Raw genomic sequence first — 72,089 nt, 5'->3', positions numbered from 1 at the left:
TCTGCGACATTCAGATCCGTATATACTTTGCAAATACCTATGTCTCCATCTTGAACATTTTCACGGATGGAGTTGAAGTGACGCTTGATGTGCCTGGTCTTCTTGTGAAACCTGGGCTCCTTGGCAAGGGCAATAGCCCCAGTGTTGTCACAGAAGAGAGTGATCGGCCCCGACGCATTGGGTATGACTCCTAGGTCGGTGATCAACTCCTTCATCCATATTGCTTCATGCGCTGCCTCTGAGGCTGCCATGTACTCTGCTTCACATGTAGATCCCGCCACAACGCTCTGCTTGCAACTGCACCAGCTTACTGCTCCACGATTCAACATATACACATATCCGGTTTGTGACTTAGAGTCATTCAGATCCGTGTCGAAGCTAGCATCGACGTAACCCTTTACGACGAGCTCTTCGTCACCTCCATAGACGAGAAACATGTCCTTTGTCCTTTTCAGGTACTTCAGGATATTCTTGACCGCTGTCCAGTGTTCCTTGCCGGGATTACTTTGGTACCTTCCTACCAAACTTACGGCAAGGTTTACATCAGGTCTGGTACACATCATGGCATACATAATAGATCCTATGGATGATGCATAGGGGATGACACTCATCTCTTCTTTATCTTCTGCCGTGGTCGGGCATTGAGCTAAGCTCAATCTCACACCTTGCAACACAGGCAAGAACCCTTTCTTGGACTGATCCATATTGAACGTCTTCAATATCTTATCAAGGTATGTGCTTTGTGAAAGACCTATGAGGCGTCTCGATCTATCCCTATAGATCTTGATGCCTAATATGTAAGCAGCTTCTCCAAGGTCCTTCCTTGAAAAACACTTATTCAAGTAGGCCTTAATGTTGTCCAAAAGTTCTATATCATTTCCCATCAAAAGTATGTCATCTACATATAATATGAGAAATGCTACAGAGCTCCCACTCACTTTCTTGTAAACGCAGGCTTCTCCATAAGTCTGCATAAACTCAAACGCTTTGATCATCTCATCAAAGCGAATGTTCCAACTCCGAGATGCTTGCACTAGCCCATAAATGGATCGCTGGAGCTTGCATACCTTGTTAGCATTCTTAGGATCGACAAAACCTTCCAGCTGCATCATATGCAGTTCTTCCTTAAGATAGCCGTTAAGGAATGCCGTTTTGACGTCCATCTGCCATATCTCATAATCATAGTATGCGGCAATTGCTAACATGATTCGGACGGACTTCAGCTTTGCTACGGGAGAGAAAGTCTCATCGTAGTCAACCCCTTGAACTTGCCGATAACCCTTAGCGACAAGTCGAGCTTTATAGATGGTAATATTACCATCCGTGTCCGTCTTCTTATTAAAGATCCATTTGTTTTCTATCGCTCGCTGATCATCGGGAAAGTCTGTCAAAGTCCATACTTTGTTTTCATACATGGATTCTATCTCGGATTGCATGGATTCAAGCCATTTGTTGGAATCTAGACCCGCCATCGCTTCTTCATAGTTCGAAGGTTCACCGTTGTCTAACAACATGATTTCCAGGACAAGGTTGCCATACCATTCTGGTGTGGAACGTGTCCTAGTGGACCTACGAAGTTCAGTAGAAACTTGATCGGAAGTACCTTGATCATCATCATTAATTTCCTCTCCAGTCGGTGTAGGCACCACAGGAACATTTTCCTGAGCTGCACTACTTTCCGGTTCAAGAGGTAGTACTTCATCGAGTTCTACTTTCCTCCCACTTACTCCTTTCGAGAGAAACTCTTTTTCCAGAAAGGATCCGTTCTTTGCAACAAAGATCTTGCCTTCGGATCTAAGGTAGAAGGTATACCCAATGGTTTCCTTAGGGTATCCTATGAAGACACATTTTTCCGACTTGGGTTCGAGCTTTTCAGGTTGAAGTTTCTTGACATAAGCATCGCATCCCCAAACTTTTAGAAATGACATCTTAGGTTTCTTCCCAAACCATAATTCATACGGTGTCGTCTCAAGGGATTTAGACGGAGCCCTATTTAAAGTGAATGTAGCTGTCTCTAGACAGTATCCCCAAAATGATAGCGGTAAATCGGTAAGAGACATCATAGATTGCACCATATCCAATAGAGTGCGATTACGACGTTCAGACACACCATTACGCTGAGGTGTTCCAGGCGGCGTGAGTTGTGAAACGATTCCACATTTTCTTAAGTGCGTACCAAATTCGTGACTTAAATATTCTCCTCCACGATCTGGTCATAAGAATTTTATCTTTCGGTCACGTTGATTCTCTACTTCATTCTGAAATTCCTTGAACTTTTCAAAGCTCTTAGACTTGTGTTTCATCAAGTAGGCATACCCATATCTACTTAAGTCATCAGTGAGAGTGAGAACATAACGATATCCTTCGCGAGCCTCAACGCTCATTGGACCACACACATCAGTATGTATGATTTCCAATAAGTTGGTTGCTCGCTCCATTGTTCCGGAGAACGGAGTCTTGGTCATTTTGCCCATGAGGCATGGTTCGCATGTGTCAAATGATTCATAATCGAGAGACTGTAAAAGTCCATCAGCATGGAGCTTCTTCATGCGCTTGACACCAATGTGACCAAGCTGGCAGTGCCACAAGTATGTGGGACTATCGTTATCAACTTTACATCTTTTGGTATTCACACTATGAATATGTGTAACATTACGTTCGAGATTCATTAAGAATAAACCATTGACCATCGGGGCATGACCATAAAACATATCTCTCATATAAATAGAACAACCATTATTCTCGGATTTAAATGAGTAGCCATCTCGTATTAAACGAGATCCAGATACAATGTTCATGCTCAAACTTGGCACTAAATAACAATTATTGAGGTTTAAAACTAATCCCGTGGGTAAATGTAGAGGTAACGTGCCGACGGCGATCACATCGACCTTGGAACCATTCCCGACGCGCATCGTCACCTTGTCCTTCGCCAGTCTCCGCTTATTCTGCAGCTCCTGCTGTGAGTTACAAACATGAGCAACGGCACCGGTATCAAATACCCAGGAGTTACTACGAGTACTGGTAAGGTACACATCAATTACATGTATATCACATATACCTTTAGTGTTGCCGGCCTTCTTGTCCGCTAAGTATTTGGGGCAGTTCCGCTTCCAGTGATCCTTCCCTTTGTAATAAAAGCGCTCAGTCTCAGGCATGGGTCCATTCTTTGACTTCTTCCCGGCAACAGGCTTACCGGGCGCGGCAACATCTTTGCCGTCCTTCTTGAAGTTCTTCTTACCCTTGCCCTTCTTGAACTTAGTGGTTTTATTGACCATCAACACTTGATGTTCTTTCTTGATTTCTACCTCTGCTGACTTCAGCATTGAAAATACTTCAGGAATAGTTTTCACCATCCCATGCATATTGTAGTTCATCACAAAGCTCTTGTAGCTCGGTGGGAGCGACTGAAGGATTCTGTCAATGACCGCCTCGTCCGGGAGGTTAATTTCCAGCTGGGGCAGTCGGTTGTGCAACCCAGACATTTTGAGTATGTGCTCACTGATAGAACTATTTTCCTCCATCTTACAACTATACAACTTGTCGGAGACTTCATATCTCTCGACCCCGGCATGAGCTTGGAAAACCATTTTCAGCTCCTCGAACATCTCATATGCTCCGTGTTTCTCAAAACGCTTTTGGAGCCCCGGTTCTAAGCTGAAAAGCATGCCGCACTGAACGAGGGAGTAATCATCAGCACGTGACTGCCAAGCGTTCATAACGTCTTGGTTCTTTGGGATGGGTGCTTCACCTAGCGGTCCTTCTAGGACATATGCTTTCTTGGCAGCTATGAGGATGATCCTCAGGTTCCGGACCCAGTCCGTATAGTTGCTGCCATCATCTTTCAGCTTGGTTTTCTCTAGGAACGCGTTGAAGTTCATGTTGACATGAGCGTTGGCCATTTGATCTACAAGACATTTTTGCAAAGATTTTAGACTAAGTTCATGATAATTAAGTTCATCTAATCAAATTATTTAATGAACTCCCACTCAGATTTGACATCCCTCTAGTCATCTAAGTGTTACATGATCCGAGTCGACTAGGCCATGTCCGATCATCACGTGAGACGGACTAGTCATCATCGGTGAACATCTCCATGTTGATCGTATCTTCCATACGACTCATGTTCGACCTTTCGGTCTCTGTGTTCCGAGGCCATGTCTGTACATGCTAGGCTCGTCAAGTTAACCTAAGTGTTTTTGCATGTGTAAAACTGTCTTCACGTGGTGCTTCGAAACGACGAACTTTAGCAACGGCGCACAGTTAGGGGGAACACTTTCTTGAAATTATTATGAGGGATCATCTTATTTACTACCGTCGTTCTAAGTAAACAAGATGCATAAACATAATAAACATCACATGCAATTAAATAGTAGTGACATGATATGGCCAATATCATATAGCTCCTTTGATCTCCATCTTTGGGGCTCCATGATCATCTTCGTCACCGGCATGACACCATGATCTCCATCATCATGATCTCCATCATCGTGTCTCCATGAAGTTGCTCGCCAACTATTACTTCTACTACTATGGCTAACGGTTTAGCAATAAAGTAAAGTAATTACATGGCGTTAAATCATTGACACGCAGGTCATACAATAATTAAGACAACTCCTATGGCTCCTGCCGGTTGTCATACTCATCGACATGCAAGTCGTGATTCCTATTACAAGAACATGATCTCATACATCACAATATATCATTCATCATTCATCACAACTTTTGGCCATATCACATCACAAAGCAATTGCTGCAAAAACAAGTTAGACGTCCTCTAATTGTTGTTGCATCTTTTACGTGGCTGCAATAGGGTTCTAGCAAGAACGTTTTCTTACCTACGAATAACCACAACATGATTTGTCAACTTCTATTTACCCTTCATAAGGACCCTTTTCATCGAATCCGCTCCAACTAAAGTGGGAGAGACAGACACCCGCTAGCCACCTTATGCAACTAGTGCATGTCAGTCGGTGGAACCTGTCTCACGTAAGCGTACGTGTAAGGTCGGTCCGGGCCGCTTCATCCCACAATACCGCTCAAGCAAAATAGGACTAGTAGTGGCAAGAAAGTTGACAACATCTACGCCCACAACAGATTTGTGTTCTACTCGTGCAATAGAGAACTACGCATAGACCTAGCTCATGATGCCACTGTTGGGGAACGTTGCATAAAATAAAAAAATTCCTACGTTCACCAAGATCAATCTACGAGTTCATCTAGCAACGAGAGAGAGGAGTGCATCTACATACCCTTGTAGATCGCGATCGGAAGCGTTCAAGAGAACGGGGTTGAGGGAGTCGTACTCGTCGTGATCCAAATCACCGGAGATCCTAGCACCGAACGGACGGCACCTCTGCGTTCAACACACGTATAGTCAGCATGACGTCTCCTCCTTCTTGATCCAGCAAGGGGGAAGGATAGGTTGATGAAGATCCAGCAGCACGATGACGTGGTGGTAGATGCAGCAGTGTTCCGGCAGGGCTTCGCCAAGCGACTACGGGAGGAAGAGGTGTAGCAAGGGGGGAAGGGAGGCGCCAGGTGTCAGGGTGCGGCTGCCCTCCACCCCCCCTCTTTATATAGGGACCCCAGGGGGGCGGCCCTAGGAGATGGGATCTCCTAGGGGGGCGGCGGCCAAGGGGGAAACTTGCCCCCCAAGGCAAGTGGAGGCGCCCCCTCCCCTAGGGTTCCCAACCCTAGGCGTAGAGGGGGGCCCAGGGGGGGCACACCAGCCCACCAGGGGCTGGTTCCCCTCCCACTTCAGCCCATGGGGCCCTCCGGGATGGGTGGCCCCACCCAGTGGACCCTGGGGACCCTTCCGGTGGTCCCGGTACAATACCGGCGACCCCCGAAACTTTCCCGATGGCCGAAACTCGACTTCTATACCTCCGCACCATTCCGAAACTCCTCGTGACGTCCGGGATCTCATCCGGGACTCCGAACAACTTTCGGTTTGCTGCATACTCATATCTCTACAACCCTAGCATCACCGAACCTTAAGTGTGTAGACCCTACGGGTTCGGGAGACAAGCAGACATGACCGAGACTGCTCTTCGGTCAATAACCAATAGCGGGATCTGGATACCCATGTTGGCTCCCACATGATCCTCGATGATCTCATCGGATGAACCACGATGTCGAGGATTCAAGCAACCCCGTATACAATTCCCTTTGTCAATCGGTATGTTACTTGCCCGAGATTCGATCGTCGGTATCCCAATACCTCGTTCAATCTCGTTACCGGCAAGTCACTTTACTCGTACCGTAATGCATGATCCCGTGACCAGACACTTGGTCACTTTGAGCTCATTATGATGATGCATTACCGAGTGGGCCCAGAGATACCTCTCCATCATACGGAGTGACAAATCCCAGTCTCGATCCATGTCAACCCAACAGACACTTTTGGAGATACCTGTAGTGCACCTTTATAGTCACCCAGTTACGTTGTGACATTTGGTACACCCAAAGCACTCCTACGGTATCCGTGAGTTACACGATCTCATGGTCTAAGGAAAAGATACTTGACATTGGAAAAGCTCTAGCAAACAAACTACACGATCTTGTGCTATGCTTAGGATTGGGTCTTGTCCATCACATCATTCTCCTAATGATGTGATCCCGTTATCAATGACATCCAATGTCCATAGTCAGGAAACCATGACTATCTGTTGATCAACGAGCTAGTCAACTATAGGCTCACTAGGGACATATTGTGGTCTATGTATTCACACGTGTATTACGATTTCCGGATAATACAATTATAGCATGAATAAAAGACAATTATCATGAACAAGGAAATATAATAATAATCCTTTTATTATTGCCTCTAGGGTATATTTCCAATAGTGCCCCCTGGCCACGTATATAAAGGAGGGAGAGGAGGAGGCCGGCGGCTAGGAGGGGCACACCAAGGGGGAGTCCTACTTGGACTCCTAGTCCAAGTAGGATTTGCCCCTCCCCCCTTTTTCTTTCTTCCACCGGAGGGAAAGGAAGGAGGGCAGAAGGAGAAGGAAGGAGGGGGTTGCGCCCCCACCCCTTGTACAATTCGGTTTGGGCAGGGGGGAGGTGCGAGCCACCTCATGGCCCTTCTTCCCTCTCTCCACTAAATCCCAAGAAGGCCCATTAACTTCCCTGGGGTTTCCGGTAACCCCACGGTACTCCGCAAAATACCCGAATCACTCCAGAACCATTCCGGTGTCTGAATATAACCTTCCAATGTATCATTCTTTACCCCTTGACCATTTCGAGACTCCTCGGCATGTCCGTGATCTCATCCGGGACTCTGAACAAACTTCGGTCATCAAATCACATCACTCATAATATGAATCATCATTGAACGTTAAGCGTGTGAACCCTACGGGTTCGAGAACTATGTAGACATGACCGAGACATATCTCCGGTCAATAACCAATAGCGGAACCTGGATGCTCATATTGGTTCCTACATATTCTACAAAGATATTTATTGGTCAAACCGCATAACAACATACATCAATCCCTTTGTCATCGGTATGTTACTTGCCCGAGATTCGATCGTCGGTATCATCATACCTAGTTCAATCTCGTTATCGACAAGTCTCTTTACTCGTTCTGTAATGCTTCATCCCGCAACTAACTCATTAGTCACAATGCTTGCAAGGCTTATACTGATGAGCATTACCGAGTGGTCCCAGAGATACCTCTCTGATACATGGAGTGAAAAATCCTAATCTTGATCTATGCCAACCCAACAAACACCTTCGGAGACACCTGTAGAGCATGTTTATAATCACCCATTTACATTGTGATGTTTGATAGCACACAAGGTGTTCCTCCGGTATTCGGGAGTTGCATAATCTCATAGTCAGAGGAACATGTATAAGTCATGAAGAAAGCAGTAGCAATAAAACTGTAACGATCATAATGCTAAGCAAACAATGGGTCTTGTCCATCACATCATTTCTAATGATGTGATCCCGTTTATCACATGAAAACACATGTCCATGGTTAGGAAACATAACCATCTTTGATTAACGAGCTAGTCAAGTAGAGGCATACTAGGGACACTATGTTTTGTCTATGTATTCACACATGTACTAAGTTTCCGGTTAATACAATTCTAGCATGAATAATAAACATTTATCATGATTAAAGGAAATATAAATAACAACTTTATTATTGCCTCTAGGCATATTTCCTTCAGTTATTGGGTCGGGTCGAGGCCCAATTCCAAACATATCGGAAGCCCAATCTTCCACCTCATCATTTCCAAAATTTTTAACTCCCGTACTATCATTATCAATGTTGTGTGTGTTATTGACAGTACTCACACTGCAACAAGCCAAATCATAGTATGCATCATCCACACTATCTCCGACCAAACGTCGGGGGTGATTGGATTATTTGACATTTTTTCCATGACTATATGCCCATTCATGAAACTATTCTCAGGGTTAAACCCCTGGTAAGTATTTCTCGCTCCCTTTTCAATATCAGTTTCCCAATTAACTTGAGAAACTTCTCACAAATCCTTATTCCCTAATTGTCTCAATTCAATTTTTTCTTTTTTTTACTTTTTCTTTCAACAACATTCAGTTTGTTTCTCTCACTATCACCCTTATTTCATTCAAATCATCAGTGTAGGTCAAAGGAGATATTTGTGGAATTGGGGGGAAAGTATCTGAATCAGCTGACGACACCCCAGCCTCATCATTAGATTCCTCCCCTGCCAACAACCAAAAGCGGTTGCCAGTAGGAGAGGAACCTACTCCGCCGCCACAGCACACCAGAGGCTAAGGAGGCAAGGTGAGCAACATGGGAACCGCGGCGAGTGACGCGGCACCACCACTTCGTCCCCCCGATGATGAGCTGTCACGCCCAATATGTGACCCTATCCAAAAGGAACTCGAAGGTCCCACCAAGGATAGACCCGCATATTGAAACGCTTTTGCAAGGTGGATATCATTACATCAACATTACATAATAGACGGGGATACATACAGAGGGCATACAATGCCACACGAATACAATATCACAATACATAAGAGCAACATCCGACTACGGATGAAACATAAACAGAAACTCAAACGACATCCACCCTGCTAGCCCAGGCTGCCGACCTGGAACCTATCCCTGATCGAAGAAGCAGAAGAAGAACTCAACGCAAGCAAGCATCGCTCTCGCGTCATGATCATCGCATAAACCTGTACCTGCAACTGTTGTTTTAGTAATCTGTGAGCCACGAGGACTCAGCAATCCCATTACCATGGGTATCAAGGCTTGCAAAGCTTAATGGAAAGGAAGGGGTAAAGTGGTGAGGCTGCAGCAGCGACTAAGCATATATGGTGGCTAACATACGCATATAAGAGCGAGAAGAGAGCAAATGGAATGGTCGTGAAGCTAGCAATGATCAAGAAGTGATCCTGAACTCCTACTTACGTCAAACATAACCCAAAAACCATGTTCACTTCCCGGACTCCGCCGAAAAGAGACCATCACGGCTACACACACGGTTGATGCGTTTTAATTCAGATCTGGTGTCAAGTTATCTACAACCGGACATTAACAAATTCCCATCTGCCTATAACCGCAGGCACGGCTTTTGAAAGATTATACCCTGTAGGGGTGTCCCAACTTAGCCCATGACAAGCTCTCGCGATCAACGAAGGAATAGACCTTCTCCCAGGAAGACCCGATCAGACTCGGAATCCCGGTTTACAAGACATTTCGACAATGGTAAAACAAGACCAGCAAAGCCTCCCGCTGTGCCCACAAATCCCGATAGGAGCTGCACATATCTCGTTCTCAGGGCACACCGGATTGTCCAAACTTCCGGTAGGCCAGCCCAGAGTTGCCCCTGGTGGCCACCGGCGGCTGACAGGTTGGACCAACACTCACAACGAGCACTGGCCCGGGGGGGATAATATAAAGATGACCCTCGAGAGCGCGACTCCCAAGGGAAAAAGGGCTAGGTGAGGCAAATGGTAAAACCAAGGTTGGGCCTTGCTGGAGGAGTTTTATTCAAAGCGAACTGTCAAGGGAGTCCCATAAATCACCCGACCACGTAAGGAACGCAAAATCCGGGAACATAACACCGGTATGACGGAAACTAGGGCGGCAAGAGTGGAACAAAACACCAGGCAAAAGGCCGAGTCTTCCACCCTTTACCAAGTATATAGATGCATTAATAATATAAGAGATATTGTGATATCCCAACAAAATCCTGTCCACCATGGAGCAATCTTCAACTTCACCTGCAACTAACAACACTATAAGAGGGGCTGAGCAAAAGCGGTAACATAGCCAAACAACGGTTTGCATAGGAAAGGTGTCAAAGGTTAGAGGCTGACATGGCAAATTGGGATGGCTTGATAAACATGTAATAGGTAGCGCAGCATAGCGATAGAATGAAGCAACTAGCATAGCAATGATAGTAATGAGATCCAGGGTAGCAGTCATCTTGCCTGAAATCCCGCAAGGAAGAAGAACGAGTCCATGAAGAAGATGAAGCCACGAAGGCGAACCAAGCGTAGACGAACGAATCCTCACGATCGCAACGGAACAGGAACTATCGAGAAGAAGCACGCAACATAGTAAACACCCCACACATGAACAAGGCATGATGCACAACCAAGCATAATGCAAGACAAGACTACACGAAGTTACTCATGGCAAGAGATGATGCAAACAAGAGCAACACATCAAGGCAAGTTTAAATGAGGCCGGGAACAACATATAACAATTCCGGTAAGTCCTCATATACATATTTCGAAATTGGTCCAGATCTGAATAAACCTTATGTTCAAGTTGTTAAACAGCAAGTTAAGATGCACAAACATGATCTACACGAGATTCTAGTCAAGATACATATAAAGTTCATTTAGTTCGGAGCTACGGCCTAGAAGATATGAGCAAAACAAGTTAAACATGGCATTGATGCGAAATGCACCCAAACATCAAGCAAACACCTCAAAACATGGATGCAACATGATAATATGGAACTACATGCAATACTAAGGAAGTTTCATATAGGGCACACTCAAAACGGAGCAACGGTCATAGCAATAATCTGTCCAAAACAGCAACTAGGCATATTGCAAGCATCAAAACAATATTTTACAACACCTCAACATAATAACAAAAGGCATGGGCATGATGTACAGGTAAAGCATTACAAAACTTGAACACTGAGCTATCTCCAGAAATCACTATAACATACTCAAACACACATGGTAAGATTGCAAGTTATAACAATTTCAGACTTTGCAGAAAATAACATCACGATGCAATGTTCAGAGCTATCAAACAACATGTTACATAAAATTATAATAGCAAACAAAGGCATGGCATGAATCTACTAAATGCATAGATCAAAAGTCCTTTACTGACCATAAGACAAAAAGGTTCAGAAAATATGATGGCACCCATGTGAACATGGCAAGTTATAATACAGATTCAAACATGGCAGAAACAGAATTATGAAGGCATGTAGATGAGCTTGTGCAACTCACTACAGAGCAAAACATGGCATGGAAAGGCACCCAACAGTAAGAAGGCATGTTTGTGAAGCTAAGCATGGCAATAGCAAGTCCATAGGATGGATGAAACACTAGGAAAACACATGGTAACAACTGAACTTAATGTTAATAGGCTGACAGCAACATTATGAAGCAACTTTGAAGCAAGATAAGTACAAGCTACAGCAATCTATAAATTCTACCAGGGGCATGGATGGTTAGAGGATGACATGTAGATCAAAACATGTTTATAGAACATCTCAAAATATGCATGGATCTCTCTGTAGCATCAAGTTTACATGGCATCAAAATAACAGCAGAACGGGGACCAAAATCAGTAATATCACGAATCCTAGTTTGCATGCTTGTTCTAGTCACCACATTGATCACAAAAATACATGGTAAGCACCTCTGTAAAGAAGACATGACATAGTTCAAAACACCTGTAGACATCAACCTCATAGGATGCACACATCAATCATGGCAAAAATGACAAAAGAGCTCGTTCTAATAACAGAGAGCCAAAAACATCATGAAGCACTCTTACAACGATGATTTAGGCATCAAGATGACCTCGAATGAATATGATGCAATGGAATGAAATGATGTACTCATTGAGACGAACAATTTGACATATTACACGCACAAAATGGAGCTACGGATGCAGAGATACAACAGGTCAAACATGGCATAAAAATTACACAGATTCGGGGACTTAGCAGTTTGAACTGAGCGTAGAATAACTATAAGGTGCTTGGGCGGGATTTAGGCAGCTCACCACTGGGCTTCGGCCCAGGACGGTGGTGGATCGGGCCGGCGGCTGGGGAGAGGCCCAGCGGGGCGCGACGTGGAGGCGAGGGCGTCGTCCTCCGCCCGACGAGGACGAGCGGAGGCGGCGTCAGCGGCGAGCGCCAGGAGGAGGCCGGGGCAGTCTCGGTGAGCTGTGGGACGGGCCAGATCTGGCTGGAGGGAGAGGCGGCGGGGCCGGCGCAGCTCCGGTGGAGCTCGGCCGGCAGGGCGCGGGAGGCCAAGGCGGCGGCGGCGAGCTTCGTCCGGCCGAGCCAGGCGGCGGTGCTCGGATGGTGGCACGGGCGCGCGGGCGCCTGACGAGAGGCGGCGGCCGGCAGCGGGCGGCACGGAGGCCGAGGCCGGCGGAGGCGGAGACCAGCGCGGGCAGCGCAACGACGTGCGGCGGCGGCGGCCGGGCTGGGCGGCGGCGCGAACGGGCGGCGGCGGGCGCGGAGCGGGCCCGCGCGGGCCCCGGATGGGCTCCGCGGGCCGGCGGCGGAGGACACGTGGCGCCAGGGGAGTGGCTGCGGCGGCCGGCGGACGTGTCCGGCGCGGGCGGACGCGTCCGACTGCGGGAGGAAGGGGAAAATTAGGGTTTCGTCTGCGAATTTCGGGGGAGGGGCTAGTTTTATAGGTAGAGGGAGCTAGGAGAGTCCAAATGAGGAGCGGTTTTCGCCCACACGATTGTGATCGAACGACTGAGAGCATGGAGGGGACTTAGATGGGTTTTGGGCCACTTTGGAAGGGGTGTTGGGCTGCAAAGAGAGAGGGGCTTCGGGCTACGCGATTAACCGTTGGAGTACCAAACGACCTCCAAATGGCATGAAACTTGACAGGCGGTCTACCGGTGTTATACCAAGGCCGCTTGGCAAGACTCGGGCCATTCCGAGAAAGTTTAACACCCGCTCACAACAAGAGACAAAAGGGGAACGCCGGAGGGCATTGGAGCGCCGAATTGCAAAACGGACAACGGGGAAAAGACTCGGATGCATGAGACAAACACGTATGCAAAATGAAATGCACATGATGACATGATAAAATGCAACACACAAGCAAATGACATGGCAACAACGGCAAATAACTGGCAGACAACTGGCGCATCGAATCCGGGGCGTTACATGAGCGCGCATGTGGATTGAACTTTTTGGCTCCTCAACCTTGACCACCACCGTCATCTCCTCCTCTTCTTCAATCCAAACTGGATCGCGCTGGTTCCTAGCATGGGTAGGGCCATGACCACCCCCATCGTGAACACGTCGGCCTCGGCCAGGAAGCGGTGGCGAGATATGAACGCCCACCACTTCGCCATCTGCTCCGGATCCCTAGACCATTTCTAAAGGAAATATGCCCTAGAGGCAATAATAAAGTTATTATTTATTTCCTTAATTCATGATAAAAATGTTTATTATTCATGTTAGAATTGTATTAACCGAAAACTTAGTACATGTGTGAATACATAGACAAAACGTATAGTCCCTAGTATGCCTCTACTTGACCAGCTCATTAATCAAAGATGGTTATGTTTCCTAACCATAGAAACATGTTGTCATTTGATGAACGGGATCACATCATTAGGAGAATGATGTGATGGAAATGACCCATCCGTTAGCTTAGCATTATGATCGTGTTAGTTTCATTGCTACTGCTTTCTTCATGACTTATACATGTTCCTCAGACTATGAGATTGTGCAACTCCCGAATACCTAAGGAACACTTTGTGTGCTACCAAACGTCACAACGTAAATGGGTGATTATAAAGGTGTTCTACCGGTGTCTCCGAAGGTGTTTGTTGGGTTGGCATAGATCGAGATTAGGATTTGTCACTCCGTGTTTCAGAGAGGTATCTCTGGGCCCTCTCGGTAATACTCATCACTATAAGCCTTGCAAGCATTGTAACTAATGAGTTAGTTGCGGGATGAAGTATTATGGAACGAGTAAAGAGACTTGCTGGTAACGAGATTGAACTAGGTATGATGATACCGACGATTGAATCTCGGGCAAGTAACATACCGATGACAAAGGGAACAACGTATGTTGTTATGCGGTTCGACCGATAAAGATCTTCGTAGAATATATAGGAGCCAATATGGGCATCTAGGTCCCGCTATTGGTTATTGACCAGAGAGGTGTATCGGTCATGTCTACATAGTTCTCAAACCTGTAGGGTCCGCACGCTTAACGTTTGTTGACTATATAGAATTATATGAGTTATGTATGTTGGTGACCGAATGTTGTTCGGAGTCCCGGTTATGATCACGGAGATGATGAGAAACTCCGGAATGGTCAAGAGATAAAGATTGATATATGGATAATAGTGTTTGGTCTCCGGAAGGGTTCTGGAATTCACCGGAAGGGGTTCCGGATGTTTCCCGAAATGTTTGGGTACGAGAACACTTTATTTGGGCCAAAGGGGAAAGCCCACAAGGTTTTTGGAAAGCGCAAAAGGAAGTTTTGCGGGGTCCAGGGGCCAGACGCCAGGGTCCTTGGTGTCTAGGTCCAAACGCCAGGAACCCTGGCGTCTGGCCCTGGAGTCCGAGAAGGACTCTTGCCTTTCGGGTGAAACCGACTTTGTGGAGGCTTTTACTCCAAGTTTCGACCCCAAGGCTCAACATATAAATAGAGGGGCAGGGCTAGCAGCAAAGACACATCAAGAAACACCAAGCCGTGTGCTGGAAACCCCGTCCCCTCTAGTTTATCCTCCATCATAGTTTCTGTAGTGCTTAGGCGAAGGCGTGCGGAGATTTTTCTTCACCAACACCGTCACCACGCCGTCGTGCTGCCGGAACTCATCTACTACTTCGCCTGTCTTTCTGGATCAAGAAGGCGAGGACGTCATCGAGATGAATGTGTGCTGAACACGGAGGTGCCGTACATTCAGTACTTGATCGGGGAAGATCGTGAAGGTGTACGACTACATCAACTGCGTTGATAAACGCTTTCGCTTAGCGATCTTCAAGGTTATGAAGATACACTCCTCCTCTCGTTGCTATGCATCACATAGATAGATCTTGCGTGATCGTAGCAATTTTTTTGAAATTACGGTGTTCCCCAAGAGTGGCATCCAAGCCAGGTCTATGCATAGATGTTATATGCACGAGTAGAACACAAGTGAGTTGTGGGCGATAATAGTCATACTGCTTACCAGCATGTCATACTTTGATTCAGCGATATTGTTGGATGAAGCGGCCCGGACCGACATTACGCGTATGCTTACGTGAGACTGGTCCTACCGACGTGATTCGCACACAGGTGGCTGGCGGATGTCAGTTTCTCCAACTTTAATTGAATCAAGTGTGGCTACGCCCGGTCCTTGTTGAAGGTTAAAACAACACATACTTGATGAAAAATCATTGTGGTTTTGATGCATAGGTAAGAACGGTTCTTGCTAGAAGCTCGTAGCAGCCACGTAAAACTTGCAACAAGAAAGTAGAGGATGTCTAACTTATTTTTGCAGGGCTTGCTGTGATGTGATATGGTCAAGGCATGATGTGATATAAATTGTTGTATGAGATGATCATGTTTTGTAACAAAGTTATCGGCAACTGGCAGGAGCCATATGGTTGTCGCTTTATTGTATGCAATGTAATCGCCATGTGATTATTTTACTTTATCACTAAGCGGTAGCGATAGTCGTAGTAACAATAGTTGGCGAGACGACAATGATGCTATGATGGAGATCAAGGTGTCGCGCCGGTGACGATGGAGATCATGATGATGCTTCGGTGATGGAGATCATGAGCACAAGATGATGATGGCCATATCATGTCACATATTTTGATTGCATGTGATGTTTATCTTTTATGCATCTTATTTCGCTTAGTACGGCGGTAGCATTATAAGATGATCCCTCACTAAATTTCAAGGTATAAGTGTTCTCCCTGAGTATGCACCGTTGCTACAGTTCTTCATGCTAAGACACCACATGATGATCGGGTGTGATAAGCTCTATGTTCACATACAACGGGTGCAAGACAGTTTTGCACACGCAGAATACTCGGGTTAAACTTGACGAGACTAGCATATGCAGATATGGCCTCGAAACACTGGAGACTGAATGGTCGAGCGTGAATCATATAGTAGATGTGACCAACATAGTGATGTTCACCATTGAAAACTACTCCATCTCACGTTATGATCGGACATGGTTTAGTTGATTTGGATCACGTGATCGTTTAGATGACTAGAGGGATGTCTATCTAAGTGGGAGTTCTTAAGTAATATGATTAATTGAATTTTAATTTATCATGAACATAGTCTTGATAGTATTTGGCAAATAATGTTGTGGATCAATAGCTCGCGTTGTTGCTTCCCTATGTTTTAATATGTGTTCCTATAGAAAACTAAGTTGAAAGATGATAGTAGCAATGATGCGGACTGGGTCCGTGATCTGAGGTTTATACTCATTGCTGCACAGAAGAATTATGTCCTTGATGCACCGCTAGGTGACAGACCTATTGCAGGAGCAGATGCAGACGTTATGAACGTTTGGCTAGCTCAATATGATGACTACTTGATAGTTTAGTGCACCATGCTTAACGGCTTAGAATCGGGACTTCAAAGATGTTTTGAACGTCATGTAATATATGAGATGTTCCAGGAGTTGAAGTTAATATTTCAAGCAAATACCCGAGTTGAGAGATATGAAGTCTCTAACAAGTTCTAAATCTAAAAGATAGAGGAGAATAGCTCAAGCAGTGAGCATGTGCTCTGTCTAGCTACTACAATCGCTTGAATCAAGTGGGAGTTAATCTTCCAGATAAAATAGTGATTGAAAGAGTTCTCTAGTCACCATCACCAAGTTACTGGAACTTTGTGATGAACTATAATATGCAAGGGATGACGAAAGAAATTCCCGAGCTCTTCGTGATGCAGAAAATTGACGAAGGTAGAAATCAAGAAAGAGCATCAAGTGTTGATGATTGACAAGACCACTAGTTTAAATAATAGTGCAAAGGGAAAGAAAGGGAACTTTAAATAGAATGACAAGCAAGTTGTAACTCCCGTGAAGAAGCCCAAAGCTAGACCTAATCCTGAAACTGAGTGCTTCTACTGCAAAGGAAATGGTCACTGGAAGCGGAACTACCCCAAATATTTGTTGGAAAAGAGGGATGGCAAAGTGAACAAAGGTATATTTGATATACAAGTTATTGATGTGTACCTTACTAGTGTTTATAGTAGCCCCTGGGTATTTGATACTTGTTCAGTTACTCAGATTAGTAACTCGAAACAGGAGTTATAGAATAAACAGAGACTAGTTGAAGGTGAAGTGACAATGTGTGTTGGAAGTGGTTCCAAGATTGATATGATCATCATCGCACACTCCCTATACTTTCAAGATTAGTGTTGAACCTAAATAAATGTTACTTGGTGTTTGTGTTCAGCATAAATATGATTAGATCATGTTTATTGTGATACGATTATTCATCTAAGACAGAGAATAAATTGTTATTCTATTTACATGAATAAAACCTTCTATGGTCATACACCTAATGTTGATGGTTTATTGAATCTTGATCGTAGTGATACACATATTCATAAAATTGATGCCAAAAGATGCAAAGTTGATAATGATAGTGCAAAATATTTGTGGCACTGCCGTTTGGGTCATATCAGTGTAAAGCGCATGAAGAAACTCCATAAAGATGGATTTTTGGAATCACTTGTTTATGAATCATTTGATGCTTGCGAACCGTGCCTTATGGGCAAGATGACTAAAACTCCGTTCTCCGAAACAATGGAAAGAGCTAGTGACTTATTGGAAATAATACATACCGATGTATGCGGTGCAATGAGTGTTGATGCTCGTGGCGGGTATCTTTATTTTCTGACCTTCATAGATGATTTGAGCAGATATGGGTATATCTACTTAATGAAACACAAGTCTGAAACGTTTGAAAAGTTCAAAGAATTTCAGAGTGAAGTGGAGAATCGTCGTAACAAGAAAATAAAGTTTCTATGATCTAATAGTGGAGGAGAATATTTGAGTTAAGAGTTTGGCCTTCATTTAAAACAATGTGGAATAGTTTCACAGCTCACGCCACCTGGAACACCACAGCATTATGGTGTGTCCGAACATCGTAACCGCACTTTATTGGATATGGTGCGACCTATGATGTCCCTTACCGGGTTACCACTATCGTTTTGGGGTTATGCATTAGAGACAACTGCATTCAATTTAAAAAGGGCACTATCAAAATCCGTTGAGACGACGCCTTGTGACCTATGGTTTGGCAAGAATCCAAAGTTGTCGTTTCTTAAAATTTGGGGTTGCGATGCTTATGTGAAATAGCTTCAACCTGATAAGCTCAAACCCAAATCGGAGAAGTGCGTCTTCATAGGATACCCAAAGGAAATTGTTGGGTACACCTTCTATTACAGATCCAAAGGCAAAATCTTTGTTGCTAAAATAGATCCTTTCTAGAGAAGGAGTTTCTCTCGAAAGAAGTGAGTGGGAGGAAAGTAGAACTTGATGAGGTAACTGTACATGCTCCCTTATTGGAAAGTAGTTCATCACATAAATTAGTTTCAATGATTCCTACACCAATTAGTGAGGAAGCTAATGATGATGATCATGAAACTTTAGATCAAGCTACTACCGAACCACGTAGGTCTTCCATAGTAAGATCCACACCAGAGTGGTACGGTAATCCAGTTCTGGAAGTCATGTTACCAGACCATGATGAACCTACAAACTATGATGAAGCGATGATGAGCCCAAATTCCGAGAAATGGCTTGAGGCCATGAAATCTAAGATGGGATCCATGTATGAGAACAAAGTGTGGACTTTGGTGGACTTGCCCGATCGTCAATAATCCATATTAAATAAATGGATCTTCAAGAGGAAGACGTACGTTGATAGTAGTGGTACTATCTACAAAGCTCGAATTGTCGCAAAAGGTTTTCGACAAGTTCAAGGAGTTGACTACGATGAGACTTTCTCACCTGTAGTGATGCTTACGTCTGTCCGAATCAGGTTAGCAATTGCCGCATTTCATGATCATGAAATTTGGCAGATGGATAACAAAACTGCATTCCTGAATGGATTTCTAGAAGAAGAGTTGTATATGATGCAACCAGAAGGTTTTGTCGATCCAAAGGGTGCTAACAAAGTGTGCAAGCTCCAGCGATCCATTTATGGACTGGTGCAAGCCTCTCGGAGTTGGAATAAATGCTTTGATAGTGTGATCAAAACATATGGTTTATACAGACTTTTGGTGAAGCATGTATTTACAAGAAAGTGAGTGGGAGCACTACAACCTTTCTGATAACTATATGTGAATGACATATTATTGATCGGAAATGATGTAGAATTTTTTTGAAAAGCATAAAGGGGAGTTTGAAAGGAGTTTTTCAAAGAAAGACCTCGGTGAAGTTGCTTATATAGTGGGCATCAAGATCTATAGAGATAGATCAAGACGCTTGATAAGATTTTTCAATGAATACATACCTTGATAAAGTTTTGAAGAAGTTCAAAATGGATCAGTCAAAGAAAGGGTTCTTGCCTGTATTACAAGGTGTAAAGTTGAGTAAGACTCAAAGCACGACCACGGCAGAAAATAGAAATAGAATGACAGTCATTCCCTATGCCACAGTCATAGGATATATAAAGTATGTTGTGATGTGTACCAGACCTATTGTGTACCTTGCCATGAGTTTTTGCAAGGGGTACAATAGTGATCTAAGAGTAGATCACTACACAGCGGTCAAAATTATCCTTAGTGAGGAGTAAGAAATATTTCTCGATTATGGAGGTGATAAAAGAGCTCGTGGTAAAGATTTACGTCGATGCAAGCTTTTACACCGATCCAGATGACTCCAAGTCTCAATCTTGATGCATATTGAAAGTGGGAGCAATTAGCTAGAGTAGCTCCGTGCAGAGCATTGTCGACATAGAATATTTGCAAAATACATACGGCTCTGAATGTTACAGGCCCGTTGACTGAACTTCTCTCACAGGCAAAACATTATCACACCTTAGTACTCTTTGGGTGTTAATCACATAGCGATGTGAACTAGATTATTGATTCTAGTAAACCCTTGGCAATGTGAACTATGGGTGTTAATCACATACAGATGTGAACTATTAGTGTTAAATCACATGGCGATGTGATCTAGATTATTGACTCTAGTGCAAGTGGGAGACTGAAGGAAATATTCCCTAGAGGCAATAATAAAGTTATTATTTATTTCCTTAATTCATGATAAATGTTTATTATTCATGCTAGAATTGTATTAACCAAAAACTTAGTACATGTGTGAATACATAGACAAAACATATAGTCCCTAGTATGCCTCTACTTGACTAGCTCGTTAATCAAAGATGGTTATGTTTCCTAACCATAGACATGTGTTGTCATTTGATGAACGGGATCACATCATTAGGAGAATGATGTGATGGACATGACGCATCCGTTAGCTTAGCATTATGATCGTGTTAGTTTCATTGCTACTGCTTTCTTCATGACTTATACAAGTTCCTCATACTATGAGATTGTGCAAATCCCGAATACCGGAGGAACACTTTGTGTGCTACCAAACGTCACAACATAAATGGGTGATTATAAAGGTGCTCTACAGGTGTCTCCGAAGGTGTTTGTTGGGTTGGCATAGATCGATATTAGGATTTGTCGCTCCGTGTTTCGGAGAGGTATCTCTGGGCTCTCTCGGTAATACTCATCACTATAAGCCTTGCAAGCATTGTAACTATTGAGTTAGTTGCAGAATGAAGTATTACGGAACGAGTAAAGAGACTTACCGGTAACAAGATTGAACTAGGTATGAGGATACCAAGGATCGAATCTCGGGCAAGTAACATATCGATGACAAAGGGAACAATGTATGTTGTTATGCGGTTCGACCGATATAGATCTTCGTAGAATATGTAGGATCCAATATGGGCATCCAGGTTCCACTATTGGTTATTGACCAGAGAGGTGTCTCGGTCACGTCTACATAGTTCTCGAACCCGTAGGGTCCGTACACTTAACGTTCGTTGACGATATAGTATTATATGAGTTATGTATGTTGGTGACCGAATGTTGTTCGGAGTCCCGAATATGATCACGGACATGACGAGGACCTCCGAAATGGTCCGGAGATAAAGATTGATATATGGGATAATAGTGTTTGGTCTCTGGAAGGTTTTGGAATTCACCGGAAGGGGTTCTGGATGTTTCCCGAGATGTTTGGGTACGAGAACACTTTATTTGGGCCAAATGGAAAAGCCCACAAGGTTTTTGGAAAGCGCAAAAGGAATTTTTGTGGAGTCCAGGGGCGAGACGCTAGGGTCCCTGGCGTGTGGGTCCAGACGCCAGGAACCCTGGCGTCTGGCCCTGGAGTCCGAGAAAGACTCTTGCCTTTCGGGTGAAACCAACTTTGTGGAGGCTTTTACTCCAAGTTTCGACCCCAAGGCTCAACATATAAATAGAGGGGCAGGGCTAGCACCAAAGACACATCAAGAAACACCAAGCCATGTGCTGGAAACCCTGTCCCCTCTAGTTTATCCTCCATCATAGTTTCTGTAGTGCTTAGGCGAAGCCCTGCGGAGATTGTTCTTCACCAACACCGTCACCACGCCGTTGTGCTGCCGGAACTCATCTACTACTTAGCCCGTCTTGCTGGATCAAGAAGGCGAGGACGTCATCGAGCTAAACGTGTGCTGAACGCGGTGGTGCCGTATGTTCGGTACTTGATCGGGGCGGATCCTGAAGGTGTATGACTACATCAACCGCGTTGATAAACGCTTCCGCTTCAAGGGTATGAAGATACACTCCTCCTCTCGTTGCTATGCATCACATAGATAGTTATTGCGTGATCGTAGGATTTTTTTTGAAATTACTGTGTTCCCCAACAGTTTCTTCCATGGTCCAGAATAGAGCAGCCAGGGAGGTTAACTTGGCTCCCAACGGTGTGGTCAGCCCATTCGGCGTAAGCTGCTTGTCCTCTGCCACCGTGAGGTTTCTAAAGACCTTCCTCACCGCTCGACGCATCTCCTCCCTGGTCAGGAACCATGAGAGGATCTGTCTCGCCTTCTCCAGCCTCCCCCGTCTCCCCCGGTGAGATCCACCATCTCTCTCTCCATCAGCATCCTCCAATTCTCCATCCCCACCCGATTTTGGAGGGGATCTCTCTGTGTGGTAGATTTGGATGTGGTCGCCGTCTCGTGAGGGATGTGAGTTCCGTTTTATCAGCTCCTTGAGGGAGGGGGGATTAAATGCTCACCTTCCCCTCGAATTCATGGCAGGTGTTGGCCTCGGTCTCTGCATCATGCACCCGTGCACCTCGCGCAAGCGTGTTGCCCACATGCACTACATGACACGGGAACACCACCTCCAAGTGCATCAGCACGCTCTCTCCGTCATGGATTGCACGACTATCGGTCACCCTCCCTTCGCAATTGATGAGCAGAAATCTACCAATCTATCCTTGTTGAAGCAGCCATCCTCGCCGGTGTAAGGCCGGCCAGACCACATCATCGTCGCCTGTCTCCAGCCCTAGCCGGCACGCTCGACCTCTCGATCTGCCATGGTTGACTGCGGCATAATCACACGGGGTGCATGTCGCGAGATGTCACCATCCTCCTTGTTTGTGTGAGGATCGTTCAAGAGGAATTTGGTTAAAGAAACTAACCGGAAAGTGCGGTCCTATTTTGCGAACGATTTACCTTTGTTGTATGTGTTAAATAAGTTAACTTCAGGCTTGTTTAATTGACTTTGTCTTTCTTCCCCTTTCATCTTCTTATTACCATTATAAATGCATGGATTTTTCTTCTTCTTCCGAAATCATACATGGAAGTATTCTAGGAAACATTCTTTGTCTTGTCTATATCACATGGTGTCGGCTAATTATAGTTATGTATCCTCCAAGCATAGTCAGGGAGCTGCATGCACATTCGCATTATCATGTGTTCATTATCATGGGCCATGACTGGAATCAACAAAGGTCAAAACACTTGTATTTGCCTAAGTGGGGTAGAAATCTCATATTTGACCTAAGGCCGAATCAAATCACAAATTGACCTGATCTCGAAAAAATTTCACTCTGCTGACCCTTTAGTGTGGCGCCCGACAGCTAGGCGCCACACCCTACTGTGCAGCGCCCTTCCCTTAGGCGTCGCACCTCCTGCCAGCGTGGCAGCCCGAGGCCAGGCGCGGCCCCACAGGCAGTTGTGCAGTGCCTAAGCCCTAGGCGCCACACTGTAACGTGCAGCGCCTAGCCCTTAGGCGCTGCACAGTGACTTAAGCGCGGCCGCCCCAGCCCGACCAGGCACTTCTTCCCCTCTCCACTCTCTGGACAAAGAGCAGCGGGGGCGTCCCCATCTAATCCCCCCCCCCCACATCCCTCTCAGATCTGAAGATTTGATCCGTGGATTCGATCTCCAATCCATCCTACTAGGTAAACTCTTCTGTTCCCTTTCTTTTGCTCCGTAAATTTGTTGCCATTTTAGAGATTTGTCCAAGATTTGATGGAACCCTTGATTTGCTTGATTTGCTCGATTTAGGATGTGTAGTCATATTGGTAGTACCGTAGTGTTATTGATTAGTTCACAATGTATGATTCTTGTTAGTGAAACCCTAGATTGTTTAGTTTTTTTAGATATATATGAGATGCCTATTTTTATAGATAACTATGAGATGTTGATTTTTGTAGACATATATGAGATGTTTCTTTAGATATAAATTAAATGTTGAGTTTATTTGAAATATTAGATGTTGAGTTTATTTGAAATATTAGATGTTTAGTTTATTTGAACACATATGACATATTCATTGTGTGAGAAGGAGATGTTGAGATCCTTGTAGTTGAAAACATGTTATATGTTTAGTGTACACCGATATTTGAGATGAAGATGAACTCTTATATGTTTATTGTTTGAAATTTTTAAGGATGGTTTGGCTTCTGGATGATGTCTACGACATGCAGCACCAGGCCTACATGATGCGTGAGAAGGAGAAGGTAATAATGAGTAATCTACATATTTTGCAAATTTGACTTTAGTTGAAATTTACATGCCCTAAGATTTGTCATTACTTGTTTTTTTGCAGAAGCTTGAACCTCTGAAGATTCGGTATCACGGGGTCTCTGGTCCTGCCATGCCTTACGATGAGCGGTACACACCATACATAATGCAGGCAGGACTACTCCCGTGGATTCTGTTGGTTAGCCGGTCCACGCCGAATCTGAACGCTCCACTGGTGTCCGCTCTTGTGGATCGGTGGAGGCCGGAGACGCACAGTTTCCATCTTTGGACTGGGGAGATGACTCTGACGCTCGAGGATGTCTCGTTGATCACCGGTCTTGCTATCGATGGGAGGCCTCTCTGTATGAGCAACGATTCTGATGGGTGGCGCGAGAAGATGATTGCTCTTATCGGTATGGCTCCTACCGAGGCTGAGGCTGATGTAGAGGAGGGAGAAGAGAAGAAGAAGAGGGAAAGGAAAGCAGCCGGAGCTGCTTTCACGTGGATTCAAAATAACTTTGCGACGTGCCCTCCGGATGCCACTGATGATGTGATCCAGACACATGCTCGTGTGTATATGTGGTACGTTGTGTCGAGGACTTTGTTTCCTGACTCCACTGGCAAGAATGCTCCATGGATGTGGCTGAAGGCGTTGACCGTCTTTGATAGCAAATGGAGCTGGGGTTCAGCGACTCTTGCGTACTTGTACCGACATGGAGTTGGTCTATTTTGTGATCAACTCATTTATTCATTAGCAATGCAAGCTTGATGTCAAGTTAACATTGTTTTTCTTTCATATGCAGCTGGACGATGCGTGTTGCAGGATCACAGATAGTGCAGGCATTGGTGGTGATCTACTTCTACTTTCTGTATGGAGTTGGGAGTGTCTGCCTGTTGGATGCCCGAAGAGCGTCAGGTTTAATCCTTGGTATGAAGATGAACATGACGAATTACAACGCCCCACTTGGGCTTACAAGTGGGATGTGGTTTCCGAGATGACGAATGATGTCAATCTCATGTACCAAAAGTACATTGCCGAGTTGGACATGATTACGCCTGCGCAAGTAAGGAGGTCATTACTTCAGTCCTTTCTCATACTTGCTTGAAAAATAGTCATCAAATTTGCATTGTTGCCCTATTTCATAGGTGGTATGGCAGCCATATGGCGCGGGTGAGAGGTTGGGGTACACCGAGGAGTTCCGCCTCAACCCGATGTGCTTGTGGGATAAGGATCTCTGGCTTATGCGGTGCCCACTGATATGCAACTGGGCGGTTGAGTTTCATTTGCCGCATCGCGTGTATCGTCAGTTTGGTCTGTTCTAGCCTCACCCGCCGGATTGGGTGGACACGGACAAAGCACTTCATAGGTAAGAGAGCATGTCTGTGTATTGACTAAGCATTGGGACTCCTTTTGATTGTGCTAATGTTTGGTTTTGTACCACACGGGTTGGACAGGAGAAGGCAGCGGAAGATAAAGGACTGGGACAAGCATCATGCTCTGTATGTTACCCGCTTCCAGCTTTGTTTGGAGCAAGCTCGTAGCACTGCACGCGCCCCGCTTCGTGAGCACAACCCACTTGCTTTTGATAACTACGTACGATGGTTTATTGGAACTACTCGAGTTGAGATATGCCCGCCAGCATATAATGAGGATATTCTTGAAGAACCCGTAAACTTTGAGGATCTAGCAAAGGGGAAGTGCAACAGAGATGTCAGGCAAGGGCAAGGAGTCCCTGCTGTTCCGGTGATTAACTATGTGGTAAAGTGTTCCCTTCTTTACTTTCCTATTGACCGTATTACACATGTTTGAATGGCTAACACATTCATTCTTTATCATCCGCAGCGCACCGAGATCAAGAAAGCAGCTGATGAGAGCCAGTCTATTCTGGAGAAGACACCGGTTGGAAACGGCAATGATGATGGTTCACTACGAGCATTCCTCAAGGTACATATCGCATTCACTATGAGAGCCAGTCTATGTTGCGGAGTTTGATATCTTACACACTTGTTCATGTTACAGCGTCAGGCCAAGAAGTTAAGACGGTTATTGAATCTTCTCGGTTGCCGTGATCCTGAATATGATGAACCGTCTGCCTCTAGGTCTGGTACACCATCAGACCCCTCATCTCACCATCAGGGGGACGATGTGAGTTCCTCATATGCTTATCTGGATGATGAGGGTGCGGTCACCCAAGAGGTATGACTAATCCTTTAGATGTGATTCTCACTTGATTACAACACCGGCCTTCACCATATTGTTTGATTGTGTGATAGGGCCATGAGCTTGATGATGACACGACTTTGGCGGACGCTCAAGCTCGGTCCGCATATGTGTTGAAGCCTAGGCAGCCCAGACGCCAGTACACGCCCAACGACTATGACAACAGAGGCAACCCAAAGGTGGTCGTAGGGACCTCGCGGATGGCTAGCTTGGATGATGGGGCAGAGGCGGAGGCGGAGGAGGAAGTGCAGGAAGAGGAGGCTCGTCCTTCCAGGAAGAACAAGATTGCCTGCAGGCGTGGCACCAGGAACACGCGCGGAAGGCATTAGTGCTTGTTCATGTTACTTGTAGCCGTTTCATTAGGTTGATGAACTTGTGAGGTTATGTTATATGTTGGTGAACTCTTACTAGTGTGGTATTTGTGTTTGCAAACTTGAAGTACTGTTGAATTGTCTTAAATGATGTGATGTTCAAGTTATTAGTTCTCTTTGTTTAGTATGTGCAGTTTACAGTACTTTTAGTGATGTTCAAGTTATGTGAGTGCTGCTACATGCGGCCGAAATGGCATCTGTTTCTGCAGTTTAGCTTTTAGCAGCATTGCAGCGCCCAACTGTTAGGCGCTGCACTGTACTATGTGGCGCCCAATGCTTAGGCGTTGCACTGTATAGTGCAGCGCCCTTCCCATAAGCGCTGCTCAACTGGCCATGGCTATCCAGAGAGCCACAGAAGGCTTGCAGCACTGACCATCCATAATACTTACAATGACTGCAGCATCATAGCAATTTGAACAAACACAAATTTTATGCCGACGAGTTCATAACTTAAGACAATTCAAACATTACTACGACATGGTTCATGACACATTCATTACAAATGACAAATGGCAGCTTGCCCTAGAAGATAGTTCACCAACATCTCACATGTCGTCACAAGTTCACGACACATTCATTAGAAGATAGTTGACGACGAGTGCACCAAAGCGAAGTCCCTACTGAGTAGAGCGAGGCCATTTCCCCTTCTTGTCACGTGCCGAGTCCTCCTCTTGCGCCACGCGAGCCTTTGCAAGCTTTCTTGCCCTCTCCTCCTCACGAGGAAGTTTCGCTTGGCGTGCCCTCTCCTCCTCTTGTTTCTTCCACTCCATCCTCTCCTTCTGACGACGCTCATCCTCCAAGCCTCTTCGAAACGATTCTTCGAACCGCCGTTGCCGCCTAAGACAATCTTGGTATTGGTCCTTTTTGACATCTTCTGGCACTTCAAGATCTATCCACGTGAAGTACTTGCATAGAGGAGGCGGTGACTGCATAAAAATTTGTTGTTAGTGTTGACACACATTTGAGAGTAACATTTTACTTCTCGAGCTTACCGGTGGTTGGTCATAGGCGTTAGTTGGAAGTGCACGATCATAAGCATAGTTCGGCATACAAAATATCTCCGCCCTTCCGTCCATGCTTTCTTTCGGTCGGTGTACACCTTCACCTTGCAAACATCTTCACACCAACATGGCGGGATGTTGACATCTTTCTCCTTCACCTTGTCCAAAGATGCGTCCTCCCACTTGTTCGGCATGTCTTCTTGGTTAGCACATGGTGGCCTCGTCATGGAACCGGATGAAGCCATGCCTACAAAACCGAGAATTATTGGTTAACCCTAACCCCCACTTAACAATAACCACAACCCTAACCATAGCATAACTCTAACACCAACATCAAACACACATAACCCTAACCCTAGCATACTATGAAAGCCTAACCATACTAAATTAGCAAAGAAACATAACATGATTCAACACAAATTTCCAAATCCAACCAAAAACTAGGGTTTCCCCAAACTAGGGTGACAATTCCTATGGATGAAAACGAGGGGATCGGAGGAGATTTCCTTAAGGGAGGGGTTGGCTTCGAAATCCACAGTCAAATACTCCAGATCTGAGAAGGATTTGAGAGGGGGAGAGAAGAGAGCAGAGGGGAGGCACTGAGCTTCGGGTTTGTGTGGAGGGTGGGGGTGTGTGGGGGTGGGGATGGGTGGGAGGGAGTTGGTGCAGCCTAATAAATGTCCAGGTGTGCAGCGCCTAAGGGCAAGGCGCCACACTACACAGTGCATCGCCTTGCCCTTAGGCGCTGCACACATGTACATGCCAGTCCAGAGAGCACCAGAAGCGTTCTAGTAGCTTTTCCGCCCCAAAATTTGCTAAGTTAGTGTGCAGCGCCTAAGGGCCAGGCGCTGCATTCTACTATGCAGCGCCCAACAGGTGGGCACTGCACAGTATAGTGTAGCGCCTTGCTCTTAGGCGCTGCACGCTGACTTAGTAAATTTTTAGGTGCAAAACCTACTGGAATGCTTCTGTTGCTCTCTGGACTGGCATGTTCCAGGTGTGCAGCGCCTAAGGGCAAGGCGCTGCACTGTGTAGTGTGGCGCCTTGCCCTTAGGCGCTGCACACCTGGACATGCTAGTCCATAGAGCAACAGAAGCATTCCAGTAGGTTTTGCACCCAAAAAAATTGCTAAGTCAGTGTGCAGCGCCTAAGGGAAAGGCGCTGCACTGTGTAGTGTGGTGCCTTGCCCTTGGGCGCTGCACTACCTGCTGTTTTCAAATACTTACTGCTTTTTTTGTTTTGTGATTCACATAGATGGCACATAATCATATCCAAATTACATGTAGTAGTCCAAAACACAGAATCAAATAGATGGCACATAATCAATCACATAGTCATACACTAGCACATATACTTGTCCAAATCACATAGTCATACACACATATCAATAGAGTAGTCCAATCACATAGTCATACACAAACATTGAGCCAAAGCACATAGTGACACACATTTTGGTTCATAAGAAGGTCACGGTCCTTGTCGCTTCTTCTTCTTCCTCTCTTCTTCTTCTTCTCCCTCCTCCAACCACCAAGGGATCTCACCTTCCCCCTCCGTGTCCTCCACCCCCTTCATTGTTTCCATACCTACGAAAATGGCAATATAATAATTAGTCACACAATACAAAATGACAACACAAGCATTGAGCCAAAAGAACAAGATCATAGTAAGTCACATACGGCAATGGTCCATTAAGCCAAGAGAACATTCCTCCACTATGGCCGCCGCCAGCACCACGTCCTAGACCACCACCATGGCCTCTACCGCCACCACCACGGCCTCTAGCAGTACCACGGCCAAGACCATCACCACGGCCTCTACCAGCACCACAGCCTAGGCCTTCACCACGGCCAAGACCATCACCACGGCCTAGGCCTTCACCACGGCCAAGACCATCACCACGACCTCTACCACCACCACGGCCTCTACCACCACCATGGCCAAGACCATCACCACGGCCTCTTCTAAGACCTAGTTGACTCCCTCTTTGTTGCCTAGTTCCTCGTTAGCTTGTTTGATTTGGTTGGTTTGGCACTCCACCACTTGTTTGACTTGGTCGGCTACTACTTGGTTGACTTGGTTGGCTATCATTTGCTAGGCTTGTGCTTGCACCATTTTTCTTTGATCTCTTTCTTGGTTTGGGACAAGTTCTTGTGTTGTGTCCCCCATGACTGCAGTCCCCACAACGGGATTGTTCATGAGGCTCTTGGAATTGGCCGGTGCCGTATTCTCCACCGCCACCACGGCCCCATCCGTCCATGTCACCTCTAAGATGCTTTGTCTTACGTCTTCCCCGTCTAACGACCTTCAATTCCGGGTCCGGCCATAGTTGAACTCCATGATACTCCGGCCATTGTGATTGATCCAAGTATGGCTGAAACTGTGGTGCCCATGTATTCTTTACCATCATGATTGAGAACTCGGACTCCCTCACGGTAAGAGGGTGACTGACGTCGACATTCCTAACACGGGATGCGTTTAACAAGTGCGAGCATGGGAGATGAAGCAATGATGGCCTCATGCAGCTGCAACCACACCGTGTTAGGGAGACCTTGAAAGCCCGGCCTCCGTGTTGGTGGCCATCATTTGTGGTTCCTCCAGGCTCTTTCACCTCATACTTCCACTCGTTGTCTTCATATAGTACAGCTTCTTGGGAGTCTGCCTTTCGTGATTGAAATTCCAACCATTCTTCAACCTTTGGTGGGCAATTGTACTTGTGCTTATCCTTGTTCTCACCAGCAATCTACTTATCCGTCTCCATTGAGTACTTTAAAAAGTATCCATTCATCTTGTCAAATGTGTATTGAACTATTGCCGTCACGGTAATGCACGTACACCCTTGAGCACCTTATTGAAGCATTCTGCCATACTGCTTGTCATTTGACCGTACCTCCGGCCATCTTCATCGAAAGCACGTGCCCACATATTCCTTTCGATAATGTTCCTATTGAGAATCTCATGACCGCCGGGGTCAAGTTTCTTGTGTCTGAGCAATGCATTGAACAATGTGGCAAACCGCTTGTTGGTGAAAGCGAGACAACAATCCTGAAGATCATCGGCCAACTCATTGATACCACATGCCCTATAGAAGTTTGCACAAAAGTGCCTCATGCACCATCGATGGTGCAACTTTGTATGTCCGGGAATGTCAACCACCAGCGCATTTATAATTCCTGGATGGCGATCCGATATGACACAGATTTCCCTTTCAGCCAGTAGTACCCTTGTTCTCAGTTGACGCAAGAACCACTCCCAGTTATCATTGTTCTCCACCTCAACCAAAGAGAAAGCCAAAGGCAACACCCGGTTATTTGCATCACTTGCTATTGCAACCAACAAAGTTCCCTTGTATTGTCCCGTCAAGAACGTGCCATCAATGGCGATGACGGGTCGACAATGCTCAAAAGCCCTCACGCATTGCTCAAAGGCCCAAAATGCACGGCCAAATACTCAGACGGTCCTCCCGTTGTGAATCAATGTTTGGTGCCCATGAGGCTCAACCACATGAACGATGCTTGGGTTTGTGGCGGCCATAGCTAACAACAACCTAGGGAGTCGGTTATATGCTTCCTCCCAATTGCCATACAACATCTTGAATGCGGCTTGCTTCGCCTTCCATGCCTTGTCGTACTTGACCTTGTAATGAAAGATGGCTTTCACAAGGTCAATGACACTCTTGATGCTCATTATTGGAAGTGTGGATATTTGGTTGGATAACCTATAAGCAATGAACTCGGACGTGAGTTGTCTGTGTTGTTGGTACACAAGCTTGCCATCCGCATTCTTGTGCCGGCACATGTGAGTTGGTAGACAACTCACTATGCACCAAGTGGGACCTCCTTTCCATGGCCTTGCATGCACAATCCATGGACATGTTGGCACTTCACATTTGACCGTGTAACACACTTTGATGTTTGAGTTGGCCACTTTATGTGGACGATAATGCGTAACCGAGTAGTTGTCGAGCCACATCTTCAATTCCAAGAAGGATTGAAACACACAACCAGGATATATCTTGTTCTTGCCATCTTCCAAATCACGGTGAGAACTTGGCCTAGCTCCAAGAGATATGCATTTGCCACCATACACAATGGCTTCATCCGCGAGACTAAGATCCTTGAACAATGGTGTCTTGTGATCCCGCCCGAATACCTTCTTGAATGCTTGGGCCTCCTTGGGCGTGAACCCCTCCTCATCAACTTCTTCATCGGGACCATCGTCATCGGAGTCCGATGCATATGGACGGGAAAAAGGGATGGATTGGTCCATTGTCTCTTGCACATGATATTGGTCAAGATCACCCACATTGTTGTCATGGAGATCAACTTCGTTGTCATCCTCCTCGTACTCATCATTCTCCTCTTCAAAAGCTTCATTTTGGTTGATTGGAGTCGGGCTCAATGTTGGCCAATCTCGTTGCTGAAATGAGGTTCACTCATTTGATCTTGGTTCATTGGTGGTGGGGGGGGGGTGCTAGCAACCAACGGGGAGGGGTTCCGGTTCAAGTCCAAATTCAAAGTAGACTCAACCTTCTTAGAGGCAAATAACTCAAGAGCCTTGTCTAGAGATTTGGCAACCGTCCCCTTGTATGCAACCCAACGTTGCTCGGAGTTCACATGCATTGTCTTCCAACGGATGTGCATTCCAAAACCAACATTATGCGTTCCCTCGAACTCAACAACGTCACTTGGGTCCATCCAATTCAAATCATTCCTCACTTGTTCCAAGAACTCCACATAGCTAGGACTACTCTCAAACACCACGTCAAGCTCATCCGGGTCCGGCTCAACATTGCCTTTCAAAAAGGCCTCTTTATCCACATGATGAACATAAACACATGTTCTTCCCATCCCTACAATAATAAAAAAACACATATATCAAATAAGTACTTAACAAAAATATTTGCACAAAATACATATGCCCTAACATAGATATGAATTAATAACCCTAACCTCCACTTAACAATAACCACAACCCTAACCATAGCATAACCCTAACACCAATATCAAACACACATAACCCTAACCCTAGCATACTATGAAAGCCTCACTGAGGGAGTCCGGGACTAGGGGGTGTCCGGATAGCCGAACTATTATCATCGGCCGGACTCCAAGACTATGAAGATACAAGATTGAAGACTTCGTCCCGTGTCCGGATGGGACTTTCCTTGGTGTGGAAGGCAAGCTTGGCGATACGGATATGTAGATCTCCTACCATTGTAACCGACTCTATCTAACCCTAGCCCTCTCCGGTGTCTATATAAACCGGATGGCTTTAGTCCGTAGGACGAACAACAATCATACCATAGGCTAGCTTCTAGGGTTTAGCCTCCTTGATCTCGTGGTAGATCTACTCTTGTAACACACATCATCAATATTAATCAAGCAGGACGTAGGGTTTTACCTCCATCAAGAGGGCCCGAACCTGGGTAAAACATCGTGTCCCTTGTCTCCTGTTACCATCCGCCTAGACGCACAGTTCGGGACCTCCTACCTGAGATCCGCCGGTTTTGACACCGACATTGGTGCTTTCATTGAGAGTTCCTCTGTGTCGTCACTGATAGGCTCGATGGCTTCTTCGATCAACATCAACGACGCAGTCCAAGGTGAGACCTTCCTCCCCGGACAGATCTTCGGCCTCGGCGGCTTCGCACTGCGGGCCAATTCGCTTGGCCATCTGGAGCAGATCGAAAGCTATGCCCCTGGCCATCAGGTCAGATTTGGAAGTTTGAACTTCACGGCTGACATCCGCGGGGACTTGATCCTCGATGGATTCAAGCCACAGCCAAGCGTGCCGCACTATCGTGACGAGCATGATTTAGCTCTGCAGCCAGACAGTATCCTGGAGGCTGCACTTGAGTCCGCTCCGATCTTCAATTCGGAACCGGCTGCATAGATTGAGGACGGATGGCTAGACACCGCCTCAGGGGCTGCAACCTCTACGGCGATAGAGCCGAACACTGATCTTGTCCCTCATGAAGCCCGTGGCTCTGAGGAGCCGGACTCCTCGCCGGACTCCGAGCCTCCCGCGCCCCCTCCAATCGAATCTGGTTGGGCACCGATCGTGGAGTTCACCGCCGTGGACATCTTTCAACATTCACCTTTCGGCGACATCTTGAGTTCGCTAAAGTATCTCTCTTTATCAGGAGAGCCTTGTCCGGACTGCGGTCAGGACGGTTGGGATGCGGACGACGAAGAAATTCAACGCCCACCCACCACCCACTTAGTAGCCACTGTCAATGATCTAACCGACATGCTAGACTTCAACTCCGAAGACATCGACGGTATGGACGACGATGCTAGAGACGACCAAGAACCAGCGCCTATTGGGCACTGGAAAGCCACCCCAACTCACGACGTATACATGGTGGATACACCAAAAGGAAGCGATAATGAGGAACAACGGGACATGGTGAAGGACAACTCCCCCAACAAACAACCAAAACGGTGACGAAAGCGCCGCCCGAAGTCCCGCCTCGATAAAAACGGTACCCATACGGACCCGGCCCTAGAGCAGGGCGAAGCAGTGGACGGCGAACATGCCACCAAGCAACCATCCGAATATGACGAACTGGACAAGCAACCCATCCCCGATGAAAACAAGAGCATAGACGACCAGATGACAGGCTAAGAGCATCAAGGGGCGCCGCACACAAGCCGGCACACGATCAGCATAAAGATCCTCGGAAAAAGGATGACCAGGTCAGGTCTATCTATGGGCCAAAAAAGAAGACTCCAGGAAGCAACACAACCCGCCGAGCGTTTGAAGACAACGGCACACCCAAATACAGGGGCGCCGCACACCCACTATGTTTCACCAATGAGGTACTGGATCATGAATTTCCAGCGGGATTCAAACCCGTAAACATAGAGGCATATGACGGAACAACAGACCCCGGAGTCTGGATTGAGGATTATATCCTACACATACATATGGCCAGAGGAAACGATCTCCATGCCATAAAATACCTACCCCTCAAGCTCAAAGGGCCACCATGGCATTGGCTCAAAAGCCTCCCAGAAAATACCATTGGAAGTTGGGAAGAGCTCGAGGATGCGTTTCGAGCAAATTTTCAGGGGACTTATGTCCGCCCTCCAGATGCAGACGATTTAAGTCACATAACTCAACAGCCCGGAGTGTCAGCACGCAAATTCTGGAACAGGTTCCTCACCAAAAATAACCAAATAGTCGACTGTCCAGACGCCGAAGCCTTAGCAGCCTTTAAGCACAACGTCCGAGACGAATGGCTCGCCAGACACCTCGGCCAGGAAAAACCAAGAACAATGGCCGCACTAACAAGCCTCAAGACCCGCTTTTGCGCGGGGGAAGACAGCTGGCTGGCTAGATGCAGCACCAGCGACCCGAGTACATCTGAAGTAAGGGATGGAAATGGGAAATCACGACGCAGAAAAGATCAGCGCGGGAATAAGGAAAATGGCCCAAATAGCACGGCGGTCAACACTGGATTCAAAAGCTCTCGGCCGAATAATAAAACACTGCCCCTCAAGGACAACAGCGACGAGCTATCCAACCTGAACAAAATTCTGGATAGGCTATGTCAAATACATAGTACCTCCGGGAAGCCTGCAAACCATACCCACAGAGTGTTGGGTCTTCAAGCAGTCCGACCGACTTAACACCGAACGCAAGGGGCTCGACACACCAAGTGAAGACGACGACGAACCCCACAAGCAGCACGCCAGAAAACAGAAGACTTTCCCACTAGAAGTCAAAACAGTGAACTCACTTCATGTGATAACACGAAAACACAGTGCGGCACCTGCCATACCAGGACAACATCCGCAGAATGGGGATAGACCCTACCAAAATTTTCCGTAGCAGCACTTCCTTCAAAGGAGTGACGCCAGGCCTTTAAGCCAATTGTACAGGCTCTATACCACTAGAAGTTGTGTTCGGTTCATCCGACAACCTCCGTCGCGAAAATCTCACTCTCCATATCGCCCCATCTAACAGTGGCCCTCAAACACTACTGGGACGCGAAGCTTTCGCCCGCTTTAACGCAATACCACATCACGCGTCTCTTACGCTTCAAATGCCCGGTCCACGCGGCATAATCTCATTAAAGAGTAACTCTGAGTGTTCCTCGACCACGGAGAACATGAGGCCGCCTTGACAGCCACACACTAATCCGATGTTGTAGGTCAAAGCCCCTAAAAACAGGTCATTCAGACCTCGGACACGGTTAGGCGAGTCCAGCGTAAATAAACAAGGGGCTTCCCAGCCGTAGACCCCTTTACAAGGGGCCGCACGTATAAACGATGAGAGCCAATAAAGCTCAACTTTATTCATCTTCCAAATTATACTTTATTTTAAATACAACTTTCGCACGATATTTCTTCCAAACTAAGTCCTTCTCTTTTACAGATGAAGCACGTGCTACACCCGTCCAGGATACAGCACAACGGAGACACAGGCGCAGACGTGCAGCAGGGACCCGTTGCAAGGATTCTTTTAAGATTAAGACCCTGCTTAAACCTTTCTTACTGACTCTTGTTGATACACATCCCCCGGTTTTCTACCATAACCGAGGAGGAGGCTGGCGTTTTGGCATCGGCCGCGTCAGAAGTTCCCGCCTGTACCTGGACACTAGGGGCTTAGGGCATTGTTTTGCCTGGTATCATAAAGACCGAACACCTCAGGGAGTGTTCGGCGTCTCGAGTTAGGCCTTATATGCATCAACTCCGAATCATGTCTTTGGTCAAATGTTGGGTTTGCCCGGCTCCTGTGTTTTGCTGCCTTACGTTCCGCTCCATCGACTAACGTGGCACCAGGAGAACTACTGCGATTGTGCCCCGGTTCGGCCGGGCGAGCACCTCAGTAGAGAAAGCCGAAAACCGACTGTCATGATATAGCGAGAGACTGGTCAACCACTCGATCGACTATTGGAATGTTTAGAATTCCTCCGCTTTGACGAAGCACCGCTTCCCGGTCAGGCACATACGCGCCCCGAGTTCGGAGAGCGCGGTGCCTCTAGGGACTATATAGTAGCCCCACCATCGAGCTCCTATGGCTAAGTGAAAGTGATAAAGCATTATAGTCTGGTTGCCTAGTTTGCTATGCTATCACCTCCTTCAAAGGACCAAGACGTTGGATTAAGTGTGAAAAAGCGCTTTTCTTTTTTGCAAACACCTCCGCACCATGTGCATGGGGGCTGAAGCTAAAGACTCCAACTTTCAGGTTATTCATACATATACGGCCGCACAGGAGATAGTTCAATACTTGAACGCACAAGTATAAAAGGCTGTTGCATTATAAACATGATCTCAGAAATCATACATGTCATTTAAACATAACATCTTTCGAGCACTGCGACTCTATTAAACGAGCGCCCTGCAGGACTTCCTCAAAATAGTGCTCGGCGGGTAATCGGCTTTTGTCCGAACCCCGAGATGCAACAGCAGTGGCATCCATCTCCGCCTAGTATGTTTTCACACGGGCGAGAGCCATCCGTGCACCTTCTATGCATGCCGACCGCTTCATCGCCTTGATATGCGGCACCGCCCCAAGGAATTGCTGCAACAAGCCAAAATAACTCTTCGGCTTGGGCCTTTCCGGCCATAGATGAGCGACCACATCCGTCATGGCAAGTCCGGACAATCTATTCAGCTTAGCCCACTCAGCCAGCCGATCAGCCAACGGGAGTGGACGCTCCGGACTATGGAATTGAGACCAGAAAAGCTCTTCCATTTCGTTATCCTTCTGGCTTCGGAAGTGCACGACTGCGTCCGCCACACTCGCCGCCAAATCCAGATAAGGATCCTCCGCACCACACAATTGGCCCAACTGAGCATACTTTGGATCCGTAAACTTCATACGTAGTAGAAAGGGCTTTCCAGCCGCAATGTCTCCGGCCTGACGCGGTTCCTCCTTCATAGCCCGCATCGCACCACGGGCATCCTTGGCTTCGGCGGCGGCCTTCTTTAGGTCCTCTTGCTCTGCTCGGCGTTCTCTTTCAAGAACCTCATAGCGGTCGGCAGCATCTTTTAATTTCGCGGCCATTCCGGCCATCTCCTCCCTGCTTCGGCAGTGAGCAGCCTTTTCGGCTTTTAGTTCTTCCGCTGCCTTCGAGGCAGCCGCATCACTTTTCCTGGCTTGCTCCTTGGCTCGAGCAAGCTCTGCTCGAAGGTCTTCCACAGCAGAGGCGCCATCTACATCAAGCATACAAATTGTAAGGAACGAGCATCAGCTCCCTTACTAGGCAACCGCAGAGCAACCACCTACCTTGCGACTCGTTAAGTCGTTTATTGACCAGCGCGATGTCCGCATCCGCAACATAGAGTTGCCTCTTCAGTTCGGCAACTCCATCAGTCCGGCTGGCCACCGAACGTTCCGCCACCTGCATAGGAAAGGCGACATTCTATAACTGAGATTATGATCCTTGGCACGATGTCGCTTTTGACAGCATACCAAGTCTCAGGGGCTACTATCTATACAGGGCGCACTCCATGTGCAAAACTGTCAAAAGGTATGTCATTTTTTGCGTACCTCAAACCCCGTCAGCAAACTTCCGACGGCCTCATACAACCCGCTTTCGGCGGATGAGATCCTCTCAATCACCATACTCATTAATGTGCGGTGATCTTCTGAGATAGACGCCCTCTTGAGCAAATCCTGCAGCTCCACCAGCCGTACTCCAATGGGTGCCGAACTCTCCGGCCCCGCCGGACTCGGGGAGACCCTCCGTGATGACACCTCAGGGTCATCCGCCCCGCCCGACGGGGCGGCAGATGGAGGCGTCTCGCTCTCCATCATCTCCGGACGAAGGTCCCCCAAAGATGAGCTCTGCTGAGATGGGCTGAGATCCGAACTACAAGGTGAAAACTTCGGTTACCTTTGGAAATAATGCAGGGGCGTCCCCTATTACAAAATTCCCCCTTTTTTACTTACGGCTCGCTGGAGGGCTGACTCCTCTGAGGAGACTGTGCGGCCGGGGCTCTTCCCGGCGCAGGACCTTCTGGCGCAGATTTCCTTCCCCGCTTTGAGGCCTTGGCCTCCGGGTCTTCGGAAGCAGTCCTCTTCTCCCCCTGGAAGGAGGGATTCTCGATTCCCCCCTTATTGAAGGCCTCCTTGGCAGAGGTGGTAGTTTCCCTGTGCCCCCCTTCGCTCTCCTCCGAAGGCGCAAACTCCAACATTTTGACAAACACGGGATCCGACGTGGTCTCAAGGAGGGGGGCCGGACACCGTATCAGTTTTGCTTGTGCTATCCACTCCTGTCCAAGGGATAGCTGGTTAAAAGGCAAACCCATGATAAATAAATGGACAATATGTCAGGACACAGGGCTACTTACTTGAGTATCCGGGCGATTACAGCTTAGGCCAGCGTCCTCGGTCAAGTCCGGACGCATCTCTTGCGATCCGAAGAACAGTTTGTACATCTCCGCGGGTGTCAAACCCATGAAGTGTTGGAGAGCTCGTGGCCCCTCCGGATTAAATTCCCACAGGCGGAGGAGGCGACGTTTGCAGGGCAGAAGGCGCCGGATCAACATAACCTGTGCCACTATGACCAGATTAATCTCCCTTTCTTGGAGGCCTCGAATCCGGTCCTGCAACAGGGGTACGTCTTTGGACTTCCCCCAGTTAAGCCCCTTGTTGACCCATGATGTCAGCCGTTGTGGAGGGCCCGAGCGGAAGATGGGCGGCGGCCTCTGCCTACTGCCCCTGGGAGCGGTGATATAGAACCACTCCTGTTGCCACAAGCCGGGCTTCTCCTGAAAAGAGCCCTCAGGCCATGGAGCATCGGCCCTCTTGCTTATAACCGCCCTGCCGCACTCTGCCTGACGCCCCTCAATCATCTTCAGCTCCACGTTGAAGGTTTTGAGCCACAAGCCGAAGTGAGGGGTAGTGCGGAGGAAGGCTTCGCAGACGACAATGAATGATGAGATGTGGAGGATGGACTCCGGAGCCAAGTCATGGAATTCCAGCCCATAGTAAAACATGAGCCCCCTCACGAAGGGATCCATCGGGAAGCCTAAACCCTGACGGAGGTGAGACACGAACACGACGCTCTCGCCGGGCTCGGGAGTAGGAATAACTTGCCCTCGGGCAGGCAACCTATGCGAAATCTCGTAGGTCAAGTACCTGGCGTCTCTCAGCTTTAGCACGTCTTCTTCCGTGACGGAAGAGGGCATCCACCGGCCTCGTAGGTCGGAGCCGAACATTGTCGAAGGTCGAAGGTACCCGAATCTGGAGCCCTGGGTGTTGGAACTCGGGGCGAGGGGCGGATTCGATTGACGATTGAAGAAAAGGAACGGGCCTTGGTCTCATTATAAAGAGGAAGAATACCAAGAGCCATCCCCGTGACCGTTTGTAACCCGCCTTCGATGGAGGGGGCGTGGCAACGGGCGCGGTTGGGTTACCCACATCCGTATTTATGAGAATCCCGGAATAAGGGGAACATGATCTCTGCTTCGACAAGACGTGCCAAGGAAACCGCTTAGCTAAACACGCGGAGGTGGTATAATAAAAACGATTCAAGTAAAGGCTTGGTAGTGGTGTAACGTCACGCCACCAAACACGTCAGCAGATTGAACTTGTGTATATATTATTCTCTCTACGATGGTGCGTGTTAGACTATGTATACCTTCTGTACCTATGTACGTATATGGTACATATTGTAACACAACCATTATATATAATGAGATAAGCCACCCCTAGAGGGTTGTGCTGGTTCCTCAAAACTTATTGTCTTACATGGTATCACGCTAGGTTACGATCGCTTCCGCTTCTAAAACCTAATACCCGCACCGCCGCCGCAGCCGCCGCCGCCTTCACCGCCGCCACCGCGCCACCGATCGCGCCGCCGCCATGTCGAGTGCCGCCACCACCGGTTCCACTGCTGCGGGCTTCCTCCCGGCCTCTCTTGCGGCTCTGCTCAACCTCCCGCTCGATGCCGTCTCTGTTCCGGCTCCGATCGGGACAAGGAGCATCGGCTCCGTCTTCTCCACGCCGCCGGCGCCCTCGCTTGGGCGTGACCTCGTGGTCCACACCGCGGCGCCGCCGTTCGCTGCGGACTCCGCAGGCGTTGTCCCGCTGCTCCTGCCGCAAGCGGATCACACTGCCCCGCTGGCGGGGTTGGCGGCGTCCACCCCGGCCGCGGGCCTTGCGGCGTCCGCCCTGGCTGCGGTCCCGCCTCCTCCCGCATCGGCTTCGGTGCCTCCAGCTGCCTCCATGGTGTTTGCACCCCAGGCAGCCTCCTCGATGGGATTGTCTTCGCCGCCGCCGTTTCACTTCGGTCATCTCATCACCATCAAGCTCTCCGCCGACAACTACATCTTCTGGCGTGCGCAGGTTCTCCCGCTCTTGGGGAGTCACTACCTGCTAGGCTACGTCGACGGATCGCTTCCCTGCCCACCCGCGCTGGTAGACAGCGTGCACGGTCCGGTCTACAATCCGGCCCATCGCGTCTGGACGGGGCAGGACCAGGCGAACCTCTCCTCCATCCAGGGGTCGCTCTCGCCGGCAGTTGCCGGCCTTGTTGTCTTCGCGAAGACGTCTCATGAGGCCTGGACCATCCTTGAGCGCACCTTTGCAGCGCAGTCCCAGGCTCGTGTCTCTGCACTCCGCCGTCAGCTTGGAGAGTGTCAGAAGCTTGACTCCACTGCCACTGAGTTCTACAACAAGGTCAAGGGCCTCGCCGACACATTGGCCTCCATTGGACAGCCCCTCACCGACTCCGAGTTCAACTCGTTTATTGTCAATGGTCTTGATGAGGAGTATGATGCCTTAGTCGAGATCATCAACGAGTGGGGCAACTCGACACCCATGCTGGCACACGAGGTTTTCTCTCGGCTCCTTCTCACTGAGCAACGGGTCGAGACTCGCCGCACCAGGGGCACTGGCTCCCTCTCGGCCAACGCCGCCACCAAGGGTGGCCGCTCTTCTTCATCACCCCGGTCTCCCTTGGGGCTGCCACCGTCGCCCGCCTCGGCCCCCCCACCTACTGCAACCTTACCGGGGGCTGGCGGTCCACGTGTGTGTCAGCTTTGTGGCCGCGATGGGCACTGGGCCTCCAAGTGTCATAAGCGCTTCCAGCGAAGCTTCCTTGGTCTTGGCAATGACGGCAAACATACACGCAACAATGCCCGTCAGGTCGCCATGGCTGATCGTCCCGCGCCGCAGAAGCAACAGGGACACACTCAGTCCTACTCCATCGACCCACACTGGTACATGGACTCTGGGGCGACAGAGCATCTAACCAGCGAGATGGGGAAGCTTCACACTCGTGAACCCTATCATGGCTCCGACAAGATCCACACCGCCGATGGAGCAGGTATGCACATCTCTCATATTGGTCAAGCATCTCTTCTCACTAGACATGCCAATAGGAGTCTTCAGCTTCGCAATGTTCTTCGAGTTCCATCTGTGACCCGTAATCTTCTTTCAGTTCCTAAACTCACACGTGATAATAATGTGCTTTGTGAATTTCACCCTTTTGATCTTTTTGTTAAGGATCGGGGCACGAGGGACATTCTTCTTAGTGGGCGGTTGTGCCAGGGCCTCTACCGTCTGGAGCATCCTGGTGTCGCTCGTGTTTTCAGTGGAGTTCGGGTCTCTCCGTCACAGTGGCATGCTCGTCTTGGTCACCCGGCCACACCTATTGTCCGTCATATTTTGCGTCGTCATGAGCTTCCTAGTTTGTCTAGTCATAAAGATGTAGCAGTGTGTGATGCTTGTCAGCAGGGGAAGAGTCATCAACTTCCTTTTTCGGAGTCCAGTCGTGAGGTGAAACATCATTTAGAACTTGTGTTTTCAGATGTATGGGGTCCTGCTCAGACTTCTGTCAGTGGTCATAATTACTATATCAGTTTCGTTGATGCTTATAGTCGCTTTACCTGGCTTTACCTTATTAAACGCAAATCTGATGTGTTTGATATTTTTGTTCAGTTTCAAAAACATGTTGAACGTCTTCTCAAGCACAAAATTGTTCATGTCCAGTCAGACTGGGGGGGGGGGCGAGTATCGCAACCTCAACTCTTTCTTTCAGTCGCTTGGGATAGCTCATCGTTTAGCATGTCCACATACACATCAGCAGAATGGTTCAGTCGAACGTAAGCATCGTCATATTGTTGAAGTTGGTCTTACTCTTTTGGCCCATGCATCTGTTCCGTTTCAGTTTTGGAGTGATGCTTTCACCACTGCATGCTTTCTCATCAACCGTACTCCTACTCGTGTTTTAAACATGAAGACTCCCATTGAGGTTCTCCTTAATGAACAACCTGATTATACCTTTCTCAAGGTATTTGGGTGTGCTTGCTGGCCACATCTTCGTCCATATAACAAGCGCAAGCTTGAGTTTCGTTCTAAGAAGTGTGTTTTTCTTGGCTATAGCTCTCTTCATAAAGGTTACAAATGTCTTCATGTTCCCACTAATCGTGTCTATATATCTCGGGACGTCGTGTTTGATGAGCATGTTTTTCCCTTTGCCAACCTTCCTGTGTCCACTGTCGAACCACCATCCCTGCATTCATCCTCTGTTGCTTCTGACCAATTTGATGATGTTGCATACTCTCCTTTGCTGTTACCTAACCATGGTGCAGGAACCGGACGTGGAGCTCGTTTGGAGCTGTTGGAGGATTCACCATCATCATCGTCGTCTTCTGGTGGGCACGTCGATCGCCCTATGTTGCATGGCATCGATTCGCGTGCCCATGCATGGTCACCCGACGAGCCCGTCGCGCTGAGCATCTCCACTGCTCGGTCCGTTTCGCCAGCGGCCGCCGAGTCGCCCGCGGCTCGGCCCGTCACGCCGTCTTCGCCTGCGGCTCGGCCCGTCACGCCGTCTTCGCCCGCGGCTCGGGTCCTCACGTCGCCTTCATCAGCGAATCGGCCCGCGACACCGGCCGCGCCACGACCCACTATGCCGAGCTCGCCATCGGCCCGGTCTGTGATACCGGAGTCGCCAGCTGCTTCGTCTGCTCTGCCGGTTTCGCCGGTGGGTCGGCCTTCTTCGCCAACCGAGTCCGAGGCTACCGTGACTGGCTCCTCGTCACCGGCTGACTCGTCAACGTCGTCGTCCTCCAGCCCGTTGCAGGCTGCTCCGTCGACCTCGGTGGTTCCTATGTCCCGACCACACACACGCAGTCGCAGTGGCATTTTCAAACCTAAGGAACGTAAGGATGGTACGGTTGCTTGGTTGGCTGCTTGTTTGGCTGCTGCTGTTGCGGATCCATCTTCTGAGCCTCGCTCATATCAGGCTGCCCTGCGCATTCCACATTGGCGAGAGGCTATGGAGTAGGAGTTTCATGCTCTTCTTCGTAACAAGACATGGACTCTCGTTCCTCCACCACCACGGGTAAATGTTATTGACTCAAAATGGGTATTCAAAGTGAAGAAGCATTCAGATGGATCTATTGAGCGTTACAAAGCGCGACTTGTTGCTCGCGGTTTTTGGCAGCGTCATGGTCTTGACTATGAGGACACCTTCAGTCCTGTCGTCAAGCCTACCACTATTCGGCTTCTTCTCTCCATTGCTGTTTCTCGTGGTTGGTCACTTCGTCAACTTGATGTGCAGAATGCTTTTCTACATGGATTTTTGGAGGAAGAGGTTTATATGAAACAGCCGCCTGGTTTCTCTGATCCTGATCGTCCTGACTATATATGTCGTCTTTCCAAAGCACTATATGGTTTGAAGCAAGCTCCTCGTGCCTGGCATGCCCGCCTTGCCTCTACCCTTCGTGCTCATGGGTTTGTGCCGTCTACTGCTGACACTTCGTTATTTCTTCTACAGAAGCCAGAAGTCACTATGTATCTTTTGGTATATGTCGATGATATTATCCTTGTCAGCTCTTCTCAGTATGCTGCTGATGCTCTTGTCTGCTCTCTTGGTGCTGATTTTGCGGTCAAAGATCTTGGGAAGCTTCACTACTTTCTTGGAGTTGAGGTCCCTTCTCGTGCTACTGGTCTTGTCCTTACGCAGAAGAAGTACTCCTTGGAGTTGTTACAGAGAGCTGGCATGCTGAAGTGCAAACCGACCACCACACCCATGTCATCTACCGACAAGATAACAACTGTTGATGGTGAGCTTTTGTCTCCTGCGGATGCCACAGAGTACAGGAGCATTGTTGGTGGACTTCAGTACTTGACGATCACGAGACCAGATATCTCTTATGCTGTTAACAGGGTTTGTCAGTATCTTCAGGCTCCCAGAGATACTCATTGGGCTGCTGTTAAACGCATTCTTCGTTATGTTCAGTTCACCCTGACATTTGGTATGCATATTCGGCCGACTTCCTTTCGGGTCCTTTCGGCCTTCTCTGATGCAGATTGGGCTGGTAGCCCAGATGACAGGCGATCCACGGGGGGTTATGCAGTATTCTTTGGCTCTAATTTGATCGCCTGGAGTGCTCGGAAACAGGCTACTGTGTCATGTAGCAGTACTGAAGCTGAGTACAAGGCTGTGGCTAATGCTACTGCAGAGATTATTTGGGTGCAGTCTTTGCTTCAGGAGTTGGGTTTGTCTCAACCACAGCCTCCTATTCTTTGGTGTGATAACATCGGTGCTACATACCTTTCTGCAAATCCAGTATTTCATGCCCGAATGAAACACATTGAAGTTGACTATCACTTTGTACGGGAACGTGTATCACAGAAGCAACTCCAGATCAAGTTTATCTCATCTAAGGATCAACTTGCAGACATCTTCACTAAGCCTTTACCGCTGCCACAGTTTGAGGCTTGTAGGCGCAATCTTACCCTTCTCAGTTCTTTAGAAAGTGGCTAAGATTGAGGGAGGGTGTTAGACTATGTATAGCTTCTATACCTATGTACGTATATGGTACATATTGTAACACAACCATTATATATAATGAGATAAGCCACCCCTAGAGGGTTGTGCTGGTTCCTCAAAACTTATTGTCTTACAGTGCGTGGAATTTATTTTGCAGAGCCGGACACTATCCTGGTGTTCACAATCTTCCATAAATTATTCGGAGGAGGAACCCGCCTTGCAATGCCGAAGACAATATGCACGCCGGACTCGTCGTCATTGAAGCCTAGTTCAGGGCTACTGAGGGAGTCCGGGACTAGGGGGTGTCCGGATAGCCGAACTATCATCATCGGTCGGACTCCAAGACTATGAAGATACAAGATTGAAGACTTCGTCCCGTGTCCGGATGGGACTTTCCTTGGCGTGGAAGGCAAGCTTGGCGATACGGATATGTAGATCTCCTACCATTGTAACCGACTCTGTGTAACCCTAGCCCTCTTCGGTGTCTATATAAACCGGATGGCTTTAGTCCGTAGGACGAACAACAATCATACCATAGGCTAGCTTCTAGGATTTAGCCTCCTTGATCTCGTGGTAGATCTACTCTTGTAACACACATCATCAATATTAATCAAGCAGGACATAGGGTTTTACCTCCATCAAGAGGGCCCGAACCTGGGTAAAACATCGTGTCCCTTGTCTCCTGTTACCATCCGCCTAGACGCACAGTTCGGGACCTCCTACCCGAGATCCGCTGGTTTTGACACCGACACTCACCATACCAAATTAGCAAAGAAATATAACATGATTCAACACAAATTTCCAAATCCAAGCAAAAACTAGGTTTCCCCAAACTAGCAAGATTTGAGCAAATATGACAATTCCTATGGATGAAAACGAGGGGATCGGAGGAGATTACCTTAAGGGAGGGGTTGGCTTCGAAATCCACGGTCAAATACTCCGGGTTTGCAAGATTTGATAAGGATTTGAGAGGGGGGAGGGGAAGAGAGGAGGGGCGCAAGGCTAAGGGTTTGGGTGGGGTGGGGGCGTGTGGGGTGGGGGTGGGAGGGGAGAGAGGATGGGGCCAACCTAAGTGGCACACAGACAGTGCAGCGCCTAAGACACGGGCGCTGCACATTACAAGTGTAGCGCCTAGGGCTTAGGCGCTGCACAGCTGCCTGTGGGGCCGCGCCTGGCCTCGGACTGCCACGCTGGCATGAGGTGCGACGCCTAAGGGAAGGACGCTGCACAGTAGGGTGCGGCGCCTAGCTGTCGGGCGCCACACTAAAGGGTTAGCAGAGTGAAAATTTTTTCGAGAGCAAGTCAGTTCGTGATTTGATTTCGGCCTCAGGTCAAATATGTGATTTCATGCCCTGAGTGGTATGCTGGTACAAACGACTACAAAGGTCAAATCACTTGTACGTGCAAACAAACATTTTCCAACTAGAGTGCGCATTCTGCCAGTTATCTCATCTCTTCTGGTCAGCATGGTGCGAATCTAAGGTAGTGCTGTGACAGATCTGGTGCCCCTTCTTACAGTAAATCAGATCCGCAGAAGCTGCGTTTAAAGCGCAAGCTTCGTATTTTTCGTCCACCACTCCAAACTGGAAAGGCCACTGCGCCAGCTTCACATTATAGTGCTAGACATTGTGGGTTTCATGCCACATGAGTAGTTCCTGCCTGGCCTATTTGTGTTGATTTTCATCCGGTTTTCCGTAATTAACTGTGTAATTCTTGTATTCTTAATATAATCGATGAGGCAAAATTTTTGCGCCTGTTTTTAAAAAAAATTAGTGCTAGGCCTTCCTCTGGACTGTGGAGTCCTGTTACTCTGCAAAGTTAAGTGGCATGGCACGTACAAAGTGGCAACAAAGTTACTAAGCCACGATCTCGATAGGACCCCTTGGCAGTTCAGATCAAGAGGAAATACTGACAAGTGATTTCGCTTCCATAAGCTGTCGACTATTGATTCAGAGGACCAGAAGGATGAGGAAGTGCGTCGACGACTTTCACCGGCTTTCTCGACGGAATCCAGCTAGCTGCCACGGCGAAGTCGTGAAAGCGTGGAGCCACACGGCGCACGGTGTTGCTCCGCCCGAGAAAGTGGAGGCATGGGCGACGCAGTATTAGAAAGGGGCACGGTGGAAAGCCACGCGATCGCCGGATCGGATCACAGTGGCACGCACCGGCCACGCGCGATCATCGAGCTACTCTCGCCCACCGCGCGTGTTCACTCGCGCGGTGCGCCCCATGAACGCACACAGACACAGCCTCCGCCCCACCACCGGCACGCACCACGTACGGGCGACCGGTTGCCTCCCGGCGTTACAGCGACGCAGACATGAACTGCGGGCCGCGCGCGTACGTGCACGGCCATGGAGTGCGCCGCTTGGAAAGACGGGGCCGGTCGACCGGCGGAATAATGGGCACGGAGGCCGGACGCAGACACGCATCATGCACTGCCGGGCTATGCTTGATGCCCGATCGATCGGTGCGCTTTTGTGCCCCCCACCACAGTACTGCCACACTATTTCGTCGTGCAATTCTCGCGACGTGCAGTCGGCGCGCACTGCGGGAAAGTTTGACGCTGACACCAACGGAATTCCATCTTCTTCTTCTTCCTTTTTTTTTGTGAATAAACGGATTTCCATCTGTGCAGGCCAGGACCGTTACACGTACTGCAGTCATCTTCGGTGGTGACACTGATTGCTGATTCCGTGATACCGCCGTGACATGTGGACGCAAAGAATCGGATTTTTCTTTGCTTTCACTAATGGCGTACTGCAGAATTAGGTTTACGACAATTGTTGATCTGTGCTGCACAGAGAAATCAAGATCTTCCATTAGCGGGAAGTTCGTACGCGGCCACCTGGTTCTATATTTGAATCGAGCGCCTCGACGGATTGTCGCCACACGCACCACTCCCTCCACTCCCACTCCCACTCCCCCACGTACGCTGCGAGGTCCGAACGCGCAATGCAGCAACCACCCCGTCTCCTCCTCCTCCTCCTCCTCCTCTGCCTCGCCCCCTCGTCCGCGCTCGCCTCCGGCGGGGATGAAGGCGCGGCGACCTACATTGTGTACCTGAACCCCGCGCTCAAGCCGTCGCCGTACGCCACGCACCTCCACTGGCACCACGCGCACCTCGACGCGCTCTCCGTGGACCCCGAGCGCCACCTCCTCTACTCCTACACCACGGCCGCGCCGTCTGCCTTCGCCGCGCGCCTCCTCCCGTCACATGTGACCGAGCTCCGCGGCCATCCCGCCGTCGCGTCGGTCCACGAGGACGTCCTGCACCCGCTCCACACCACGCGCTCACCTTCGTTCCTCCACCTCCCGCCGTACAGCGCCCCGGCTCCTAACGCGGACGGCGGAAGCTCCGACGTCATCGTCGGGGTGCTCGACACCGGCGTGTGGCCCGAGAGCCCCAGCTTCGTCGATGCCGGCCTGAGCCCCGTGCCGTCGCGGTGGCGCGGGAGCTGCGAGACCAATGCCACCGACTTCCCCTCCTCGATGTGCAACCGCAAGCTCATCGGCGCGCGCGGCTTCTTCCGGGGCTTCGGGGCGGGCGGCAGGAACGGCTCCTCCCACGGAACCACCGAGCTCTCGTCGCCGAGGGACCACGACGGGCACGGCACCCACACGGCGTCCACGGCGGCGGGGGCCGTGGTGGCCGACGCGAGCCTCCTCGGGTACGCCCACGGCACGGCGCGGGGCATGGCGCCCGGGGCGCGCGTCGCGGCGTACAAGGTGTGCTGGAGGCAGGGATGCTTCAGCTCGGACATACTGGCGGGCATGGAGCAGGCCATCGAGGACGGAGTCGACGTGCTCTCGCTGTCGCTGGGAGGCGGCTCGTACCCGCTCTCCCGCGACCCCATAGCCATCGGCGCGCTGGCGGCCACCCGCCGCGGCATCGTCGTCGCGTGCTCCGCGGGGAACAGCGGGCCGGCGCCGTCGTCGCTAGTGAACACTGCCCCGTGGATCATCACCGTCGGAGCCGGCACGCTCGACCGGAACTTCCCGGCGTACGCGAAGCTCGGCAACGGCGAGACCCATGCCGGCATGTCGCTCTACTCAGGCGATGGGCTGTGTGACGACAAGTTCCCTCTGGTGTACAACAAAGGCATCCGCCCGGGCAGCAACGCGAGCAAGCTTTGCATGTCGGGCACGCTGGACGCGGCGGCGGTGAAGGGCAAGGTGGTCCTGTGCGACCGGGGCGGGAACTCGCGGGTGGAGAAGGGGCAGGTGGTGAAGCTGGCGGGCGGCGTCGGGATGGTGCTCGCGAACACCGCACAGAGCGGCGAGGAGGTCGTGGCGGACAGCCACCTGCTCCCTGCGGTCGCCGTGGGCGCCAAGAGTGGCGACGCCATAAGGACGTACGTGGAGTCGGACGCCGGCGCGGAGGTGGCGTTGAGCTTTGCCGGCACCGCCGTCGACGTGCACCCGGCGCCGGTGGTGGCCGCGTTTAGCTCCCGTGGGCCGAACAGGCAGGTGGCGCAGCTGCTGAAGCCGGACGTGATTGGACCGGGCGTGAACATCTTGGCCGGGTGGACGGGGTCCGTCGGGCCGACTGGGTTGACCATCGACGAGCGGCGGCCGGCGTTCAACATCTTGTCAGGTGAGCGCACGCTTTGCTTCTTCTTCAGTAGAAAAACTCTTGAGGATTGTACTGACCGGCACGTCTTTCTTGAAAATATGGACCTAAAACCCTAGACTTTACGGGTAGCCGTAGCAGCCATGCGAGCGTGCTATCGCTATGGTCGTCTTTAGGTGCTAGCCATCATGTTGTTAGCTTTAGGTGCAGTTCGCACGCATCGCAATGCCATGATAGTAATGGCAGGCTTTAGGCACGCGTTTTGGTGACTTCTCTTTCTCTCCAGTATGACTGAACTTACAAACTCGAGCTGCAAATAATTCAGTTTATGATGATGCAGGGACATCCATGTCGTGCCCTCACATCAGCGGCCTCGCGGCGTTCGTTAAGGCGGCGCACCCGGACTGGAGCCCCAGCGCCATCAAGTCCGCGCTCATGACCACCGCCTACACCGTCGACAACACCGGCTCGCCCCTCCTCGACGCGGCCGGCGCCAACGCCACGGCCTCGGCCACGCCATGGTCCTTCGGCTCCGGCCACGTCGACCCCGTCAAGGCCCTCTCCCCGGGCCTCGTCTACGACACGTCCATCGACGACTACGTTGCCTTCCTCTGCACCGTCGGCGGCGCCTCGCCCCGGCAGGTCCAGGCCATCACGGGGGCGCCGAACGCGACGTGCCAGCGGAAGCTGTCCAGCCCCGGCGACCTCAACTACCCGTCCTTCTCCGTCGTGTTCGGCCTCCGCAAGTCGCGCACCACCGTCAAGTACCACCGCGAGCTGACCAACGTCGGCGCCGCCGGGTCGGTGTACGCGGCCAAGGTCACCGGCCCGCCCAGCATCGTCGTGTCCGTGAAGCCGGCCAGGCTCGTGTTCAAGAAGGCCGGGGACAAGCTCAGGTACACCGTCGCGTTCAAGTCGACGGCGGAGGGCGGCCCGATGGACGCCGCGTTCGGGTGGCTGACGTGGAGCAGCGGGGAGCAGGACGTGCGGAGCCCGATATCGTATACGTGGGGGATGTAACACCCATGCATGGGCGAGTAAAATTCGTACGTAGCCGTGCCGGTGGCGTGATCGGCGTCGGCGGGGGAGATCGATGGAAGTGTTGCATAGGCTGGAAGAATTCTGGCTCCTGATTTCTGTGCTGTCAAAAAAGAGACAAGGCAATTAATTGTTTCAGGGGATGGGAACAGCACATTAATAAAAGGGATTGATTTGCTAGTAGTAATTTCCTCACTGCCTATAGAGCAGTTGTCTCAAAACAGTTTTAGTTCATCTTCCATAAATATATCAAGAAGCAGACACTTCAAAGAAACACAAAACTAACCTCTGGTTTCATACAAAATATACCATTTCCTCTCAGAGATGGCCTGCCGGCAGACGGGACGTGGAATTGAACTATGGTTATGTTCAGAAGTACCCTAGTTATATAGTGTCTTAATTATAACCATGCTTGACTATGCTTAATATAGGTTGAACTATGGTTGAACTATGCATGAGTGCGTTTATTATCTATGCCTGAGTATGCTTATATCTAGATGTGGGATGAGTATGTAATCAGTTTGGTTGATGAAATTTTATGCTTCTCTTAGACCAACATATGATTGCCCACATCACACACAGCTTACTAGCGTGAATCGTCTGTGTTATTTTCGATCTTCCCACATAATTTTATACTAGCAACTGTTTACCCACAACACGCATAGCTTATGTGTGAAGGGTTGGCAAAAAATTTGGTGTGGAGGTTTGGCAAAAAAAATTTGAACACGTATGGTGCATATTAGGGTGGATGTTTAGCGTGGGTATTTATTTCAGGGTCAACCGACAAAGAATATGTGACCCACTCTGAAACTTGGTGATTTTCCCAGATTGGAACCGTATGTGATGACTTTCATTGTGTCGTGGCATGTGTATTCAAATTGTCAAGAACGCATCCCCACGGATTGGACGTCTGCAACGTAGGATGTACACAGATCGAACGCTAGTCCATATCACCCTCGCACCGAAGTGATGTTAATCATAGACGGTTGGGTCTACCAAACCGTTGCCTCCGAAACGCATTCTAGGATTGAAAACCCTCACCACTCAATTCAAAACGGAAAAAAGAAAACCCTCAACCCCACGCGCCACCCCCTGGTCCCCATTCGCACCTCCACTCCTCCGTGACTCTGCATGTCACCGCTTATGGCCGCGGCAACCACTTAGCTCGACGCTTGTGCCGTTGCCAGTTACCGGCAAACCTCGCCGCATTTTGCCATTGCCGCTTGCCATCGACTTTTTCGATGCTGCTCGTCGTTGACCCAACTCCGCCAGATTTGGGAATCTACAGTATTGGATATTTTCTCATGGAGAACCAGGTAACTAATTTACTAAATTATTCGCTCATTTCTTATCCAAGTCCGTCTGCCCCTTTTAATCACCCTGCCGAAATCGATGTGAATTCATTTTTCTTCTAGCTGATTTGAGGGTTTTCATTCATAGAGAGTATAGTGCAAGGGGACATTAGGCCTATGCGGCCTCGGCCAGACAACCAAGGAGTTCCATCTCACTGTACCAGATGACTTCATGAAGCGCACGGTATGTTCAATCTCACCCTACCTCGGTTGACATGGCCTACTTTTCTGAACATATACTATATATTGCTACATTTGGATAAAAGGTGCCACATGCAGCATATACGTCGAAGGTTTTTCTTCTTCTTTCTATATTAGGAAAATTAATGTTGCATTGTTCTTTCGATTACTCTCATATTTGCATGACATCATGATTACATTATCTGTTTAATTATAATGTTTTGTCCTTTGATTTCAAATGTTGTAATATTCTTTCAATTACTCTCATATTTGCATGTTACCATATTCTCTAACAACCTTATCATTTCCTTCAGTACATCCCTTGCTTTGCAACAACAACTGTAATACACAGTCTTAGCCTCTACATCACTGAAGACTCCAGGGATGTCATATTGAACACAAATCATGGATTTACAATCTTCGCTTCTGTAAAACTTGATGAACATGGTCATTCCTATTTTGGTGCGGGCCTTTCGACAAAAAATTCTAAATTTTATGTAGTGAAACTTGTCACTAAAATTGCACTGTACCTAAAAAAGCCTGGTCATATAATATATGGTAACTTCCTGGACGATATTACCCGTCTAAACTTTGTTCTAAGTAAGTGTTTTTTTAATATCTGCATGTTGACTTACCTAGCAATATCAAAGTAATTGTATAGTATTTATGAAGGAAATATGCCCTAGAGGCAATAATAAAGTTGTTATTTTATATTTCCTTACTTCATGATAAATGTTTATTATTCATGCTAGAATCGTATTAACCGGAAACTTGATACATGTGTGAATACATAGACAAAACACCGTGTCCCTAGTATGCCTCTACTAGACTAGCTCGTTGATCAAAGATAGTTAAGTTTCCTAGCCATGGACATGTCATTTGATAAACGAGATCACATCATTAGTCAAATGATGTGATGGACAAGACCCATCCGTTATCTTAGCATAATGATCGTTCAATTTTATTGCTACTACTTTTTTCGTGTCAAATATATATTCCTCCGACTATGAGTTTATGCAACTCCTGGACACCAGAGGAATGCCTTGTGTGCTATCAAATGTCACAATGTAACTGAGTGATTATAAAGATGCTCTACAGGTATCTCCGAAGGTGTTTGTTGGGTTGGCATAGATCGAGATTAGGATTTGTCACTCCGAGTATCGGAGAGGTATCTCTGGGCCCTTTCGATAATGCACATCATATGAAGCCTTGCAAGCAATGTGACTAATGAGTTAGTTACGGTATGATGCACTACGAAATGAGTAAAGAGACTTTCCGGTAACGAGATCGAACTAGGTTTGAAGAAACCGATGATCGAATCTCGGGCAAGTAACATACCGATGACAAAGGGAATAACTATGTTGACATTGCAGTTCGGCCGATAAAGATCTTCGTAGAATATGTGGGAACCAATATGAGCATCCAGGTTCCGCTATTGGTTATTGACCTGAGAGGTGTCTCGGTCATGTCTACATAGTTCTCGAACTCGTAGGATCCGCACGCTTAACGTCCGATGATGATATGTATTATATGAGTTATGTGTTTTGGTGACTGAAGGTTGTTCGGAGTCCCGGATGAGATCACGGACATGACGACGAGTCTCGAAATGGTCGAGAGGTAAAGATTGGTATATTGGAATGTTATATTCGGACACCGGAATGGTATCGGAAAGGTTCAGATATTTTTTGGAGTACCGGGAGGTTATCGGAACCCCCCAGGGAATTGTTGGGCCAACATGGGCCATAGGAGAGGGGGGAGGCAACCCACATGGGGTGGCCGCACCCCCTCCCTTGGGGAATCCGAATTGGAATAGGGGAGGGGGCGTGCCCCCTTTCCTTCTCCTCTCCCCTCTCCCTTTCCCCTTTCCCCCTCTGGAAGAAGGAAAAAAGGGGGGGGGATACTACTAGTAGTGGAGTCCTAGTAGGACTCCCCCCATGGCACGCACCCGTCGTGGCTGGCCTCCTCCCCTCTCCCTCCTTTATATACGGGGGCGCGGGGGGGGGGGGGGGGGCACCTCAAGGCATATCAATTGTTTAGCCGTGTGCGGTGCCCCCCTCCATCATTTACTCCTGCGGTCATATTGTCGTAGTTCTTAGGCGAAGCCCTGCGCGAATCACTTCACCAACACCGTCATCACGCTGTCAGCTGACGGAACTCATCGACTCCTTCGAGCCTCTACTGTATGAAGAGTACGAGGGACGTCATCGAGCTAAACATGTGCAGAACTCGGAGGTGCCGTACGTTCGACACTTGATCGGTTGATTCGAGAAGACGTTCCACTACATCAACCGCGTTAAGTTAATGCTTCTGCTTTCGGTCTATGAGGGTATGTGGACACACTCTCCCCCTCTCGTTGCTATGCATCTCCTAGATAGATCTTGCGTGAGCGTAGGAATTTTTTTGAAATTGCATGCTACGTTTCCCAACAGCGGCATCTGAGTGAGGTCTATGCGTAGATGATATGCACGAGTAGAACACAAAGAGTTGTGGGCGGCGATCATCATACTGCTTACCACCAATGTCTTATTTTGATTCGGCGTTATTGTTGGATGGAGTGGCCCAGGCCAACCTTACATGACCGCGTTCATGAGACCGGTTCCACCGACAGACATGCAACTAGTTTTGCATAAAGGTGGCTGGCGAGTGTCTGTTTCTCCAACTTTAGTTGAATCGAATTTGACTGCGACTGGTCCTTGTGAAGGTTTAAACAGCAAACTTGATAAATCACCGTTGTGGTTTTTGTGCCGTAGGTATGTACGGTTCATGCTAGAATCCTGTAGCAGCCATGTAAAACTTGCAACAAAAAAAGTAGAGGACGTCTAACTTGTTTTTGCAGGGCATGTTGTGATGTGATATGGCCAAGGCATGATGTGATATAAATTGTTGTATGAGATGATCATGTTTTGTAACAAGTTATCGGCAACTAGCAAGAGCCATATGGTTGTCTCTTTATTATATGAAATACAAACACTATGTAATTGCTTTACTTTATCGCCAAGCGGTAGTGATAGTCATAGAAGCAATGGTTAGCGAGACGACCACGAGGCTACGATGGAGATGAAGGTGTCAAGCCGGTGACAATGGAGATCATGATGTTGCTTCAATGATGGAGACAAAAGCACAAGATGATGATGGCCATATCATGTCACATATTTTGATTGCATGTGATGTTTATCTTCATGCATCTTATTTTGCTTAGTACGGTGGTAGCATTATAAGATGACCCCTTACTAAAATTTCAAGGTATAAGTGTTCTCCCTGAGTATGCACCGTTGTGAAAGTTCTTCGTGCTGAGACACCACGTGATGATCGGGTGTGATAAGCTCTACGTTCAAATACAATGGGTGCAAGCCAGTTTTGCACACGTGAAATACCCGGGTTAAACTTGACGAGCCTAGCATATACAGATATGTCCTCAGAACACTGGAGACCGGAAGGTCGAACGTGAATCATATAGTAGATATGATCAACATAGTGATGTTTACCATTGATGAGTACTCGATCTCACGTGATGATCGGACATGGTTTAGTTGATTTGGATCACGTATCATTTGGACAACTTGAGGGATGTCTATCTAAGTGGGTTCTTAAGTAATATGATTAATTGAACTTAATTTATCATGAACTTAGTCCTGATAGTATTTGCAAATTATGTTGTAGATCAATAGCCCGCGTTGTAGCTTCCCTATGTTTTTTGATATATTCCTAGAGAAAACTAAGTTGAAATATGATAGTAGCAATGATGCGTACTGGGTCCGTGATCTGAGGTTTATCCTCATTGCTGCACAGAAGAATTATGTCCTTGATGCACCGCTAGGTGACAAACCTATTGCAGGAGCAGATATAGACGTTATGAACGTTTGGCTAGCTCAATATGATGACTACTTGATAGTTTAGTGCACCATGCTTTACGGCTTAGGACCGAGACTTCAAAAATGTTTTGAACGCCACAGATCATATGAGATGTTCCAAGAGCTGAAATTGGTATTTCAGACTCATGCCCATGTCGAGAAGTATGAGACCTCTGACAAGTACTTCACCTAAAAGATGGAGGAGAATAGCTCACATAGTGAGCATGTGCTCAGAATGTCTGGGTACTACAATTGCTTGAATCAAGTGAGAGTTAATCTTCTAGATAAGATAGTGATTGACAGAGTTCTCTAGTCAACATCACCAAGTTACTGGAAATTCATGATGAACTATAATATGCAAGGGATGACGAAAGTGATTCCCGAGCTCTTCGTGATGCTGAAATCGATGAAGGTAGAAATCGAGAAAAATATCAAGTGTTGATGATTAAACAAGACCACTAGTTTCTAGAAAAGGGCAAAAGTTAAAAGAAGGGTAACTTCAAGAAGAATGACAAGCAAGTTTTCACTCCTGGGAAGAAACCAAAAATGGACCCCAAGCCTGAAACTGAGTGCTTCTACTGCAAAGGAAATGGTCGTTAGAAGCGGAACTACCCCAAATATTTGGCGGATAAGAAGGAGGGCAAAGTGAATAAAGGTATATTTGATATACATGTTATTGATGTGTACCTTACTAGTGCTCATAGTATCCCCTAGGTATTTGATACATGTTCGGTTGCTAAGATTAGTAACCCGAAATAGGAGTTGCAGAAAAAATAGAGACTAGTTGAGGGTGAAGTGATGATGTGTGTTGGAAGTGGTTCCAAGATTGATATGATCATCGTAGCACACTCCCTATACTTTCAGGATTAGTGTTGAACCTAAATAAATGTTATTTGGTGTTTGCGTTGAGCATGAATATGATTAGATCATGTTTAGTGCAAATATGGTTATTCATTTAAGGCAGAGAATAATTGTTATTACGTTTACATGAATAAAACCTTCTATGGTCATACACCCAATGTTAATGGTTATTGAATCTCGATCGTAGTAATACACATATTCATAATATTGATGCCAAAATATGCAAAGTTGATAATGATAGTGCAACTTATTTGTGGCACTGCCATTTGGGTCATATTGATATAAAGTGCATGAAGAAGCTCCATGTAGATGGACTTTTGGAATCACTTGATTATGAATCATTTGATACTTGCGAACCGTGCCTTATGGGCAAGATGAGTAAAACTTCGTTCTCCGGAACAATGGAACGAGCTAATGACTTATTGGAAATAATACATACCGATGTATGCGATCCGATGAGTATTGAAGCTCATGGCGAGTATCGTTATTTTCTGACCTTCATAGATGATTTGAGCAGATATGGGAATATCTACTTAATGAAACACAAGTCTGGAACATTTGAAAAAGTTCAAAGAATTTCAGAGTGAAGTGGAGAATCATTGTAACAAGAAAATAAAGTTTCTACAATCTGATCATGGAGGCGAATATTTGAGTTACGAGTTTGGCCTTCATTTAAAACAATGTGGAATAGTTTCACAACTCATGCCACCTGGAACACCACAGCGTAATGGTGTGTCCGAACATCATAACCGTACTTTATTAGATATGGGAAACTGAAGGAAATATGCCCTAGAGGCAGTAATAAAGTTGTTATTCTATATTTCCTTACTTCATGATAAATGTTTATTATTCATGCTAGAATTGTATTAACCAGAAACTTGATACATGTGTGAATATATAGACAAAACACTGTTTCCCTAGTATGCCTCTACTAGACTAGCTTATTGATCAAAGATGGTTAAGTTTCCTAGCCATGGACATGAGTTGTCATTTGATAAATGGGATCACATCATTAGTGGAATGATGTGATGGACAAGACCCATCCATTAGCTTAGCATAATGATCGTTCAGTTTTATTGCTATTGCTCTCTTCGTGTCAAATATATATTCCTCCGACTGTGAGATTATGCAACTCCCGGTCACCGGAGGAATGCCTTATGTGCTATCAAACGTCACTTTGTAACTGAGTGATTATAAAGATGCTCTATAGGTATCTCCGAAGGTGTTTTTTGGGTTGGCATTGATCAAGATTATGATTTGTCACTTCGAATATTAGAGAGGTATCTCTGGGCCCTCTCGGTAATGCACATCATATGAAGCCTTGCAAGCAATGTGACTAATGAGTTAGTTACAAGATGAAGCACTATGGAATGAGTAAAGAGACTTGCCGATAATGAGATTGAACTAGGTATGAAGGTACCGACGATCAAATCTCGGGCAAGTAACATATCAATGACAACGGGAATAACTATGTTGACATTGCGGTTCGACCGATAAAGATCTTCGTAGAATATGTGGGAACCAACATGGGCATCCAGGTTCCGCTATTGGTTATTGACCGAAGAGGTGTCTCGGTCATGTGTACATAGTTCTCGAACCCATAGGGTCCACACGCTTAACGTTCGATGGCGATATGTATTATATGAGTTATGTGTTTTGGTGACCAAAGGTTGTTCGGAGTACTAGCTGAGATCACGTACACGATGAGGAGTCTTGAAATGGTTGAGAGGTAAAGATTGATATATTGAAAGGTTATGTTCTGACACCAGAAATGTTTTAGAAAGGTTTGGATATTTTTTGGAGTACCGGGAGGTTACTAGATCCCCCTTGGGGAATTGTTGGGCCATAATGGGCCATAGGAGGGAGGGGAGGCAGCCCACAAGGGGTGGCCATGCCCCCTCCCATGGGGAGTCCGAATTGGACTAGGGGAGGGGACGCACCCCCCTTTCCTTCTCCTCTTCCCTCTCCCTTTCCCCTTTTCCCCCTCCGGAAGAAGGAAAAAAAGGGGGGGGTGAATCCTACTAGGAGTGGAGTCCTAGTAGGACCCCCCCCCCATGGCATGCTCCCCTTGTGGACGGACTCCTCCCCTCTCCCTCCTTTATATACAGGGGCGGGGGGGGGGCACCTCAAGGCATATCAATTGTTTAGCCATGTGCAGTGCCCCCCTCCACCATTTACTCCTCCGGTCATATTGTCGTAATGCTTAGGAGAAGCCCTGTGCGGATCACTTCACCAACACCATCATCACGCCGTCGTGCTGACGGAACTCATCGACTCCTTCGAGCCTCTACTGGATCAAGAGTTCAAGGGATGTCATCGAGCTGAACGTGTGCAGAACTCGGAGGTACAATACGTTCGGCACTTGATCGATTGATTCGAGAAGACGTTCTACTACATCAACCACGTTAAGTTAATGCTTCCGCTTTCGGTCTATGAGGGTACATGGACACACTCTCCCCCTCTCGTTGCTATGCATCTCCTAGATAGATCTTGCATGAGTGTAGGATTTTTTTTGAAATTGCATGGTACATTTCCCAACAATTTAAGCAACCAATTGGGATTCCATTTTCTGACTCTGTTAAGTCTGTTCCTACCTAGTAACTTCTAGTTAGCAATACACTTTTCTTCTGCCCTGTTCTAACTGAATATTCCATATCCTCCCACTCGTCCACTCCTATCATATAGCGCCACCACCGAGGAGACTTCGGAGGTAGAAAACAGGCCTGCCAACAAGAGGAGGCGGGTCGAGCAAGAACATCAAGCGAGTCCGATGGGCCTAGAATTCATTAGCAGCCTCCCCAATGATATGTTGATAGTCATCATCTCCCTCCTACCAATAAAATATGGTGCGCAGACAAGCGTCCTTTCCCGGCGGTGGCGCCCCCTATGGCACTCCACACATCTCGACCTCTTCGACGTCCACAAGTTCTGTGATGGCTATTGCAAAAGCTTGGGCGCATTGAGGGAGTCCTGGACTAGGGGGTACTTGGGTGGCCGACCTATCTCTCATTGGTCGGACTGTTGGGCCACATTGTATCCGGACCAAAGACTTTTGTGCCTTGGTGTGTGCTCCAAGTCAAGATGGAAGATCCAACGTTACCCTGATGTAACTGCTACCTCTTGAGCTTGCGTTGGTTTTTCCCTTGAAGACGAAAGGGTGATGCAGCAAAGTAGAGTAAGTATTTCCCTCAGTTTGAGAACCAAGGTATCAATCGAGTAGGAGACAACGCACAAGTCACCGAATAACTGCACAAACAATCAAACAAACTTGCACCCAACGCGATAAAGGGGTTGTCAATCCCTTCATGGTTACTTGCAAAACTGAGATCCGATAGAGATAGATAAACGGTAAACTAAATATTTTTGGTATTTTTGGTTTATAGATCGGAAAGTAAAAGATTGCAAAATAGTAGATCCGAAACTAATATGATGGAAAATAGAACTTATATGATGGAAAAGAGACCTCAGGGCCATAGGTTTCACTAGTGGCTTCTCTCAAGATAGCAAATAATATGGTGGGTGAACAAATTACTACCGAGAAATTGATAGAAGAGCGCATAATTATGACGATATCTAAGGCAATGATCATGAACATAGGCATCACGTCCGTGTCAAGTAGACCGACTCCTGCCTGCATCTACTACTATTACTCCACACATCGACTGCTATCCACCATGGATCTAGAGTATTAAGTTCATAAAGAACGGAGTAATGCATTAAGTAAGATGACATGATGTAGAGGAATTAACTCAAGAAATATGATGAAAACCCCATCTTTTTATCCTCGATGGCAACAATACAATACGTGCCTTGCTGTCCCTACTGTCACTGGGAAAGGACACCACAAGATTGAACCCAAAGCTAAGCACTTCTCCCATTGCAAGAAAAACCAATGTAGTAGGCCAAACTAAACCGATAATTCGAAGAGACTTGCAAAGATATCAAATCATGCATATAAGAATTCAGAGAAGATTCAAATAATATTCATAGATTATCTAATCATGAATCCACAATTCATCGGATCTCGGCAAACACAACACAAATGAGTATTACATCAAATAGGTCTCCAAGAACATCGAGGAGAACATGGTATTGAGAATCAAAGAGAGAGAAGAAGCCATTTAGATACTAGCTATGGACCCGCAGGTTTGTGGTAAACTACTCACGCTTCATCGGAAGGGCAATGGTGTTGATGTAGAAGCCCTCCATGATCGAATCCCCCTCAAGCAGGACACTGGAAAAGGCCCCTAGATGGGATCTCACGGGTACAAAAGGTTGCGGTAGTGGAAAAGTGTTTTTGTGGCTCCCCGTGATGGTTTTGGGGTATAAGAGTATATATGCACGAAAGAATTAGGTTAGGAGACCCACGAGGGGCCCACAAGACAGGGGGGCGCCCTACCCCCTGGGCGCGCCCTCCACCCTTGTGGCCGCCTCGTGGCTCCTCCGAATTCATCTCCAAGTCTCATGGTTTGCTTCTGGTCCAAGAAAGATCATCGCGCAAGTTTTATTCTGGTTGGACTCCATTTGGTATTCCTTTTCTGCGAAACTCTAAAACAGGCAAAAAACAGAAACTGGCACTAGGCTCTAGGTTAATAGGTTAGTCCCAAAAATAATATAAAATAGCATATTAATGCATATAAAACATCCAAAACAGATAATATAATAGCATGGAACAATAAAAAATTATAGATATGTTGGATACGTATCAAGCATCCCCAAGCTTAATTCCTGCTCATCCTCTAGTAGGTAAATGATAAAAATAGAATTTTTGATGTGGAATGCTACCTAACATATTTATCAATGTAATCTTCTTTATTGTGGCATGAATGTTCAGATCCGTAAGATTCAAAACAAAAGTTTAATATTGACACAGAAACAATAATACTTCAAGCATACTAATAAAGCAATAATGTCTTCTCAAAATAACATGGCCAAAGAAACCTATCCCTTCAAAATCATATAGTCTGGCTATGCTCCATCTTCATCACACAAAATATTGAGATCATGCACAACCCCAATGACAAGCCAAGCAATTGTTTCATATTTTGATGTTCTCAAACTTTTTCAACTTTCACATAATACATGAGCATGAGCCATGGATATAGCACCATGGTGGAAGAGAATATGGTGGTTGTGGAGAAGACAAAAAGAGGGAGATAGTCTCACATCAACTAGGCGTATCAACGGGCTATGGAGATGCCCACCAATAGATATCAATGTGAGTGAGTAGGGATTGCCATGCAACGGATGCACTAGAGCTATAAGTGTATGAAAGCTCAAAAAGAAACTAAGTGGGTGTGTATCCAACTTTCTTTCTCACGAAGACCTAGGGCAATTGAGGAAGCCCATCATTGGAATATACAAGCCAAGTTATATAATGAAAATTTTCCACTAGTATATGAAACTGATATCATGGGAGACTCTCTATCATGAAGATCATGGTGCTACTTTGAAGCACAAGTGTGGTAAAAGGATAGTAGCATTGCCCCTTCTCTCTTTTTCTCTCATTTTTTGGGCCTTTCTCATTTTTTGTTTGGCCTCTTTTTTTCTTCCGAAGTCTCATCATGACTTGTGGGGGAATCATAGCCTCCATCATCCTTTCCTCACATGGGACAATGCTCTAATAACGAATATCATCACACTTTTATTTACTTACAACTCAAGAATTACAACTCGATATTTAGAACAAGATATGACTCTATATGAATGCTTCCGGCGGTGTACCGGGATGTGCAACGACTCAAGAGTGACATGTATGAAAGAATTATGAACGGTGGCTTTGCCATAAATACATTGTCAACTACATGATCATGCAAAGCAATATGACAATGATGAAACGTGTCATAATAAATGGAACGGTGGAAAGTTGCATGGCAATATATCTTGGAATGGCTATGGAAATGCCATAATAGGTAGGTATGGTGGCTGTTTGGAGGAAGGTATATGGTGGGTGTATGGTACCGGCGAGAGTTGCCCGACACAAGAGAGGCTAGTAATGGTGGAAGGGTGAGAGTGCGTATAATCCATGGACTCAACATTAGTCATAAAGAACTCACATAGTTATTGCAAAAATCTATTAATTATCGAAATGAAGTACTACGCGCATGCTTCTAGGGGGATAGATTGGTAGGAAAAGACCATCGCTCATCCCCGACCGCCACTCATAAGGAAGACAATAAAAAAAAATCATGCTCCGACTTCATCACATAACGGTTCACCATACGTGCATGCTATGGGAATCACAAACTTTAACACAAGTATGTATCAAATTCAAAACTACTCACTAGCATGACTCCAATATCACCATCTTCATCTCTCAAAACAATCATAAAGAATCAAACTTCTCATAGTATTCAATGCACTTTATATGAAAGTTTTTATTATATCCGTCTTGGATGCCTATCATATTAGGATTAAATTTATAACCAAAGCAAATTACCATGTTGTTATAAAGACTCTCAAAATAATATAAGTGAAGCATGAGAGTTCATCAATTTCTATAAAATAAGGCCACTGCCGTGCTCTAAAAAGATATAAGTGAAGCACTAGAGCAAAATTGCCTAGCTCAAAAGATATAAGTGAAGCACATAAAGTATTCTAATAAATCACGATTCATGCTTGTCTCTCTCAAAATGTGTTGATGACCCACAAGTGTAGGGGATCTATCATAGTCCTTTCGATAAGTAAGAGTGTCGAACCCAACGAGGAGCAGAAGGAAATGATAAGCGATTTTCAGTAAGGTTTTCTCTGCAAGCACTGAAATTGTAGGTAATAAATAGTTTTGTGACAAGATAAATTGTAACGAGTAACAAGCAATAAAAGTAAATAATGTGCAGCAAGGTGGCCCAATCCTTTTTGTAGCAAAGGACAAGCCTCGACAATTTCTTATAATGAGAAAAGCGCTCCCGAGGACACATGGGAATTATCGTCAAGCTAGTTTTCATCACGCTCATATGATTCGCGTTCGGTACTTTGATAATTTGATATGTGGGTGGACCAGTGCTTGGGTACTGCCCTTACTTGGACAAGCATCCCACTTATGATTAACCCCTATTGCAAGCATCCAAAACTACAAAAGAAGTACTAAGGTAAACCTAACCACAGCATTAAACATATGGATCCAAATCAGCCCCTTACGAAGCAACACATAAACTAGGGTTTAAGCTTATGTCACTCTAGCAACCCATCATCTACTTATTACTTCCCAATGCCTTCCTCTAGGCCCAAATAATGGTGAAGTGTCATGTAGTCGACGTTCACATAACACCACTTGAGGAAAGACAACATACATCTCATCAAAATGTCGAACGAATACCAAATTCACATGACTACTAATAGCAAGACTTCACCCATGTCCTCAGGAACAAACGTAACTACTCACAAAGCATATTCATGTTCATAATCAGAGGAGTAATAATATGCATTAAGGATCTGAACATATGATCTTCCACCAAGTAAACCAATAAGCATCAACTACAAGGAGTAATCAACACTACTAGCAACCCATAGGTACCAATTTTTGGTTTTGGATACAAGATTGGATACAAGAGATGAACTAGGGTTTGAGAGGAGATGGTGCTGGTGAAGATGTTGATGGAGATTGACCCTCTCCCGATGGGAGGATCGTTGGTGATGACGATGGTGATGATTTCCCCCTCCTGGAGGGAAGTGTCCCCGGCAGAAGAGCTCTGCCGGAGCTCTAGATTGGTTCCGCCTCGTGGCAGCGGAGTTTCATCCCGTAAGCTTGCCCACAATTTTTTCCAAGGTAAAAGCCTTCATATAGCAAAAGATGGACACCGGAGGGCCACCAGGGGGCCCAGGAGACAGGGGGCGCGCCCAGTAGGGGTGGGCACGCCCCCCACCCTCCTAGCCAGGGTGTGGGATCCCTAAGGTGTTTCTTCCGCTCAATAATTCTTATTAATTCCAAAAATAAGTTTCGTGGAGTTTTAGGTCTTTTGGAGCAGTGCAAAATAGGTTTCCGATATTTGCTCCTTTTCCAGCCAGAATTTCAGCTGCCGGAATTCCCCCTCTTCATGGTAAACCTTATAAAATAAGAGAGAATAGCCATAAGTATTGATATATAATGTGTAATAACAGCCCATAATGCAATAAATATTGATATAAAATCATGATGCAAAATGGACGTATCAACTCCCCCAAGCTTAGACCTCGCTTGTCCTCAAGCGGAAGCCGAAATCAAAAAATATGTCCACATTTTTAGAGATAGAGGTGTCGATAAAAGTAAAATACGGACATGAGGGCATCGTGATTATTCTTATAACAGCAACATAAATAGATTTTTGTCATATGACTTCTTATGCTCAAGTAACAATCAATTCACAATGTCAAGTATGGTTCAGAAACTTCATTGAAAGCTAACAAACTATAATCTCAGTCATTGAAGCAATTGCAATTTATCATAACATCAGAAAGAGTCAAGAATAGAGCTTTTCGGCAAGTCCACATACTCAACTATCATGTAGTCTTCTACAATTGCTAACACTCACACAATACTTGTGGTTATGGAGTTTCAGCTGGACACTGAGAAAGATAGGGGCTTATTGTGTTGCCTCCCAACGTATTCACCTTTAGGTGATGTCAACAATAATAGTCCATGCTAACGAACATCCAAATGGATATATATATCATGATCTTTCAAACACAAGGAGCTTGCCAAAGGATAAAATGAAAAAGGGAAAGGTGAAGATTACCTTGACTCAAGCATAAAGTAAAAAACATAAAGTAAAAGATAGGCCCTTCGCAAAGGGAAGCAGAGGTTGTCATGCGCTTTTAGGGTTGGATACACAAAATCTTAGTACGAAAGAACGCCACTTTATATTGCCACTTTTATATGGACCTTTATTATGCAGTCCGTCGCTTTTATTGCTTCCATAACAAGATCGTATAAAGCTTATTTTCTCTGCACTAATAAGTCATGCATATTTAGAGAGCAATTTTTATTGCCTGCACCAATGACAACTTACTTGAAGGATCTTACTCAATCCATAGGTAGATATGGTGGACTCTCATGGCAAAACTAGGTTTAAGGATATTTGGAAGCACAAGTAGTATCTCTACTTGGTGCTGGGAATTTGGCTAGCATGAGGGGGAAAGGCAAGCTCAACATGTTTGGAAGGTCAATGACAATGTACTTTAACTGAGATGTGAGAAAACATAAACCATTACGTTGTCTTCCTTATCCAACGTCGACTCTTTTAGCATGTCATACTTAATGAGTGCTCACAATCATAAAAGATGTCCAAGATAGTATATTTATATGTGAAACCTCTCTTTCCTTATTACTTCCTATTAATTGCAATGATGACCAAAACTATGTTTATCAACTCTCAACAACCTTTATGTTTATCAACTCTCAATAATTTCTATGTGTGAAGTTATTACTATCCATAAGATCAATATGAACTCTTTTATTCTTTTTATTCTTTCTATTTTTCTTAAGATCATAGCAAGATAGCAAAACCCTTGAATCAACACTAATCTTTATTATAGATAGCTCACGGACTTGATTACATAAAGAGATCACAAAGCAAAACTCAAAACTACTTGATATCAAACCTTCAATCTACTAGATCAAGATACTACTAAAAGGATCGAACTAAACAAAATAGTAAAGATAGGAGTGTGATGGTGATACGATACCGGGGCACCTCCCCCAAGCTTGGCAGTTGCCAAGGGGAGTGCCCATACCCATGTGATTATGTCTCCTTCTTCAAAGTTGGTGTTGTGATCTTTTTGGCGATAATTCCCCTCAGGATACGATTCTCCTCCTCGAGCTTATTGACTTGTTGCTTGAGGTTCATATTTTCCTTGCGGAGCTTGCCTGCTATTGCTAAAGCTCCTTTTACCCAAGGGTGTTGCATAGCTTCTGGAGAACAAGTAACACTCTTTTTCATATTTTCGTAAGAAAGAAATTTAGCATTGGAAGGGATGACCGAATTTGGAACAGCCGAGCTCTGTAGTTCCTCCATTACGAATCCTGCTTGAAAGCAGGAGGTGACTTCTTGATCTTCCTCCATGGCATATATCCTTTTCAAGTCGGCCTCCATCTCATCCTCCGTTAATGGTCCAAAGTGATAAGCATCACTTTTTGCTCCTAGACCTAGTGTCGGGTGAGACACCCGACTCTCCCCGACTGACTCTTGAGAAGACATCTTGCTCTAAATCTGCAACAGGGACAGCTTGAAACAAAAACAGAGGATTTTTGCGTGATATGGTAGTCAAAACCTTCGGGAGTTTATATAATGAATTTTTACCGACCAAAATACGTAACGTCCAAGAAAACGGAGTCCAGGAGGCACACGAGGTGGCCACAAGACAGGGGGGTGCGCCCAGTAAGGGTGGGCACGCCCTCGACCCTCGTGGAGGCCTCGTGTCCTTCCTGGACTACTTCTTTCTTCCTAAAATTTATAAATATTCCAAAACTGATAAAAATTTCCTTTAGAATTGTTTTGGAGTCGGTTTACTTACCGTACCACATACCTATTCCTTTTCGGAGTCTGGAACGTTCTGGAGAGTGTCCCTTATGTATTTCTCAGGGGTTACAGTTTCAATAATATTAGTTTCAACACTGATAGAGTTACCTGAGATATAATGTTTAATCCTCTGGCCGTTCACCACCCTCGGACCTGTGCCGTCGAAGTTGTTGATTTTTATGGCACCAGAACGATAGACCTCCTCGATAACGTAAGGACCTTCCCGTTTAGAGAGAAGTTTTCCTGCAAAAAATATTAAATGAGAGTTGAATAATAACACATAATCACCTACGTTAAACTCACGCTTTTGTATCCTTTTGTCATGCCAGCGTTTGACTTTTTCTTTGAATAGCTTGGCATTCTCATAGGCTTGGGTTCTCCATTGATCAAGTGAGCTAATATCAAACAACCTCTTCTCACCGGCAAGTTTGAAGTCATAATTGAGCTCTTTAATAGCCCAATATGCTTTATGTTCAAGTTCTGGAGGTAAATGACAAGCTTTTCCATAAACCATCTTATATGGAGACATACCCATAGGATTTTTGTACGCAGTTCTATAGGCCCATAGTGCATCATCAAGTTTCTTGGACCAATTCTTTCTAGATCTATTAACAGTCTTTTGCAAAATTAATTTGAGATCTCTATTGCTCAACTCTACTTGACCACTAGACTGCGGATGATAAGGAGATGCAATTCTATGATTAACATCATACTTAGCAAGCATTTTACGGAAAGCACCATGAATAACATGTGAACCACCATCAGTCATGAGATATCTAGGGACTCCAAACCTCGGAAAAATAACTTCTTTAAGCATCTTAATAGAGGTGTTATGATCAACACTACTAGTTGGAATAGCTTCTACCCACTTAGTAACGTAATCAACAACAACTAAAATATGTGTATATCCATTAGAGGCAGGAAAAGGTCCCATATAATCAAAGCCCCAAACATCAAATGGTTCAATAACAAGAGAATAATTCATAGGCATTTCTTGACGTCTACTAATATTACCAATTCTTTGACATTCATCACACGACAAGACAAACTTACAAGCATCTTTGAAGAGAGTAGGCCAATAAAAACCTGATTGCAATACCTTATGTGCAGTTCTATCTCTAGCGTGGTGTCCTCCATATGATTCAGACTGACACTTGCATAGGATCTGTTCCTGTTCATGCTCAGGTACACAACGTCTAATAACACAATCTACTCCTTCTTTATAAAGGTGTGGGTCATCTCAGAAGTAATGTCTTAAATCATAAAAGAACTTTTTCTTTTGTTGGTAAATGAAACTAGGTGGTATAAATTTAGCAACAATGTAATTAGCATAATCAGCATACCAAGGAGTAGTACGAGAAGCATTAATGACCGCTAATTGTTCATCAGGAAAGCTATCATCAATGGGCAGTGGGTCATCAAGAACATTCTCTAACCTAGACAAGTTGTCTACAACGGGGTTCTCAACTCCCTTTCTATCAATAATATGCAAATCAAATTCTTGGAGCAAGAGAACCCATCTAATGAGTCTAGGCTTAGCATCTTTATTTTCCATAAGAAATTTAATAGCAGCATGATCAGTGTGAATAGTAACTTTGGAATCAACAATATAAGGTCTAAACTTATCACATGCAAACACAACTGCTAAGAATTCTTTTTCAGTAGTAGCATAATTTCTCTGGGCAGCATCAAGAGTCTTACTAGCATACTGGATAACATTCAATTTCTTATCAACTGTTTGCCCTAGAACATCACCTACAGCATAATCACTAGCATCACACATAATTTCAAAAGGTAAATTCCAATCAGGTGGCTGAACAATAGGTGCAGTGATCAAAGCTTTCTTAAGTATTTCAAATGCTTCTACACAATCATCATCAAAGACAAAAGGAATATCTTTTTACAATAAATTAGTCAGAGGCCTAGAGATTTTAGAAAAGTCCTTAATGAACCTCCTATAAAAACCGGCATGACCAAGAAACATCTTATACCTTTTATGTCCTTGGGACATGGCATCTTTTCAATAGCATCAACTTTAGCTTTATCAACTTCAATACCTCTCTCGGAGATTTTGTGCCCCAAGACAATGCCTTCATTAACCCTAAAGTGGCACTTTTCCCAATTCAAGACGAGACTAGTCTCTTCGCATCTCTGCAAAACTCGATCAAGGTTGCTCAAGCAATCATCAAAGGAGGATCCATAAACGGAGGAATCATCCATGAATACCTCACAAATCTTTTCACAAAAGTCAGAGAATATAGCCATCATGCATCTTTGAAAGGTAGCAGGTGCATTACATAAACCAAAAGGCATACGTCTACAAGCAAAAGTACCGAAAGGGCAAGTAAAAGTAGTTTTTGATTGATCTTCCGCTGACACAGGTATCTGAGAGAAACCAGAATAACCATCTAGAAAGCAGAAATGTGTATGTTTGGATAGTCTTTCTAGCATTTGATTGATAAAAGGTAAAGGGTAATGTTCTTTCTTAGTAGCTTTATTTAATTTACGGAAATCAATTACCATCCTATAACCTGTAATAATTCTTTGCGGAATCAATTCATCTTTATCATTAGGAACAATAGTAATACCTCCCTTTTTAGGGACACAATGGAGAGGGCTTACCCATTCACTATCAGTAATGGGATAAATTATACCTGCCTCGAGGAGCTTTAGTATCTCATTTCTTACCACTTCTTTCATCTTAGGATTTAATCTTCGTTGAGGATCTCTGACTAGTTTGGCATCTTTTTCCACTTTAATTTTGTGTTGGCAGAGAGTAGGACTAATGCCCTTAAGATCATCCAGAGTATATCCAATAGCAGCACGGTGCTTCTTCAGAGTTTTCAATAATCTTTCCCCCTCCTGCTCTGAAAGGTTAGCACTAATAATAATAGGATATATCTTCTTTTCATCAAGATAAGCATATTTAAGATTATCAGGTAATGGTTTAAGCTCAAACACGGGATCACCCTTGGGTGGAGGAGGATCCCCTAGGATTTCAACAGGTAACCTGTGTTTCAAGATAGGAACCTGCTGAAGGAATACTTCATCTATTTCCCTTCTTTCATTCATAAACATATCATTTTCATGGTCTAGCAAATATTGTTCTTACGGATTAGTAGGAGGCATGACAATAGAAGCAAGACCAAATATTTCATCTTTAATAGGTAATTCTTTATCACGGGGTTGTCTACGAAACTTAGCAAAATTAAACTCATGAGTCATATCATCCAAGCAAATCGTAACAACATCCTTTTTGCAATCAATCTTAGCATTAACAGTGTTCAAGAAGGGTCTACCAAATATAATGGGACAAAAGTCATCTTGTGGGGAACCAAGAACAAGAAAATCAGCAGGGTATTTGACCTTCCCACACAAGACTTCAACATCTCTAACAATCCCAAAAGGTTTAATAATATCTCTATTGGCAAGCTTAATTGTAACATCAATATCTTCCAACTCAGCGGGTGTAATATCATGCATAATTTCTTTATATAAGTCATAGGGTGTTGCACTAGCACTAGCACCCATATCACATAAGCCATGATAACAATGGTCTCCTATTTTAACAGAAATAACATGCATGCCTATGACAGGTCTATGTATCTTAGAATCTGGTCTAGCAATATTAGCAGCTTCATCACAGAAATAAATAACATGCCCATCTATATTATCATCCAAGAGATCTTTAACCATAGCAATACTAGGTTCAACTTTGATTTGCTCAGGAGGTGTATAAGTCCTAGTATTACTCTTACGAACAACAGTTGAAGCTTTAGCATGATCCTTCATTCTAACAGGAAAAGGTGGTTTCTCAACATAAGTAGTAGGAACAATAGGATCATTATAAGTAATAGTCTTTTCTTCAATTGTAATAGGTGCAACTACTTTTACTTCAATGGGAGGATTATATTCAAACCACTTCTCCTTAGGGAGATCAACGTGAGTAGCAAAATATTCACAGAAAGAAGCTACTATCTCAGAGTCAAGTCCATATTTAGTGCTAAATCCACGAAAAGCATCAGTATCCATAAAAGATTTAACACAATCAAACTTAGGTGTCATACCTGACTCCTTACCATTGTTGGAACCCCAATCTTCAGAGTTGCGTTTAATTCTTTCCAATAAGTCCCATTTGAAATCAATAGTCTTCAGCATA

General features: G+C 46.5%; 1 protein-coding gene across 1 annotated transcript; it reads left to right on the top strand.

Moving 5' to 3' along the window:
• The first annotated feature begins 48,456 nt into the window (after window positions 1-48,456).
• LOC123111964 (subtilisin-like protease SBT1.8) lies at window positions 48,457-51,380 on the top strand. Its single transcript, XM_044532846.1, has 2 exons — window positions 48,457-50,179; window positions 50,496-51,380. The coding sequence occupies exons 1-2, from the start codon at window positions 48,538-48,540 to the stop codon at window positions 51,173-51,175; spliced, it is 2,322 nt and encodes a 773-aa protein (XP_044388781.1). The 5' UTR covers window positions 48,457-48,537; the 3' UTR covers window positions 51,176-51,380.
• Window positions 51,381-72,089: the final 20,709 nt, after the last annotated feature.

This window comes from Triticum aestivum, chromosome 5B (genome assembly GCF_018294505.1).
Source record: "Triticum aestivum cultivar Chinese Spring chromosome 5B, IWGSC CS RefSeq v2.1, whole genome shotgun sequence".
NCBI classification, from domain to species: Eukaryota; Viridiplantae; Streptophyta; class Magnoliopsida; order Poales; family Poaceae; genus Triticum; species Triticum aestivum.
Note: the sequence above shows the minus strand (reverse complement) of the source record. Positions and strands in the feature narration are given on the sequence as shown.

Excerpts from the sequence above, each read along its gene's own strand:
- LOC123111964 (XM_044532846.1), top strand. The coding sequence starts at position 48,538 with ATGCAGCAACCACCCCGTCTCCTCCTCCTCCTCCTCCTCCTCTGCCTC. Across the intron at positions 50,180-50,495 it reads GGCGTTCAACATCTTGTCAG|GGACATCCATGTCGTGCCCT; the intron begins GTGAGCGCACGC and ends ATGATGATGCAG.